Source organism: Pantherophis guttatus, chromosome 1 (genome assembly GCF_059756535.1).
Source record: "Pantherophis guttatus breed Tessera chromosome 1, ASM5975653v1, whole genome shotgun sequence".
Taxonomy (NCBI): Eukaryota; Metazoa; Chordata; class Lepidosauria; order Squamata; family Colubridae; genus Pantherophis; species Pantherophis guttatus.
Genome location: NC_142063.1, coordinates 189,247,994 through 189,316,474, shown reverse-complemented (window position 1 = coordinate 189,316,474; position 68,481 = coordinate 189,247,994). Strand labels below are relative to the sequence as shown.

The following is a 68,481-nucleotide window of genomic DNA, read 5'->3' as shown; positions in this document are numbered from 1 at the left end:
TGGACATATTTAAAAAGTGAGATTTACCAGATATCTAAATATTTCCTTCTTAAGCAGGGGGTTGGACTAGAAAACCCTCAAGGTCCCTTTCAATTCTGTTATTCTGCTGCATTTACAGTATATATATATTTCCTGGAAGTATTATGCCCAGAAAATCTTTTTTGATAATACTGTACATATAACGTTTTATAATTGTTCATGCAGGTTTGCAGAGCTGGTTCAAAATCCTAATAAGTCTATATGGAAATATAAATGCTGTTATGCCAATTGACTCTATACAGGTGTTTAGAGACACTCCTATATTAAAACAATTTCTGCAGGGAGCAACATTCCATGCAAGGTTTTCTTACAGCTCTTTAAAGCAGCAGAGTAGACTAATTTTCCTGATTTTCAGATTCATTTATGAGAATACATTTTAATTTCTTTCCTTAAGGAATTCCCATGATCGCCAAAACTACAAGGGGCACAATAGGAAAGTTTCTGTGTGATCCTTTCAACAACCAGACAGAGTCTTTTATGGCTAAAATTCAACTGTACGTCTGGCACTAAAGGCTGCAAGGCAGCTTTGGAATATAATTATATCTCTCGTGCAGGTTTCATCTTCCTACAGAGTCTTATATAGTTGAGCCCTTTATGAGAATGTTTATGAGAAACATTTATCATTTTGACATGGTCACTTGGTGACTTGGTGTGATCACTTGGTTTGCAAGAACTTCTTATTACATAAGGATCATTTTGATTTGTTCTATATAATTAAATTAAAAATCATAAAAATAAATGTAAAGCATCATAATATACCATAAAGCAAAAAGAAGAAGGAAGAGGAGGGGGAGGAGACTACATTTCTTACCATCGTAGATCAAATCTTACCATTCTACTGATGTACATATGTTGAAGTTGGATTAAGTTAGTAAGACCCTCAAAAAAAAAAAGAGATGAGAAGTTTAAAAACAGAAGATACATTACATTCTATACAATTGTGGTGGAGGCAAGGGTGGTTTATAAGAATAGACTAGGTTGTATCCTTCTGCATCCTCGGGGTCCAAAGTGAGACCAGCTTATGTATAATTTGGTATGGGTTTATTATGGTATCTTAATTGGGATGTGTAGGTTTTTTTTTGTTTGAACAAGTTATGAGTAGTAATAATTGAAATAATAATAATAGAAACAGTCCAACGTCTAGACTGCTTAGCTTCCTTGTTTACACCTACCTTGTCTAACCATCAAGCGTATATTTGTGGAGTCTAAGTTGAATTGGTCATGCTTTTTTTTAAAAAAACACAAAGGATCCACATAGTCAAATGAGAGATAGAGTAAAATTTTAAAAAAGCAATACTAATAAAAAACAACAATTTTTAGTATTACTGAGAATTTATTTCATAAAAGTAAAAAATATTTATTCAGAGACGGTTATTCCTAGATTTGGTGGAATAGAATAGCAGATATTTCAAGATGGGAAAAGCTGCAACTGTCAGGTTGGGTTGAATGTCTTGCCACGGCTTAAGGTTTTGTTCCAATGAATTCCAATAAGAACTGGAAAAAAGACACTAGATCACTGGCAGAGATTATTTTACATGGTCTAATTAAAGTTTGAGTAGTAAAGTTCAAAAAGGTATAACCCTTGAAAAAGTGTATTAAACAGGCAACTAGTTGTGTTACCAGGGAAAATATTTAGATAGTTAAATAAAGGAAAACACTCGTGTTATGTGCCTTCAATACACTGATGTCAATCTGTTGGAATGTAAACATCTCTGTTAAAAATGTATGACCTCAGTTTTTTAAAATGTGGAGGAGATGGCACCACTGATGGCTGCCTCAGTGAAATGCTCTGTAATGGTTTCTTTATTTTTTATTATTCTCTGCAACTCTCTATGGATTTCATACTCACGAGACCATCTGGTAAGAATTAAGCAATGTTTCTTTAAGGAGCAGCTTTCTGTAACTTCACCCCGCTATCTTTACAAATGTGGAAGAGATTCTAACACAGGAAGAAGCAAATTCCCTGGAGCAATGGATTATCAAAAACAAATGGAGACAGCGGAGACAGAGACGAGTTAAAAGAGCAGGAATTTTGAATAGGCTATGGAATAGGGGGGAAAAAAACCCTCTCCCTTCAATCTTTCTGACTAATTTATGTTCAATTGCTAATAAGATGGATGAAATACTCCATCTTATGCATTTTATGAAATACAGATGCATTTCTGATTTTTACAACTCAGCAGCTCTCTGCTTCACTGAAACCTGGCTAAATGAGGAATTTGATGATAAGAGAATGCATATCCCAGGGTTTCAGATACAAAGAGCAGACAGAATTGCAGAATCATCAGGTAAAAAGATGGGAGGAGGCTTATGTTTATATATCAACAACAGCTGGTCTCAGCTGTTATTGATATATTGTTATTATAATATATAAATTCTGTGATGAAAACCTAGAGTCTTTACTTATCAACTGTAAACCATTTTATTTTCCATGAGAGTTCTCCTCATTTCTCCTAATTGCTGTGTATGTTCCTCCACAAGTCTGGGTAAACAAGGCATTACGAACTCTAGTTGACCAGACTATGGAGGCTGAAGCCAAATACCCAGATTCACTGGCCATTATTCTAGGTGATTTCAACAAAGGTAACTTAAGGAAAGAGCTTCCAAAATATTTTCAGCATGTCAATTGTCCCACTAGAGGCAAGAATACTTTAGACCATGAATGTGTTTTACTGCAGGTTTGAAAGGAAACTACAGACATCTATCTCCATCCCAGACACACCAACAACAGCCAAACTGATCCCATTCCATTGGGTTCACAACCTTTTGTGATCACAGAAAAGGAAGTGCAAGTTCTATTTCAGAGACAGAAGCCAGGAAAAGCACTGGGCCCAGACAAGATAACTCCTTCTTGCTTAAAAGTCTGTGCTGACTAATTGGCCCCCATCTTCACCTGAATCTTCAATAAATCACTAGAGATGTGCCATGTTTCTTCTTACTTCAAACGCTCCACTATCATCCCAGTGCGGAAGAAGCCCTCCATCAAGGAACTGAATGACTACAGACCAGTTGCTCTAACATCTGTAGTTATGAAAACTTTTGAAAAACTACTGATGTTCCACATGAAAACCATCACAGATCCACTGTTAGACCCCCTGCAATTTGCATACTGAGCAAATAGATCAACAGATGATGCTGTTAATATGGCTACATCCTACAACATATTGAATCTCCAAAGACCTATGCAAGGGTCCTCTTTGTAGACTTTAGTTCAGCATTCAATACCATCATACTGGACTTTCTTCTAACTAAACTAAATCAGTTAGCGGTACCTGAACACACTTGTAAGTGGATCACAAGCTTCCTAACAGACAGGAAGCAGCAAGTGAAGCTAGTGTTGTGGTCCGCCAGCAGCCTGTGGACCTGGCAGTGGAGTCGGACAATGAGGAGGCTGGGGAGGACAATGGGCCAGTCCTGGAGTCAGGGAAAGGCCTGGATGAGGGCTCTGCGTCAGAGGCAGAGATGGGGCCAGGGCCATTTGGGAGCAATGCACGGACTCTGGAGCTTCCAGAGGCAGACAGCAGAGATGCAGAGGAATAGAAGGAGCCTGTTCCTAGTGCACACATGCAAAGAACTGCCAGAAGGCAAGAGCAGCTGAAGCAAAAAGGACGACTCAGGAGTAAGGCAGAAGATGATTGGCTATTCCAATAAGGCTTAAAAGAACAGCAAGAGCCATTGGGTTCTTTGTAGAAAACCAATGTAGATTCCAGTATTTCTTGTTAGCGTCTCTTAAACTTTGTGGGGGTTTTGCCAAGAAAAGCCTTTGGCAGGTTGTGAAAGACATCAAATTGGTGATAAGGCCATAGGACTGGTTATGAAGAATTTGTTTTGGACTAAGATGACAATGAATTAATTCTCAGCTGTTTTAATAAAATAAGTTTGTTCAGGACTGAATTGTGTTTGGTAATCACTACGTGGGCCTTGGTAACAATAGTTAGGCAAAATCACATCAGATACCTGTACAATTACCACAGGAGACCCCAAGAACTGTGTGCTCTCTCCACTTTTCTTCTCTCTATATACCAATGACTGCATCTCAAACGATCCATCTGTTAAACTACTGAAGTTTGCAGATGATACAACAGTGATTGGTCTCATTCAAGACAATGATAAATCCGCATTCAGATGGGAGGTTGAACAACTAGCCTTATGGTGCGACTGGGACAACCTGGAACTGAACACACTCAAAACTGCAGAAATGGTGGTAGACTTTAGGAGAAATCCTCCCATACTACCACCTCTTACAATATTAGACAACACAGTATCAACAGTAGAGACCTTCAAATTTCTAGGTTCTATCATATCTCAAGATCTAAAATGGACACCTAACATCAAAAATGTCATCAAAAAAGCACAACAAAGAATGTTCTTTCTGCGCCAACTCAGGAAGCTCAAACTGCCCAAGAAATTGCTGATACTGTTCTACAGAGGAATTATTGAGTCTGTCATCTTCACCGCTATAACTGTCTGGTTCAGTTCTGCAACCCAACAAGATAGACACAGATTTCAGAAGATAATTAGAAGTGCAGAAAAAAACCAATTACTACCAACCTGCCTTCCATTGAGGACCTGTATACTGCATGAATCAAAAGGAGGACTGTGAAAATATTTTCAGAGCCCTTGCATCCTGGACATAAATTGTTTCAACACCTACCCTCAAAACGACACTATAGAGCACTGCACACCAAGAGAACTAGACACAAGAACAGTTTTTTTCTGAACGCCATAACTCTGCTAAACAAATAATTCCCTCAACACTGTCAAACTATTCACTAAGGCTGCATTACTATTACTATTAATCTTCTCACCGTTCCTATCAACCATCTCCTCCCACTTATGACTGTATGACTGTTATTATTATTATTATTATTATTTAAATTTCTATACCGCCCTTCTCCAGAATAGGACTCAGGGCGGTGAACAGCCAGAGTAAAAAACAATACATACAAATTTTAAAAACAATTTAAAATAATTAAATATTATTGGCCGTAAATTAAAATAACCCAATTTAAAATCAATTTAAAATTAACTCAAGCCAGCCCCGCTAGTTGAAATAAATGGGTTTTCAGGGCCCGACGAAAAATCCGGAGGTCTGTTATTGTACGTATCTCTGGGGGGAGGTTGTTCCAGAGGGTGGGCGCCACCACAGAGAAGGCTCTCCCCCTGGGAGTCGTCAGCCGACATTGTCTGGCAGACGGCACCCTGAGGAGGCCCACTCTGTGCGAGCGTACTGGCCGGTGAGAGGCTATTGGTGGCAGAAGGCGGTCTCGTAAGTACCCCGGCCCTAAGCTATGTAACTTTGTTCTTGTATCCTTGTGATTTATATTGATATCGATTGCTTTCTGATTGCTTATTTGTACCCTATGACTATTATTAAGTGTTGTACCTTATGATTCTTGATGAATGTATCTTGTCTTTTTATGTACACTGAGGGCATATGCACCAAAGACAAATTCCTTATGTGTTCAATCACACTTGGCCAATAAAAAATTCTATTCTATTCTATTCTATTCTATTCTATTCTATTCTATTCTATTCTATTCTATTCTATTCTATTCTATTCTATTAAGTAAAGATAATGATGCCATTTATAAAGGCTGATTTCTGCCAATATAAATAAATGAATATATCGTATAGCAAAACCTATGTAAAGGAAAACATGTATCTTATGTCTAGAAAAATGCATAAATAGAAAAGATAAAATACCCATTGTTTTGACTCTAAATGAAGAGACATTTGTTCAATGATAATTGGGGCATCTGCCTTAACCTTAACATAAGGAAATATCTATTTTAAAAGAACATAAAAGGAAGGAAGGGAAGATGTTCATACTGATACACAAGGGAAGATGTTCATACTGATACAGCAAAAACTATTGTAATAGATCGATGCATTCCAATCTATTGATAATGATTAACTAGACTGTTAAATCAAAAAAATTATAAAAGCAGTCCCATTGTGACCATCCATCCAAAGCTAATCAATAACTTTGTATTGAATAAACATATTTCCTTTGACCTTTACTGATCAACAGTGAATTTTACCAAATTCTCGATTTAGGAAATGACTCAAAGAGAAAAGGTGCCTGATTCTTCTGACAAAATTTAAAAAATAATTTCAGATTTAAACAATGCATAACAACATATCCACAACTGTGTATTAAAGTACAAAAACCTCACCAAAGCAAGCAATTGGTTTTGAAGTGTGCTAAAGTATCTGTAAGAAAAAAGTGTGTTTAGAATTCATTGCAGAGAAGCTGAAGTAATCCTTTGCTTTCATTGTCACTGGAGACAAACTACAACAGACCTTGACTCTGAGCTCCCATTCTTAGGAAGGGAATAAGATTAACTAGGCCATATAGATATGAGAAGACAAGAAGTACTAGGCCTTATTGGCTAACTGAACTGATAGCATTTGCCCAAGGTTTATTAAAGAGCTTATAACTGAGGTGTAAGATGTCCTAACCCAGAGGTGTCAAACTTGATTTTATTGAAGACCGCATGAGAGTTGTGTTTGACCTTGGGGACCTCAATGGAAGGCAGGTTGGTAGTAATTGTTTCTTCTGCAGTTCTTCCTGCATTACATCTATTAGGCTTCACATTTGGGCTCAGCAGGAAAGGTTTCTAAATAATTCAACTCCCAGTTCATTGTCTCAATCTGAGTTGACAGAACACTCAGTAACATCACCTGGCTATCTTCAAATTTTCATTGCAGATAAAAATGAAGCTTCACAAAAAAAAAAATGCTATTCAGTGCAATCAGAAAGTATTGCAAACTTTATATTTGTGGAGGGGAGCCAAAGTAGCAAAAGTGCTTCCTTTTCCATTTGTTTTTATCAGTAAGATGGCTAGAATATATTTTTGATACATAGACTATTACCTCCAATCAACCAATCAATCAGATTAGCTTTAAAATGAAAATAATGCCTCTTTTATTCTATCCCATAACACTAGAAAAAACCTAGAAATCCAAGTGATCCCTAAGGGGGAGCAAAACCAATCCACATATTTGACCTCATCTAGAATATTTTCTGAAGCTTACTGAAGATATAGATAAAGTGGACACAAGGAGTTATGTTGTTTCTATGCACATGCCTGAAGAATTTAGTTCTCTAAAAGGGCTATTTATGATAATCCACAATGCATCACCACTATTTAGTGGCCAATTTCTATCATAAGCCATTCATTCATATACTGGGATTTTGCTTCATAGGAGAACATCTAAGAAAATCCCACTATATCAGAGTGATCCAAGCAAAGAGAAATTACACCTCAGAAAACAATGTGGTGACAGAAATAACAGATCAAGCAGAAAATGGAAAAAAGGCCCCACTTCCTTCTCAATGATTGAGCAGAAATGGGAAATTATCTAGAATTGTGTGAAAATATCAGCTGAATAATTACTCAAGGAGATATGTCCCTGTTGTTCTTTGGATCCAGAACATTAATGGACTAAATTATTCCATTTTCTGGATTCCTTATCTGAAATCTTGTTAACGAACAAGAGGATTTCATAATCCAAAAGGTGTTTCAAGTATTGGATTGCTGGGCAGTTCAAAGAAGTTTGAATCTGTTTTGCAATGCCTTCATTTAAGGATAAGCACCACCCACACCATAAGAGAGCGAATGGTAAACAATCAATTATAAATCAAATTCCTAGGGAGGAGATAGAAAACCAAGGCAAGGTTGGAAGTGATTTAGCATAAGGGGCAGTCTGATGATTCAGTAGAAACACTAGCTGAGTTTCTGCTTAGTGCAATAGTTTGAATGTTTGTATTATTTCAGTTTGCAGATTTCATTATAATTGTTACTGAAAACTGCTTCTGAAAGGAAATGGCTTGGATTGGACTTGTTTTATTATTATTACTATTCATTCTTACAGTTTTATTCCTTTTCAAAATGAGTAGTTCCCAGAGTAACAGCTCCCAAAAGCTTCCACCTGGACCCAGGACCATACCCATTTTGGGAAATCTGCACATAATGGATTTCAAGAGGCCTTTTAAGACAATGATAAAGGTAAACCTGATGATTAACAACTATGAATGTTCTTTGCCAAAGTGTACTGATGTTGATATAAAAGTTTAGCAATTTATCCGGTTATCCAGTTAACTGGAAGAGATTGATATGCTCCCTGTTGGTTTTATGGAGTCTATGGAAATGTATAAAAATGACGTTAACTTGGTGTTTGCATTTGTTTATATATGCTGCAAGGATTATACAAACAAAAAAATTTGTTTATAGGATTTTTTTAATTGTTTATCTGAAACCTGAAAGGGTGATTGAAATTGCCTATGACTATGTAGAGGAAGGAAAATATAAAAACCTTACATTGATATCTGTATTAATATAATAATCTGTAGGTTAACATATTTTAATAAGATATAGTCTTAGTGAAATGCCCATTGTCCAAAAACTTAAGCTGTTATTTCCTGCTCCAGAGAATTTTTCTAAAACGGCTGAGTGAAAAACATAATTTTGAATCTTATTCACAGGATTTTAATTCCAGCTTAAATACGACAAGGTTCAAATAATTAAAGGTTTGGAAATATCTTCCCTCCCCCCCCCCCCGCCAAGAATTTGCAGCTTGCTTTAAAATTTTGAAGATTTTACAAAGGTGCATGAAATATGTGGGGAAAAAAATAACTGTCAGTATTTTTAAAATAATTACATGGGTTTTTGCACTAGATTTCTTTAAATTCTGATATATTATATTTAAAATAAATTCAAAGCTGTTGCAGTTATATAGAAGGAGATGAGATTGTTGCTTTTATGCATATTAATCTATCACATGTCAGATAGATTACATGGTAAAATGAGAGAATAAGTGATAAATGGTGTCATTACAGACTGCATTAAAAAAAATCCTTCGTCCATTGATAATATCAGTTCATTGCTGAACATGTGAGGTAGTTTAAAGTTCCCATTTCTACAGCATAAATGGAGACATTTGTAAAAAGGATTATTGGGAAGGAATGAGTGGTAGACATAATGTTTCAAGACAGAAGCAAATATATTGATAAAGTACTCCATGTCATTTTTAAGCGAATCCCTGTTTTTGTTGTAAGTAGCTAATTCTTCCAAACCATTTGGATTGGAAGACCCCTATCAGCTCTGTCTTGTCCTTTAGAATTAAAGAGATATGCTAGCAACCTTCAGTAACAATGAAAGACAGTAGAGAGGGTTCTGCAGCAGCTGAGGAAAATAACATACCACATCAAGTCCAACATAAATGAATAATAACGTAATGAAAATGTGGTACTTGAAGAACAACTCTGTAGCTTGGAAGTCAGACTTTCCCTGCTTTAGGAGGCGATGGTGTCAGTCTCTTCCTGTCACTTTAGGAAAGATTACAAAGCACCAGAAGTTTCCTGATTTAGACAAGGATGGATCTGGGAATAACTGCTGGCATTTTATTTTATAGGCATTTCTTAAAACTGTTTCATTTTCTTGAGGTGTTAGCACTTATGCACAGCTGAGCAGTCAATGTGCCATATTGTATGCAGTGGATCAAGAATGATGTTGCATGGAAGGATAGAAATTAATATATCAGAAATTGTTATTATTGAAAATGTTCCTCCTGCATAGCTAACTTCTTTAAAATTTCCAAAACGTGACCAAATTCTGTCATGAGTATCCAATGGACAATACTATTTGTATGCTTGTTTTTTTTTAAAAAAAAAACAGTATAATAACTTAAAACACAAAAGAAAGGAAGAAATACTTCAATCTCGGATTTGTGAGACATGACTTGTAACAGAATTTTCCTTATGTGAGACTAATTGTGGATCAGAACTGCCTCTCATTTTTCATCTGCTGAATTCCAGTTGTCAAAAGAATATGGTTCCGTTTTCCGTCTTCAAATGGGATGCCTGGAAATGGTGGTGCTGACTGGCTATGAGACGGTCAAAGAGGCTTTGGTGAACCAGGCAGAGGCATTTGCAGAGAGAGCCTCCATCCCCATTTCTGAGGACTATGCAAAGGGTTTTGGTAAGTTGTTTATTTTAAATTGCAGGTGACGCTCCTTGCAAAGTTCTAATCAATATTATGTACAGCTCACTTGGAAATACAATGAAAATATGATGGTAATAAATGGTAGTAAAAAGTATTTTTTGTTTTAAAAGTTTTTTATTTTGAAAACATTAAAAACAAGACACAAACACACATTTATATATATATATCACTTTTCCCTACAGCTACTTCGAAGTGATCCTTTCTTACTATTTACATCTATTCAGACACATTTTAACTCTATCTTATTCAACAATTTATTTTCCATCATTCTTTCTTTCATCTAAATTGTACTTTGATCTACAACAATTTTTCTCCCCTCTCTCCTTTATTCCTCTTTCTCATTTTTCCTATTCTCCAATTATTCATACCACCTACATCACACTTTGTAATATTCTGTATCCTCTTTCTCCTTGATTTCTTTTGTTAATTTATCCATCTCTACACACTCTAAGATTTTCCTAATTAAATCTTTTTCTGATGGTAAGTTTTCCTTCTTTCAATTTTGCAGGCTGCTGTCAGTATATGTAATATTAAATAATATATTTCCTTAGTATCGTTTTCTATGGAAATCCCTAGTAGAAACTGCTCAGGTTCTCCCTTTATTGAATTCTGAATTATTTCCTCTATCCACTTTTTAACTTTCGCCCAGAATTTCTTCGCCACTGGGCAGGTCCACCAGAGATGATAATAAGTTCCATAGTTATTCTTACATTTCCAACATTTCGATGAATTACTAGGGAACATTTTCGCTATTCTAGCTGGTGGAAAGTGCCATCTATGAAACATTTTCATCTGGTTTTCCTTGTATGCCTTAATATTGTCAATTTCATATTTGTTCTCCACATTTTTCCCACTTCTCTAATTCTATTACATGATTGAAATTCCTTGCCCATTTAAACATAGTATCTTTCACTATTTTCTCTTCCATTTTATACTGTAATAAAAATTTATAAATTTTACTAATTAATTTTTGTTCCCTCCCATATTTATTTATTTTATTTATTTTATTTATTATTCCAATTTATATACCGCCCTTCTCCTCAGGGCAGGACTCAGGGCAGCGTACAGCCAAAAGTAAAAGCATACAAATATAAAATTTAAAAACGATTTAAGAGCATATTAAATAATTTGGCCCAAATAAAACACCCGTTTTAAAATTTAAAAAAATTAAAAAAGTTGAAAAATTAGGCCAGCCTGGCTTGTTGGAATAAAAACGTTTTGAGGGCACAGCGAAAGGTGTGCAAGTTGGGAATCCTCCGTATTTATTTATTTATTTATATTTGAATTTATATACCGCCAGTCGCCCCCTAGGGATGGGGAGCAGTTCATTCCAGAGGACAGGTGCCCCCACAGAGAAGGCTCTCCCCCTGGGGGGTCACCAGTCGACATTGTTTGACCAACGGCACCTGGAGAAGCCCTTCTCTGTGGGAGCGTACTGGCTGGTGGGAGGCTATTGGTAGCAGCAGGTGGTCTTGTAAGTACCCAGGTCCTAAGCCATGGAGCGCTCTGAAGATGGTAACCAACACCTTGAATCGCACCCGGAAGACCACCAGAAGCCAGTGCAGCTCACGCAGGAGAGGTGTTACATGGGAGCACCATGTCGCTCCCACAATCACCCGCGCGGCCGCATTCTGGACCAGTTGGAGCTTCCGGGTGCTCTTCAAGGGGAGCCCCATGTAGAGAGCATTACAGTAGTTCAGGAGGGAAGTGACAAGGGCATGAGTGACCGTGCGCAAGGAGTACAGCTGAGTACCATCAATGTACTGATGGAACTTCACCCCGAAACCACGGATGATGTCACCCAGCGGCTTCACATAAATGTTGAACAGAAGGGACGAGTAGACCGACCCTTGCGGCACCCCACACACAAGGCGCTTCGGGGTTGACCTCTGCCCCCTGCCAACACTGACTGTGACCGGTCAGAGAGGAAGGAGGAGAACAACAGCAACACAGTGCCCCCTACCCCCAACCCCTCCAACCGGCGCAGCATGATACCATGGTCGATGGTATCAAAAGCCGCTGAGAGATCTAATGGGACCAGGATAGAGGAACAGCCCCTATCCTGAGCCCTCCAGAGATCATCAACCAATGCGACCAATGCCGTTTCGGTGCTGTACCCAGGCCTGAAACCTGACTGGAACGGATCTAGATATATAATTTTATCCAGTTCATTTTGCTCCAATTGTACCTGATCTATTTTTGTATCTTCTAAGTATTTTGATCTTATTTGTAAGTACGTCCACCATTCAACTTCCCTATTCAAATCCTGTTCCAATTCTTGTTTTGTTTTTAATTTTCCCGAATCATTTAATATATCCCTGTATCTAATTATTTCAGTCCAGTTTACTAAATTTGGGTGTGTTAATGTTTCATTGGGAGAGATCCAAAACGGAATTCTTATATAGTGTTGCTTTTTGATTTTATGCCAAATTAATAATAGTGAATTTCTAATTATATGCCTTCTAAAATATCCATGGGTTTTATACTTTTCACTCCATAGAAATGCATGCCATCCTGTTTGTAAATCGTGTCCTTCTATTGTTAAAATTCTTTTATTTCCCAGCTCCATCCATTCCTTTAACCATGTTAGGCATGCTGCTTGGTAATAAGTCTCCCAATCCAGAAATGCTACTCCTCCTCTGTCCCTGGTATCTTGTAGTGTTTTTAATCTAATTCTAGATTTTCTCTCTTGCCATATAAATTTTGAGGTCAATCTGTTTAATAAATCAAAAAAACTTTTTTCTAATTTTATCGATATAACCTGGAAGAGGAATAAAATTTTGGGCAGGATATTCATTTTTATTGCCGCCACTCTTCCCATCCATGAAATTTGAAGATTTTTCCAATTTTCCAAATCTTATTAATTTGTCATAATTTTCCTTTTTGATTGAGGAACCTCTTGCTGTTAGCCAAATACCAAAATATTTTATTTTATTTTTTTGTTATCTGAATATTCATACTATTTTCTAATTCTATCTCTTGTTTCTTTGTAAGATTTTCGGTTAACATTTTGGATTTATTTCTATTAATTTTTAAACCTGACACTACATCAAATTCTTCTACTTTTTCAATCAATTTAGGGCCTGATTTTAGGGGTTCCTCAATTATAAAGACCATATCGTCTGCAAATTTGTACTCCTCATTTTTTATTGTCAATCCTTTTATCTCTCGATCTTCCCTAATTTTTTTTAAGAGTGGTTCCAATGATAATATAAAGAGAAGTGGGGAAAGTGGACATCCTTGTCTCACTCCTTTTGTTATCTCAAATCTGTCTGTCACATCTTGATTCATAATTACTCTTGCAGTTTGTTTTGAATATATTTTTTCAATCATTTTTTCAAATTTTGAGCCAAATTCCATTTTTTTTATTTGTTGTATCATAAATCTCCAATTCAAATTATCAAAAACATTTTGGGCATCAAGGAAAACCAGTGAAACTTGTTTCTCTGGGTGTGCTTCATAAAATTCTAATATATCAATTATAGTGCGTGTGTTATTCCTAATTTGTCGTCCTGGCAAGAAACCATTTTGATCCTAATGAATATGTTTATTTAGAATCATTTTTAACCTTTCAGCAATTATTGACAAATAAGTTTTATAATCAGAATTCAATAAAGAGATAGGCCTGTAATTTTGTACTAATTGCTGGTCTGAGTCCTCCTTATGTCAGCGTTCCAAATTAGGCTCTCTTCCAGCGCTGACATGAACGAAATGAAGCAGAGAGCAGAAGCGTTGATTTATTGCTGAGATGAACTTTTACCTAGTTTTCTGCATGCAACAGATAGTGTTACCTGGGTGACGGAGGGTGGGGGGCACATTCCTGTGAAAAGAACGTGCCGGGACGTAGAGATGGATCTGCATGATGGCCAATGGGACATTGGGGTTGGAGAGCGGAAGAGGAGGGCGTTGGAAGGAGGGGCCAGTTTGGCTGCAACCAGAGTTCAGGAATGTCGGATTTTTTCTATTCTTAAATAAAAGTGATTCATTAGAGACTTTGCGTTTGAGAATGAAGTTTATTTAAGATAGCACCGAAGCCTGACACCTTATATATAAGTGTGATTAGTGCTTCTGTCCATGTTTTGGGTATATTTTTCTCCTGTAGTGCTTCATTGAATATTTCTAACATAAAACCTCCTATCTGCTTTTGTATGCACCTGTACAGCTCAATGGGTATTCCATCTGGCCCTGGTGTCTTATTATTTTTTTCCCTGTTTATTGCAATTCCGAATTCTGTTTCAGAGATTGGTCTATTCAATACTTCTTTCTGTTCCTCCGTAAGTTTACATACATTTGTTTTCTCTAGATATTCTTTAATTTCCGCTTCTATCATTTCTTCCTGCGTATATAATTTGGAAAAGAAAGTATATATTATTCGTTTCTTGTTTTCTCTTTTATATCGGATTTTCCCCTCCTCATCTTTCAAATGTTGTATCGTTCTTTTATCATTTTCCTTTTTTAACTTATAAGCTAACCACCTGCTCACCTTGTTTGCATGCTCAAAATAATTTTGTTTTGCCCTCTTTATTTTAAATGCCACTTCTTGGGTTATCAAATTTAGTTTGTGTTTAATTATTCTACTTTCCTCTTTTACTCTTTTATTTTGTGGGTATTTCTGAAGGTCTTCTTCTAATTTTTTAAACTCTTCCTGTAGTTTATTTTGCTGGGACCTTTTCTCTTTTCTTCTTCTTCTTCTTCTTCTTCTTCTTCTTTTTTTTTTTTTTTTTGCCGTATATGCAATCGTCACCCCTCTAATATAGGCTTTTAGCGTGTCCCAAAGGTTTTGAGCCGATGTATCTTCCTTTTCGTTTACTTCTAAGAAAATCTCTATCTGGCCAGATCTGCCGCATGAAACACGGTGCACTCTTTTTTTGTCTCTGCACACCCCATGTTTGGAATCGGGAAGGGGATTGCAGGTTCAGGCAGCAGACCGAAGTGTGACTCTTGAGAATTGCATTGTGGTTCCCGGCATCCCAATATAGTCAGTTGACTCCATCACTGACTATTGGGGGCGAGTCTTTGGCCCCCTCGGAGAGGGCTTGCAATCTGGGAGTCCTCCTGGATACACAGCTGTCCTTGGAGGAACATCTGACGGCTGTAGCCAGGGGGACATTTTGTCAGGTTCGCCTGATCCGCCAGTTGCGGCCCTTTCTTGATCGGGATTCCCTGTGCACAGTCACTCATGCCCTCGTCACCTCTCGCCTGGACTACTGCAATGGGGCTCCCCTTGAAGGGCACCCGGAGGCTCCAACTGGTCCAGAATGCGGCCGTGTGGGTAGTTACGGGAACTGCATGGCGCTCCCATATAACACCTCTCCTGCGTGAGCTGCACTGGCTCCCAGTGGTCTTCCGGATGCGCTTCAAGGTGTTGGTTATCACCTTTAAAGTGCTCCATGGCATAGGACCTAGATATCTTTGAGATCGCCTGCTGCTACCGACAGCCTCCCATCGACCTGTGTGCTCCCACAGAGAGGGCCTCCTCGGGGTGCTATCAGCCAAACAGTGTAGGCTGGTGACCCCCAGAGGGAGGGCCTTCTCTGTGGGGGCACCTACCCTCTGGAATCAGCTGCCCCCAGAGATAAGGAGAATCCAAGACCTCGGTGCCTTCCGCCATGCCCTTAAAACTTTCTTTTTTCAGCAAGCGGAGCTGGCCTAACACTTTTAAAAATGTTTTTAATTGGTTTGTCATTGCTTTTAATTATGGGGCCAAATCTTTTTAATTGTATTTTAATGTTTGTAGTTTATGTTTTTACTTTGGCTGTACACCGTCCTGAGTCCTCAGGGAGAAGGGCGGTATATAAATTTTAAATAAATAAATAAATAAATAAATAAATAGATAGATAGATAGATAGATAGATAGATAGATAGATAGATAGATAGATAGATGATAAATAAATAAATAATAAATAAATAAATAAATAATAATTTCTCCTTGCAAGAGACACCAGGGGTATTTTTACATGCTGAACTGTAATCCTTACTCATCATAGGCATCTTAAACTTTAAACTTCACACTTAAGTAACCACCTGATGAGAGCATGAACACTGCATTTGCTATGCTAGAAGTAAATAATAATAAACAGTAATATTAAATAAACACTTTCCATACCCTTCAATTTTTATTCTCTTCAGACATATGCATTATAATGGTGGAATTTTCCTGGTTCAAACTGATCTTCGACTTGAACTCTTATTTCTAATTTGACCTCTTATTTATTTCTCCAGGTATTATTTTTGCTCATGGTGAGAACTGGAGAAAGATGCGGCAGTTTTCAATATCTGCATTACGGGATTATGGAATGGGCAAGAGGATTGTTGAAGACAAAATCAGTGAAGAGTGCAGTGTCTTGATAAAAACATATGAGACATATGAAGGTGAGTTGGTATTCCGTCCTACAGACTTACCAGTTATCTTTCAAGACAATCTATGTATAGAAGATCTAGAGGAACCTTTTCAGAAAAATATGCCAATAACTGTTATTTATGACGAATTGTTATACTAAATTAGCTATTGAAGTTTACAGAAGGATAAATTGTTTCCAATATGAGCACTGCTGTTGTGTATGAAAAGGTGTTAGGAATTGGACTTACTTGTTCCTCCAGGCTTTGAGTCAGTGATACTCATGTTATCCAATTAAGTAGAATAAATTAAAAACCTAAGCACTAATCCATCACCATTCACCAAAATTCTTGGCTCTACAAGTGATCCACTTTCCTGTGCCCTCTCATTCATTCCCACCCAAGCATTCCTGTCCTTTAACACTCTCCCTATCACAAGATCACATTGAGATTATTGCACAATTTCCTCTTAAACTCATGGCTCAGAATTCTATTATCTTCATTCCGTGGAACATAATATGCAACTATCACCAATATATAAACTCCTATTTTGATCCCACATGTCAGGCATACCAAATTTTGAAAGAATGAAGCATGAATATGGCTAATAAAAATTATCAACATCTTTCTCTGTATTTAATGAAATTATTATGGTAGCTTCCACCTTAATACTACATTTTTTTTTCTCATTAACAATTCATTGCTTGCAATGAATAAATATTAAATGATCATGATGCATTACACTTGCCAAAACCTTTCTGGAGTCAGCAATATTTCTATATGTTGTTTGGAAATACATTGGTCACATCATCATCATCTGCTTTAGGAATTAGGTAGTGGAAACTGCATTAAGAAAGAGTGACAAAATAGTGTCTGCAAAATCTTCTGAGAAATATTCTTATTTATTCTTATTTATTTATTTGTCAAGCATATATAAGATAACAGAGTAAGAGTAGAAAGGAAAAGGAATTAAGACAGGGACGGTAGGCATGCTGGTGCACTTATGCACGCCCCTTACAGGCCTCTTAGGAATGGGGTGAGGTCAACAGTAGACAGTTTAAGGTTAAAGTTTTGGGGGTTTGGGGAAGAAACTACAGAGTCAGGTAGTGCACTCCAGGCATTGACCACTCTGTTATTGAAGTCATATTTTCTGCAATCGAGCTTGGAGTGGTTTACTTTGAGTTTGTATCTATTATTTGCTCATGTATTGTTGTGGTTGAAGCTGAAGTAGTCATTGATAGGTAGGACATTGTGGTAGATAATTTTATGTACTTAGGTCAGATTGAAGTCGGCGTAGTTCTAAGTTGTCTAAACCCCAAATCTGAAGTCTGGTGGCATAAGGTATTTTATTGTGGGTAGAGGAATAGAGGACTCTTCTCGTAAAATATCAATTGTATTTATGTCCAATATGCAATGCGGGTTCCAGACAGATGAGCTATATTCGAGAATTGGTCTAGCAAATGTTTTGTATGCTCTAGTTAGTAGTACAATATTACCAGAGAAGAAGTTATACAAGATTAGGTTAAAAAACTCTTAATACCTTTTTGGCAATGTTGTTACAGTGGGCTTTGGCACTTAGATTTTTAGAAATGAGTACTCCGAGGTCCTTGACAGAGTGAGGATCATCTATAAGGTCATGTGCATCTAATTTGTATTTTATGTTTTGATTTTTTTTTCCAATGTGCAAGACAGAGCATTTGTTGGTTGAGATTTGAAGTTGCCACTTGTTAGACCAATCTGACACATAGTCAAGGTCTTTTTGAAGGGTAGTTGCATTGTCGATGGTGTTGAATAGTTTAACATCATCAGTGCAGAGAACACAGTTGCTTTTAATATGATCACAAAGGTCATTTATGTAAAGTATGAAGAGTGTTGGACCTAAAACACTGCCTTGGGGAACACCACTATTAACAGGTACAGGATTTGATAAAGCACTTCCTATTTTGACCACTTGTTGTCTATTTGACAGGAAGGCAGCTATCCATTTATGTAGGAGTCCAAAAATGCCATAGGATTTTAGTTTTAGAAGTAATTTGTCATGTACCTCTGAATCAAAAGCTTTACAGAAGTCTATGTAAACTGTGTCTATTGCTTTGCCCTGATCGAGATGTGTAGTCCTTATGTTTTTGCAATGTAGTAATTGTAAATTACAGGATAATTTTTTTCTGAAACCAAATTGTTTGTTAGAAAGTAGGTTGTTTGTCTGTAGGTGTAGGGTAATAGATCAGTTAATGATTGATTCCATGACTTTGCAGGTGACGCAACATAAAGAGATTGGTCTGTAATGTTCAACTAGGCTAGGGTCTCCCTTTTTGAAGATAGGGATGACCATGGCTTGTGACCATTGGTAGGGCAAGGAGCTGGTACTGAAATATTTTTCAAAAGTTATGCTTAGAGGTTCTGCAATTGCAGTGGAAAGCTTTTTTAAGAAGTATGCACATAGTTCATCAGGTCCAATAGATAGAGATGGTTTTAGATTGCGTACTGCCTTTTCAACATTGTCTTCTGTAAAATCAATATGTATAAAATCACCGTAATCCTTGTAATTGCCTGTATTATGACTGAGGAATATTGGGTATGTGTTGTTGCTGTTTACAAAGACTGAGCCAAAGAACATGTTAAAGAGATTGGCTTTAATGGTTTTGTCAATACAATCTTCGTCATTTGGTCCTTTTAGGGGTGGGATGGATCTTGAGTCTTTAAATTTGTTGTTTACAAAATTATAGAAGGCGCACATGGATTTTGTGCAAAGAAGGTTTTCCTCTTGCTTGATGTGATAATTGGTGCATTCAGTCTTTATTTGTTGGCATAAGTTTTTGTAACAGTTTTTGAAGTTAGTTACGTAGTTAGTTTTGTTTTTTCGCCAAATAATTTTTTTATGGATTGTAGTTTCCTTATTGTTATTGGTAGTTTATTTTTTTCTGGTTTTGGGGGATATTAGTGGTACGTAAAGTTTAATGATTCTTTTGACCTATCAAAATACCTGTACATCCTTTATAAGTCTAGTATCTATTAGTTCTGTTGACAATTTCAGTTTATCTTTATGGTCCAGTACTCTCTGTTCCAGATTACATGACACTTCTGCAATGATGGGTGGGGAGTTAGGTCCTTAAAAAATCTTATGGTAAAATTTTGCAAGGAATACAATCATTTTGAATAACAGCAGAAACAAGTAGATAAAAGTTAGCTTCCTCTCTGATGGGAAGAGCTGGAACTCTGACTTCACTATAGAGAGGGAAACTGTGCTCTGAAGCCTTAGATTTATTTGTTAAAAGCTTTGGTGTTACTCATTTTATTTTTCATGCTGCCAGCAACGTGGTCTATCTTTAGCTGTTCTTCCATTTCCACACTGAACACAGGGACTAGAATGCTGCTGGTCCTTTTTACCTGTCATCAGAAATGTAACTGCTTCTCACTCCAAATGATGCATGTCTCTAGTACTACATTAATGTGTAATTACTTCTGGTTTTAAAAGGATGGGTTACTTCTGGTTTTAAAAGAATTATTCTTTGTGTTACTGTCAGTAAATTTTAGCTCATATATCTATGTTCTCTTGCTAACTTCTATGCAGAGTACAAACTAGTTTCTATGATAAATGCTATATATAAGCCATCTAAAGGTGACAAAGAACAGGTTTAATTCTGGGATTTCTTTCACAATTCTTTCTTAATTTATTGCTCATGACCAGGAAAGCCATTTGATCCAGCAACAATTCTGAAAGCTGCAGCCGCCAATATCATAGTTTCTTTTTTACTTGGCAAGAGATTTGAATATGAAGATGCTACACTTCTAAGACTAATCGAGTTAATTGAAGAAAATTTACACCTTGCAGGAACCCCTTCTGTGTTGGTAATGTAATCTTTCATATGAAGAAAAATGTCATCCCTAGGGTTTATTAAGGTTTAATTTGTGAGATTTGGATCTTAATTAATTAATAAACTTGATTTATCATATCTTTAGCACCCACGTATTTCATATTTGATGATAATGATGGTGATTTTGGAGACTATGGAACAAACCTATTTGGATAAAAATGCTTTGAGATGTCTATCAGAAAATATATTCATAGTATTCAGCTCTGTTAATTTGCTACTTCTCTTATTATTCTATCCTGTTTCAGGTGTATAATGTGTTTCCCAAATTGGGATTCCTTTTGGATGCTCGTAAAAAAATAATGAATAACCGAAAAGAGTTCCATAATTTCATAGAGGCCACTTTCCTTGAAAATCTCAAAGAGTTTGATGAAAATAATCAGAGGACTTTTATTGATGCATTTCTTGTCCGGCAGAAAAAGGTAATAAAGCATTTTAAGTATGTAAGGAATCGTAACTGATGTTTTTTCTTTCACACGTTTTAAAAATATTCTGGCTGGTGCCAGAATTCATGCAGCTGGAGAAAATCATTGCTTTAGAAATGTCCAAGAAAACAATTTCCTGGAGTGAAAGCAAGGAGTGAATATATGAATATAATTTGGAATTTGTGTAATCTCATTCTCAGGTTCTGTGGGGATATAAACCTGAAACAAAAATAATAAAAATTAATAACCTCCACCAGCAAGGACACTATTAAATAGCCAAGGCTGATTAAAGCAGTGGTCATGATTAAAACTTTATGAAACAACATTCAAGAGGGGCTGTAGGCAGCTCCAGGGTATGAGCTTTCCCATTATTTGGCAGCTCCACATCTTCCTGAATTCCCAAGAGATGGCTCTCAGCAAGTCTTCATGCAGCATCCTTGATGGCCAACAGATTCACTGTTCGTGTGAGGTCTTTATTCCTTGTGTACCTATTAAAGCTACTACAATGCTTGTATACCTCTAACTGGAAATTTTCCTTGTAAAAAGCAACACTGTTTTTTTGTAGCAGTTGAGTGAAGCAGTCATCTGGGGGGTCTCGCTTAACAACCACTTTTCTCAATGTCCTATTGCGGTCATAAATTGAGGATTACCCATAGTACCACTTCTATTGTCTCTCATGGAGGGATAATTCTAGTAGGGAGATGATCAGGTGGGCCCTTGGGAAGCAACCCTTTTATCTTTATTTATAAACATAGGGATATTAATTATTGTGATATGGGTTGGGATATGTGGTCCAGAAACTGATCAGTGCAGGAGAAGAGGAAAGCCATTCTCTCTGTCTTAGACATTGCAGTCTAAGGAAATCCATGGAAAAGTGAAGGTGAGCTCTGAAACCGGAAGTCTTTCTTCTTCATGTGAGTTAAAATTAAATCACTCTTCATGAAAGAAAGCATTGAGCTGGCATGTATTGAGAAGAACTGGCGGAGAGAAATGGGGGATGTTAATCACAATTTTTCTCCAAACTCATTCCTGGTTCTTCCATTGTCACCATTCACTGGAACATAATGTGCAACAGCCACTCGGCATATGCATTTCCCTACACAGCCACAGCAAAAGGATGCCCTGAGTTAATGTATCCTGACATTACATTTCTGCCGTAATTGATCCTAATTTTAATTCCCCTGCATACATTGACATATGCCAATCTACAAGATGAAGCTGTCTTCATTTAGATCAAGTCCTTTTTCCATTTTCTCTTAAATTTCAAAACAGGAAACATTTTATTTATTTTTTTATTTCAATTCGTTCAGTAATTCATGGTCTTTACCATATGTTTCTCATTATCACAAGTTACAGTCTTCTTTAGCCCTGGCCATAAACAGATGCGCCCATAAACCCTGGCATCAGCTTTTTGGTCAATCAAGACCTTGAGATAATTCTTTGTGGCAGGATACGAGTCTTAGGGCTCCCTGCTAATCATAGAACACAAAACCCACCACTTTGGGCACATTTTAGCCAGCATGCCACAAACACAACCAAATGTCAGTTTTGCTGCATATAGGATCTAAAAATATAATCTCCAATTTAAAGTCCACTTTGCAAGCCACTCTACTACTGTTTGCAACTCAATACAGATAATCCTTGAACTATGACAGCAATTCAGCCTGGAATTTCTGTTACTGAGTGATGGTTATGAAGCACAACTGAATTGCTTAGTGATGGGAATCCCTGCATTTCCAACTGCCATTGTTAATTGAACTGAAGTGGTTGTTAGACAAGGACTTCTTCACAACTTCCTATGGCTTCCCACAACCAAAGCCAGGGAAGAAGCCAACAGGAAGTTGCCATCCCAGGAGGCTTCCAAGCAGCCAGCAGGTTGGCAAATAGCTGCTGCCGTGTGTGGGATGACATGCAGGGGTATGTAAGTGGCTGGAGCAGCACAGTGCAAGCACAGAATGACTTGGAATGATTGCTTCCAGATGGGGAGAGACTGAGGGATTGTAGGTTGAACAAGAGTGCAAAGGAGGGGGAGTCAAGGCTTGGGAAGGAGTGTGGTGTTGTGCAGAGGGGCAAGTGGAGAGATTTACCCCAGAAAATCCCTGCTGGCTTCCCATTATCTTTATGGAGGAAAAAGCAAGGAAGATTGCTGTTAAATTGGGGAGGCAGAAGCAAGGTAGTAACAACAGCTCTTTAATGTAGAGTGAGACTTCAGCAAAAGTTACAGGCAAACAGCCCTCCTTATATACCCGGCCAGCCGGGCAGCTGATCAATCACATGGAGCACATTCCATGTTACCATTAACAATGGCATTTTTGCTGCTCAGTTTGCTTGCAGCATGGCTCCATGGTAACGGCAACGCCTACCCCACTGCGGCCTGATGTCATACAAGTTACTTAATTTTAATTAATTTAATTTTTAATTTTTTTGATTTATATGTCGCCCTTCTCCAGAGACTCAGGGCGGCTTACAATGCGTTAAGCAATAGCCTTCATACTTTTGTATATTTATACAAAGTCAGCTTATTGCCCCCACAAACTGGGTCCTCAATTTACCTACCTTAGAAAGGATGGAAGGCTGAGTCAACCTTGAGCCTGGTGAGATTCGAACTTACAGTAATTGCAGACAGCTGGTGTTAATCACAATGCTATCAGTCTGCTGAGCCACCAGGCCCAATTCAGTCCAAGTATCTGTGGCGGAGTCATAACATTCAACGCTGTCCAGAAACGTTTGTCCATCATAGCCACCTGCAGGAAAAGTGACCCATTGTTGTTTAAATCTCCCGCCAAAACTACATACATAACACCCTTCCTCTCCCAGAAGGCATTTAGTCTATACATTTGCATACAAAATCGTGCAGGTGACCAGGACGTGTCCAAGCCCTAGTTGACCTGTGCAGTTCAGTCTGAGGCGTGGCGTCGAGCCGGTCAGAGGGACTTTTTGTTTCTCCCGGCTCCGCCAATGGAACCTCCTGGATTTTGTCAGGGGTGTTGGAGTCTTCGGCTGGCATCTCGCTGGGGCGGTGCTGGAACCTGGAGTCCACAGCTAAGTCTTCCAACCTTCTCAGGCTTGAGTTAACTGTTGTAGGAAAACTCTGGAAGTCAGGGCCTGGTATTTCAGAGTACATTTCTGGCTGTCCGGCCAACCTCTTTCTAAGTTGATTGATGTGACTACGCCAGATCCTTCCATCTCCCACGTCCACTGTGTATGATTTGGGCCCCTTCATGTCAGAGATCATCCCGGCCACCCATAGGGGACCCTCTGAGTAATTCCTAGCGAACACCGGTGTTCCTATCTGAAACCCCCGTAACTTCTGGTCGGCCCCTCTAAACCCATCCAGAGAGTAGTTGGGGTGCAATCGGTCCAAGTTACACCTGAGCTTTCTACCCATTAGGAGTTTGGCTGGGCTGTGCCCCGTGGTTATACAAAGGGTGGCGTATTGGACTGCTAAGAATTTATCTATTCGGGCTTGCCAGTCTCCCGCGTCCAGTCGTGCCAGTGCCTCTTTGGCCGTTCTTACAAATCTCTCAGCCAATCCATTACTGGCCGGATGAAACGGGGCCGAGAGTGTGTACCGGATGCCTAATTCTGCCAAGTAGAGTGAGACTTCAGCAAAAGTTACAGGCAAACAGCCCTTCTTATATACCCGGCCAGCCGGGCAGCTGACCAATCACAAGTGACCCATTGTTGTTTAAATCTCCCGCCAAAACTACATACATAACAATTGCAAAAGGCAAGCACATAATCACAGCCACTGAACTATAGTAAGTGTTAGATCATGTTTGCCAAGCACCCAAAGCAGGATCATGTAATTGTGGGACTGCTCAGATGGTTGGAACTAAAAGAATTGGTTACAACTACCATTTGTTTACTATCATTTTAACTTGAAATGCTCCTGGAATGAATGGTCATAAGTTAAAGACTATGTCTAGGAGGTTCATACGTGACATATTCAGGATGCTTATATTTTGCTTTAGTTTGTTTAATAAGGCTTTATATAAGCAGAAATCTCGAGTCTAGATTTAATCATGCTCATAATCACTGTAACTATATTGATAGCCTTTCCCCCCATTATAAATAATAACCCTAAAATTTATTACAGATAAGCAACACACTGTCCTCCAGTTTTTGTTGAGAACAACTCTCACAATCTCCTGACACTGGAAATGTGGAGGCCACTGTAACATCTGTCCATGTATGTAGATTATAGACATACATTAAATTTCCTTGATATCTTTTCTTTATACTCTTCAGGAGAATAAGAAGTCAATAGATAGCTATTTCCATAATGATAACCTTATAGGTCTTGTGGATAACCTATTTGTTGCTGGCATGGATACTACTTCAAACACTTTGTACTGGGCCTTACTCCTAATGATGAAGTATCCAGAAATTCAGAGTAAGCAATTTTTATTTGATTGTTTTTCAATAAAAGTATATAATTACCTGCCAAAATAACATGGGGATGGGATAGGGTTAGGGTTGGGGGCCATTCAGGGTGCCATGTGCATGTGCAAGGGGCGGGGTGCACGGGGGCAGGATGTGTACGTATGCATGGGGGGCAGGGGGAACACATGCATATGCGTGTGGGGGCAGGCATGTGGGAACGGGGTGCATGTGGACATTGCATTTTGGTGGTTCAGGCGCACACCCGTGAGCTTTCGGCACTCCATCCGGAAAAGGTTACCCATCACTGGATTATAAGATCTCACCATATGAAGGGTTTATACATGTACTTTCAGAGATTTCTGAAAGATGTACTAGTCACAGAATGTGTGTTATGCACCTATCACCTCTCATTACTGCTGAATATGAGCTAAAACTGAAAAGAGTTTTCTGCTAAGAATGATACATTCCAAGCACAATACTCCCTTAATTGATTTTTTATATCTCATTAATATTTCATAATGTCTATACATTAAAATAAATAAATAAATAAAATATAATAAATAATAAATAAAATAAAATATAAATAATCTGTGATTAATCAACTTTTTTCTGCATGGGCATAATCATAAAATAATAAATATGCTGAATAAAAGGAGGAAAAGTACCAAGAGAAAAATTACAAGCATAGATCACAAATGATTATCTTCAGATCTGTACTATAAATTTACTTTGGAATTTTTGCATAAATTCCCATTTAAACCAAAATTGAAATTATGGAATCATCTTGATGTGATCCTATTCTCCCAGGGAAAGTCCAAGAAGAAATTGCAAAAGAGGTTGGGGTTCGTCAGCCAAGGACAGAAGACCGATTCAAAATGCCTTACACCAATGCAGTAATTCATGAAATTCAAAGGTTTGCTGATATTGTTCCAATCAATTTGCCCCATGCAACCACCAAGGACATAACTTTCAAAGGCTTCTTCATTCCCAAGGTGATTGCTGTGAAATAATCCCATTGTTAATGTTCCAATCTTACTTTGTACAGTATAAACAATTTATGACCATAATTGAGCCTACAATTTTAATCATAAGTCATGATGGACATAAAGTGCATCACCATGTGACCACGCTCAATTTTATTACCTTTTTTGTGGCACTCATTAAGCAAACATTGGGGTCATAAAATGAATGCTGTGGTCATTAAGTGGACCCAGTATTTACTGTAGCACTTTTTGGCCAGAAACTGAAAGTAAATGCCTGTTTCTAGCAAAAACATAAATTGTAGCCATATGATCATGGGAGGCTTTAAACAACCATAAATGTGGTCTGGTTGCCAAGTACCCAAAATATGACTACATGACCATACTGGGTAAGAAGCCCAGGACATTGGAACTTCTAGTTATTGTTTTTCAGGGTCTGTTGTAAGTGCAACCAGTTGCTAACTGATCAGTAGTAAGTTGAGCATTCCCTGTAAGTAAAATGCAGTTTTAAATCCCGTTGAACCCTGAATGTAGCTGTTTGCTTCTTTTTTCCTTAAAGTTTTTTGAATAGTATGTTTCTCCATGTATAGTATTTATCATACTATTAATACTATAGTATATTTAAATATATATTACTACAGCACCATGTTTTCCCAAAAATAAGACCGGGTCTTTTGCCCCTCCCGCCCCGAAATGGCTAGGGTTTCTTTTCGGGGGTGTCTTAATTTTTTAAAATATTTTTTTATAAAAAGTTTTTTATTTTTCAATTAAAAAAATAAAGATTCCATCTTTCCTTATGCAGTGCGTCGTCTGGGTACAAATATCTCTGTGCAACATCATTCCTCATTTGCCACAGCTTTCACATTCACATTCACATTATTTCTCTAAACTTAATATTATGATATATTAAACAATTGAACATTGTAAAACTCTCCATTTTCTTCTTAATATCTTCTAGTAATAATACCATATTAACATTAAACATCATTATTCACATCATAGATATTGTTCTGTCCCCGTCTCACACACGCACACCAGCAGTCGACCAAGAGTTAAAATAAACCAGCAGATAAGAATTTCTTTTGATAACAGAATTGGCAGCAACCCAGTGGCTGCTTGCCAAAAGTTTTTACTTACAAAGGGAGGTTTATCTCCCCGACCGAAACATCAAAGTAAGTCCTCAAAAGCCAACGAATAGTCAAGTCCAGTCCAAAAATCAATCCAAGCAGAGCATATAACAAAGTTCCAGAAATGCAGAATGACTTGCTAGCTTTCAGTTTTGTCCGTCACAAAGCCTGAATGGCCACCACACCCCCTTTTATCCCCTGTGGGGTGTGGTCCAGTGACTCAGCTTAATCTCTGGCACGCTTCCTTCTCTGCTGCGTATGCTTGTCTTTCCGACGCTGAAAATATCTATGTAACTTATTTTTCCCATAGCATAATAATGCATGCCACCCCAGTTGTAAATCGTGTCCTTCCAAAGTCAATAACCTTATATTCCTCAATACAATCCATATTAGTACTGCAGCCTGATAGTACAATTCCCAGTTAGGTAATCCAAAGCCTCCTCTGCTTCTTATATTTTGTATCATTTTCAAACCAATTCTTGCTTTTTTCCCTTGCCAAATATACTTATGTATTGTTTTATTAAGTTCCACAAAATATTTATTGTCTGGAATAAATACAATAATCTTGGCAATATATTCAGTTTGATTGTTGCTACTCTTCCTACCAGAGATAATTGCAGATTCTTCCACTTCCACAAAACAATTGCTAGCAACCTGCCTTCCATTGAGGACCTGTATACTGCAGGAGTCAAAAAGTGGGCTGTGAAAATATTTACAGACCCCTCACATCCTGAACATAAACTGTTTCAACTCCTGCCCTCAAAACATTGCACACCAGAACAACTAGACACAAGAACAGTTTTTTTCCTGAATGCAATCACTCTGCTAAACAAATAATTCCCTCAACGCTGTCAAACTATCTCCTATCCTATCCCCTTCTCTCCCTCAGGCTTGCCCCACAGACACCTCCCCTATCCCCTTCTGTCACTCAAGCTTGCCCCACAGAAGCCTCCTCTATCCTATCTGTTGTGGAGGTTAATAAAATCAATGAACCGTGAACCTTTGTCTCTATGAATTTCTACTTTAACAAATGAGCCTTTAAATCATTTAACAGTAAATGTTTTTATTTACATAATAAAAACATAACAATATCTATACAATTAATAAACAGTACTTAGTTACTATCATTAATTATCCTGTCAGCTATATATCTATATGTATATCTATTCTCTCTAAGCTATGTTATCTATGACTATTCTTCCTCAGAAGAAATATTATTATAAACCACCAGAACTGCTCTTCTAACAGACTTCCAAACTGCCCACAGTTGTTTAACAGAAGATCCTAGAAGAGTTAAGAGCTAAGACCTAAGCCAAATAGCTACAATGAGTGAAGATCGAAGAGCAAAGAGTTTCTGACAAGAATCTCCTTTTATACTGCTAACTATGACAGTTAGGGTAGGATCCTGGAGATTCAAACATATTAGCTGCCCTCTGATTGGCTTATGTATCTGTCCATTCCAAAAGCCATTAATAGGCACAGCTATAGAGAAATAAATTTTCTCTAACAATCCCCTTCTCTGTGTCTATTGATACTAATTATATATCATACACAAATGCATTCTTTACATCACCAAACTTATTTTACCCAATAGATATTGGTGTTGTTCCCGGGGCAATGGTTTAGTTAGTATGTCTGCTATCTGTTCTTTAGTCTCACAAAATTTGATTTCAATAAAACCTAATTTGCATAGCTGTCTCACATGCTTGTATTTAATATCAATATGGCATGACCTTTGCCCTACAGCATCAGCCTTTGATATGTTGATTGCTGCCATATTATCTTCGTGAATTCTTACTGGATACACAGGTTCTTCCCATAAATTCATTAAAAGATCATCAAACCATACTACGTTGTTTGAAGCCTTGGATAGACATACATATTCTGCCTCAGCAGTAGAAGTGGCAATCAACTTCTGTTTCCCTGAATACCAGTGGACTGGGCTTCCATTCAGTAATATTACATACCCCGAAGTACTCTTTCTGGACTTGATGTCCCCTGCCCAGTCTGCATCTGTATAACAATATAATTTAGGTTTTTCTGATACATAAGGTTCTAAAATAAGTGAGTAATTTACAGTACTCTTCAGATACCTGAGGACTCTTTTTATCCCATTCCAGTGAAATTGAGTAGGGTTTTCAGAATGCCTGGACAATACATTTACAGCTAGACTAATGTCTGGCCTTGTCCATCCTGCAATGTACAATAGTGATCCTATTACAGATTTGTAGAATGTCTTCTGATCAAATTTGGCACTTTCAGTATACATATTTTTAAGAAAGTCCGTTTGCATGGGAGTGTCACAGGGCTTGGCCTCTGCCATGTTGCATCTTTCAATTAATTCTAATGTTTTATCCCGCTGAGAAAGCTTAAACCCCTTCTCAGTCTTAACGAATTGATCCCTCTAAAATTTGTCAATTTGGCCTAGAGGCTTTAGGGCAAAATTCTGGCCTAATTCTTCAGAGAATATCTTATATCTGCTCTCTGATTTACAAACGTACAAAATGTCGTCTACATAAACCAAAACGATTTATTTGGTGCCCTGGTTATTTCTGATAAATACACATTCATCACCTGATGATGTAGAAAAACCCATCTGCTTTAGACATTTGGTAAGACATTCATACCACCTTCTGCCTGATTGTTTGAGACCATAGAGACTTTTATTTAATAGCCAAACATCACCTTCCTTATGATCTATACCCTGAGGAGCCTTGACATATATCTCTTTGTCTAATTCAGCATGTAAATACGCAGTTTGTATATCAAACCGGTATACACTCTCCCCTTTTATGGCAGCTATGGTGAGCGCAGTTTTAATGCTCTCAGGTCTTACTGTAGGTGAGAAGGTATCAACATAGTCATCAGGGAATCTCTGTGAGAAGCCCTGTGCAACCAACCTTGCCTTATAAATAAATTCACCTTTTTCAACTGGCTTCTTCTTGAAGACCCATCTAGTGCCAATTACCTTTTTACCTTTTGGTAATTTTGTGTTTGTGTATACATCTAACTTCTTTAGACTTTTCAATTCTGTATCCATTGCAGTACGCCAATTCTCTTGTTCTTTTTTAGGTAGCTTTAACACATCCTCATATATTTGAGGTGATATATCTATTTGATTAATAGAGGTAACATAATCTTTGTATCTCTTGGGCTTCTTTCCCCTATTGGATCGAATTGGCCTTTTAATTTCTTCTTCATCTGTATCAGAACTATCTGATGAGCTGTCCTCCTCATCACTGATTTTCTGGGTTTTTAAATTGTGTTGCCCCTTTTTCTTTTCTTTTTTTTCCCCCAATTTTTTTTATTTTTCAAAACACAAAACATAAAATACATCTTTTTAGAGCAGGTGCTTGTTCCATCATATAATAAATACAATTATTAAGATTCCCACAATCAATTTTGTTCCCATTTTTATCCAATTACATCTTTTAAAAAAAAAAGAAAAGAAAAAGAAAAAATATCTTATTCTAAACATTTATCATTCAATTATTTTGCCCAACATTCTAGACTATAAATACCATTCTAAATCTCTATCATTTTAACAATCAATATTTCATATACATTTCTCAATTTAAGACCCATTACACCAAATCTATATTTCACCTGTTCTTGATCACAACTAATATCCAAATCTTATCAAAAATTTATTTCCCTTTTCTCTTAGAATTTTTACAAAATCAATCAACATTTCGCTCTGTAGTTTATTACTTCCAAAGTATTTTATTTTGATTTAGTTACTCCATAGTTATTCTCTTATACTATTAAAATTATTTTGGCTAATTCATAGTTTATATAACTCCAATCTGATTATTTAACTGGTTCTCAGTTATATTATTATTATTCTCCTGTAAAGTTTCTTCCACTTCCTCCTAATTTTATTTTTTAGCTGGTTCACATCTTTATCTGTTGCTTTCCAGCAAGGCTTATCTCCACTCCAGACCTTGAATTATTTTGGCTGGTTCACAGTATGATTTTAACTACACACCAACTTTATCTCCTTTACTTCTCTTATATTTATTTTATAACTGGTTTGCAACTTAAATAGTTGCTTTCCAGCAGTGCTTTCCTCCGCTCCCACCTATATTTTTAACTGGTTCACAACTATATTTCAATTGTTCCCCAGGTATAGTCTCCTCCTCTCCTAACTTTATATTTTTTGGCTAGTTCACAGTTTAGCTTTAGCTGTTACCCAGTATATGCTTTCCTCCACTCCTAATCTATATATTAATTGGTTCGCAGCTTTACTTTAACTGTCTTCTAGTGCATATTTTCCTCCGCTCCTACCCCTATTTTTAACTGGTTCACAATTATATTTCAATTGATCCCCAGGTATAGTCTCCTCCACTCCTACCTTTTTATTTTTAATTGGTTCACAGTTCATATAAACTGTTACCCAGCATAATGATGAGACTTGATCTCTGATCAGGGTAGTCACACACACTGTGTGCCCTCTATCCTATAATGAATACTGAGACAGCCTTTGTACATAGTTAATATGCTTTATTATATGAATAAATACATTTAAGACATTTATTCATGCATCTGCCTCTGAACTCTTCTATGCTCCTGGGTGTTTCTACTATCCCAATTCCACAGAAACCAAGGTCTCTAAGTCTTTTCTCAGTATCAATTCAGTACAAGTAACAAGCAACATAGTTTCTCTTTTCAATTAAGAAATAGTCTGGGATTCAGAGCTAACAGCCATTTTATCCATCATTGTTTGTCTTTTGTCTTTACTTTTAAAACATAGTTATTTCTTCTTCTCCTTCCTCTCTCCCGGATATATCCAGTCTCACTCCACAAAATCAGTCTAGCCTCATTTATCCACAGGAAAAAAAATAAAAGATAGTTTAAAAAATTGTAACTAAGCCATTTCCACACAGTCATAATAAGTGCTTTCTATCAAATAGGTCCTTTGTCTTTTAGCCCCTGTAGTTGTTAGCCACTATTAAAACAGGGGCTCACTTGTTGCAATTCACATCTGAGGGCAGCTCCCACCTGGACAATTGTTAAACTCACCCGGCATACAAGCTCCCTGTTCTTCTCTGCTTCTCCTCCTCTCCTCTAGCACGATCTTTGTTCCCGGTTGCTGTGGTTTTGGGACAGCCGCCATGGCTGTCGTTCCACTGCCGCGGCGTGATGGGAAAGCCTCCGGCCCCGAGGAACCTGCCTGTTCCTCTCGGCTGCCCAAGGGGTCCCTTCTTGTCCCCTTGTCCCTTCAAGACAGGGGAGATCTGAAGACCTGTCAGCGGCAGCTTGGTAGACAGGGTTTTGGCAGAGCTCCGCAGAGCTTGCCATTTCCCCGTCTGTATCCCCGCAGTGCCAACCGGAAGTCGTGTTGCCCCTTTTTCCATGCCTCTCCCTTCTTTTTCTTTAGTATTCCTTTTATTTATTTTATTTTTTTATTATTATTTTTATTTTTTTTTAATTGAAAAGTTTTTTTAAAAATTTACACATATTTTCCCCTCCCTCCTCCCCTCTCCTGCCCCAACCCTCCCCCCCACTGGACTTCCCAGAGCCAATACAGGGTATAGCATTTAACAAACATTAAAAAAACATAGGCTAACTAACTATAAATTTATCTCCCTCTTGCGCTTTTAACTCCCCTTGTTCAAATCTAAATATAACTAATTAAACCAATTATTGCTTGAAAGTAATCAATCCACCTTCGTTCTTGTCCATTCAATAATAAGCAAGTCTTCTTTCTTTCAGTATTACACATCAGCCCAATTACAATTAACCATCACATCTCCAACCCTTGCATATATTAACACATTAACAAAATATTTTAACCAATCTCAAATAAAATATATTGTAAAAACCTTATTTTTACTTTTTACCCCATAAATTTATATTATGTTTATATTATATTATATTATATTATATTATATTATATTATATTATATTATATTATATTATATTATATTATATTATATTATATTATATTATATTATATTATATTATATTATATTATATTATATTATATTATATTATATTATATTATATTATATTATATTATATTTTATATTATATTATATTATATTATATTATATTATATTATATTATATTATATTATATTATATTATATTATATTATATCATATTATATCATATCATATCATATCATATTATATTTATTATATTTATTATATTATATTATATTCTTCCTGGAAACATTCCTTACTTAATAGCTTTGCATAAACTTATTCATCTTATTCTCTACAAATTCACTACATATAATCAAATACCATCTTCACTATTTAATATCTATAAAAAATATTGTAAAAACCTTCCCTCAACCCTTGCACCACTTATATTTTCCTTATAACCCACAAGTTTATATTTATTCTTCAACAAAACATTCTTCAATATAACATTAATGTAATTTAAAATGAAGTATAAAAGTTTAAATACTTTCCTTCTTCTAACCCTTATTATATTAAGTGATCTACCCTGTCCATAACTTTTACATCCACAATATTTTCCTTTTAACCCATCAGCTTATATAAATTCTTCAACAAAGCATTCCTTGAAATGTACTTCAAGACAAAAGTGAAAGTTTGGTCAGTGGCCTATAACAATTCAAACATAACATTACTTAATATAACTTTTCAGAACAAATTGTGTCCCTAAATATAAGTAAATCATTCATTTTCACTATAATATAGGTTTTCAAAGCAAATCATAACCCTAAATACAAGTATAATCATTCATTTTCACTATTACTATCCTCCCCAACAAGGAGTGTTATAATTTTTCCATCTCCATTTTTTCCTGACTTTTTTGCGAACCTTCTTCTTCAATCTTATTGCTCCGCCTTCTTTTGTTTTTATAAGTTCTTGAATTTACTGAAGTTGCTGTACCTTACAATCTTGTTCTCTTTGCAAAGTAGTTCCTTTCAGTAAACACACCTCTTTAACTGCGATTGGGAGTCCATTCTTATAAAAAAATTGTAAAGTTCCACTTCGAATCCTCCTTCTTATATTAAAAATATTAAAAATCCCAACGCCTCCTGACAATTTTCCAGTTGACTGTGTCAAGTCCTCTGGAGAAATCTCTCTCAATATTTCCTGGTTACACTCCTTCAAACCTCTCAGCCTTTCCTTCTTAATTTGAAAAACATCCATTCCGTTTTCCAAAGGCACATTAAACTGGATTGTTTCTCCCACCTCTTCATTCAGCAACTCACTATTATTTGGCATCTGAAATACCGATACGCAGTGGTGGGATTCAATTTTTTTAACAACCGGTTCTGTGGGCGTGGCTTAGTTGGGGGTGTGGCTTGGCAATCATGTGACTGGGTGGGCGTGGCTAGCTGGTCATGTGACTGGGTGGGCGTGGCTAGCTGGTCATTTGACTGGTGGGCATGGCTATCTCCATAGGGACTACAGAGGGCTGAAAAAAGTCATTTCTGACTGGTCCTCGCACTTATGACCATCCTCACATTTATGCCCGTTGCGGCATTCTTAACAACCATGTCACTCATTTCACAACTGCTTCTTTTCATCATGGTGACAAGATAAGGCAAAAACGTAAAATGTGAGGACAGTCGTAAGTTCGAGGACCAGTCAAAAGTGTGAGGACCGGACTTCCGGCGGTGATGTCATCACGAATGGGTGAGGAAACGGAGGCTCCGTCTCTGAAACCCAAATTTCCTCATTAATTGCTCTTTAAGGGCATTCCCGAACTTGGAGGGATCGGGAAACGAAAGAGGAATTCGTGAAGCCCCCTGGTGTTGCGCTGTCATCAGGGAGGTCGAGCGATCAACCTCTTAAATTGGTGGAGAAGAAGTCGGCCTTATCGGCGGACAGGAGTGATGGCGCCCGCCTAGATCGAAGCAAAAAGTGGAAGCAAATCCGAGTGACTGTCAGATAGATCACCTACAATAGAGGCGGCAAACGGGATGCGCGATCGAATCAGAAGAAGACAAGTGAGTTACAACAGCGGCGATACAAGAGGAGAAGGAAAAAAGGGGAAACAACTACAGCGTGGAAGAGAGAATCCCATAGAATGACTAAGCAAACATAAGAAAAGGAGAAATAGCGCTCGAAGCGGTGTGAGTGCGGACTTTTACAGCTGAGCAAAGGGAGCAGCCTGTGGACTCTGTGGATATAGACAAGCCGTTTGAACCTGGGAATTATAACTGATTCAAACCCCAAACATCGGAAAACTGAGTGCAGAGACTGAAATACCGGACTAAGTGGTGAATTTCACGGATACAGAAGACCTGTCTGGATTTCGAACTTTGGATTTACAAATAACTTTGGACAATAAGAACGTAAGTTAAAAAAAAAAAGATTTGAAAACTGAATGCAGAGATCCGATTACTGGGAGAAGAATTAAAAAAAAACTGACTGAGATGGACACAGATTGCGTTTTTTTTTACTGTGAAAGAACAGATTGAGAGAGGTAAAGCAAGAAGACAATAAGGACTAAAGAAAATAAAAATTAAGTGAATTATTAATTTTGAACTGTTTAATTAATTAATAAGTTTAATATTTGAAAGAAATATATAAGTTGACAATATTTTTATAGCTATAAATTGTATTGTGAAATTGTAGTTAGACAAGGAATTATTGTTAAAGTGAAAGACTGATTTTTATACAAAATAACAGATGAGTTGACTGTATCTCTGAGATAGACTGATTGAAAAAGGGGGTAATTGGAAAGATTGCTAATTAGAAAATTAAGAAAATTAAATTAAAATCTTGATTGATAAGTAAATAGATTTATACTGTGAATAAGAATTAATTGCTCAATTGGGATAACTGGCAATATAATATAATATAACTATATATAAGTTGTGCAGTGTATAAGTAGTATTTGGAGGGGAAAAGAGATATTAAGGAATAACTTAATAATTGATGTTAAGGTTGGAAAGCTTTACACGAATATTAAAAATGTCTACAACATCCACCATAACAAAGACAGAGAAAAAACCTACAACCAATACGTTAGTAATGACTCCTTCCTCCTCACAACAAAAAACAATAGATAGCATGATGGGGAAAGAAAAAGAAAAAGAAAAACTGGAAATGGCACTTAATGTAATACAAGATATGTTTCAAAAGATCCAGGAAACACTGTTTCAAACACAAGAAAAAATAGCGGAAAATCAGGAAGAAATGAGAACGTTCCATGCAGAGATTAGAAATGAATTAGGAGAAGTTAAGGAAGATATCAAGACCATGAAGGATAAAATTGGGGGCATTCAAAATTCTATAGCAGAAAATGAACAGAGAATTAGGAAAACGGAAACAAAAATAGATCACGTGGAATTAAAAGTAGAAGCAATGGAACAAAAAACCCTACAACTAAACAAAGAAATGTCAGATTCCTTGGCCATGCTCGAAATGGAAAAGGCCTCATACTTCTTGCGTTTTCAAAATGTTCCAGAAGAAAAAAATGAGGATTTAGAAGGAAAGATGGTGGAGATTATTGCAGGAATGATACAAAAAGAGCCAGAAGAAATAAAAGGACAATTGGAAGAAACTTATCGTGTACAAACAAATTATATAAGAAGACACAGATTGGCGAGAGAAGTCCATGTTAAATTTTTAAAAAAATCAATCCGAGATGAAGCCTATAAGAAATCTAGAGAAGAAACGGTGATCTATAATGAAAAAGAAATTATAATTTTAAAACAGATACCCCGAAGAGTAAGAAATCTACGACAACAATATCAGTTTTTAACACAACTATTGATCAAATATAAGATAATGTATAGATGGCTGCCAATAGAGGGGATCTTAATTACGTGGGAAGACAAAAAATATAAAATAGACACTCTAGAAAAGGCAAGAGAATTTCATAACACACATTTTAGACTAGAAGTAGAACAGGAAAGCAAGGAGGAAACAGATAGTAAAAGTCAAGAAGAAGAACCAATAGAAACAAATGAAGAAAAAGAAATAAGACAGAGGCAAGAAAAAGAGAGAGAACAGAGAGAAGGTGCAAAACCTAGGGAACGGATGGAAACAAGAAACACAAAAAATACAGATACAATAGGCAATGGATGAACAGATCAAACTCTTTTCGGTAAACATTAATGGCTTAAATGCCCCAAAGAAAAGGAATCAAATTTTCACAAAATTACGAAAATTAGAAGCAGATGTGATATGTCTGCAAGAAGTACACATTCAAAAAGATTATCAAAAAATCCTAGAAAACCCCAAATTAGGAAAACTATATTTATCTCTGGCCCAAAAAAAGAAAAAAGGAGTAGTGATTTACGTAAAAGAAAAAATACAATCTAAACTAGTCTATACCGATGAGCAAGGTAGAGTGGTGATGGTTGAATTAGAAATAGGAAAGAGGAAAATGTTAATTGTAGGGATTTATGCACCTAACCAAAAACTACAGGTTTTTTTTAAAGACCTACATATAAAATTAGCAGAATTAGAATATGATGATATTTGTGTAATAGGGGATTATAATGCAATAGTAAATGCAAAGAAAGACTACAAAACTGGGGGAAAAAAACAAAAGAAAAAAGAAATACTTCCAAAAGAATTCTTTACTATGGCTGAAGAACTAAACTTGGCAGATGTATGGAGGGAAACACATGAAGAAGAGGCCCAATACACCTTTTACTCCCATCCGCATAACTCCTGGTCAAGACTGGATATGGCATGGATGACCCCAAGTATCAAAATAGAAGTAGAAAAAATTGAGATAGGCACAAACCAATGGGCAGACCACAATCCACTATTCATAAATTGGAAAGGGGAAAGAAGACGTAAGAGATGGACAATGAACCAAAGATTATGTAAAGAAAAAGAATTTAATTTGATGTTAGAAAAGGAAGTAAAAATATTCTTCCAGATAAATAAAATAGAGGAAACCTCTTTACAAAACACATGGGATACTTTAAAAGCATATATAAGGGGCCTAGTAATAGCATATACGAGGAAAAAGAATAAAGAGAAGAAAAAACAATTAGATAATTTAGAGAAAGACCTAAAACAAATAGAACAAAAACTCCAGGAAAAGCCCCAGAACAAAACAATAAGAGAAGAATGGGAAATGATTAAGCATAAATTGAATTTGATAAACCAAATAGAACTAGCCCAAAAAATAAAAATGGCGAAACAAAATTATTTTGAATACGCAAATAAAACGGGCAGATGGCTAGCCTATAAACTGAAAAAAGAACAGAAAAAAAGAATGATATACCAATTGAAAGATGATAAAGGAGAAATTCAACATAGTAAAGAGGCCAAAAAAGAAATTATTAAGAAATTTTATGCGAACCTATATAATCAGGGGAAAATAGAGGAAGACAAAATAAAACAGTACATAGGGAAATCAGGAATGCCAAAAATCACAGAAGAACAAAGAATCACTCTCAATAGGCCAATAACCAAACTAGAACTAGATGAAGTACTGAAAAAGCAAAAAAACAATAAAACACCGGGACCCGACGGGCTACCGGTAGAAATATATAAAACAATGCAAGAAGTATTGGGAGAGAATATGTTGCGATTATATAATGAAGCTATGGAGAAAGCCAAAATACCAAATTCATGGACAGAAGCCATAATAACAATCATTCCAAAAGAAGACACAGATCTCCAGTTAATACAAAACTATAGACCTATTTCATTATTGAATGCCGACTACAAAATATTTGCAGCAATCTTGGCAGAAAGGATTAAATTAGTATTAAATACATATATACACCCAGACCAAAATGGATTTCTGCCGGGACGCCAAATAAAGAACAACATGAGAATAATACTTAATGCTTTAGAATATTATGAATCATACCCGGAGAAGCAGGCAGCATTGGTTTTTCTTGATGCCCAAAAGGCCTTCGATAACCAAAATTGGAAATTTATGATTGAACAACTACAAAATATGCAAATTGGGGAAAAATTTGGGAAAATTATAGCAGAAATCTATACCAAGCAATCAGCAAGGATAATTATGAATGATGACATAACAGACAAATTTAATATAACAAAAGGAGTCAGACAAGGCTGTCCACTTTCCCCCTTACTATATATTCTATCATTGGAAATCCTGTTGAAAAAAATTAGAGAAGACCAAGGAATTGAAGGTTTAAGGATTAATAGAGAAGAATACAAAGTTCAAGCCTTTGCTGATGACTTAGTGTTTTTGACAGAAAATCCTATGGAATCTATACCTAATTTGTTCCAAAAAATAGAAGAATTTGGAGAAGTGGCTGGACTAAAAATCAATAAAAGTAAATCAAAGCTAATTGTTAAAAACCTTACGGAAATCCAAACAAAAGATTTGACAGATAATATACAAATTCAAACAACAAAAAAATAAAATATCTAGGAATCTGCTTATCTACAAGAACATCAGCAATTAAAGAAAACAATTATGATAAATTACTAGAACAAACAAAGAAAGACTTAGAAAAATGGGAAAATTTACACATTTCATTCCTAGGAAGAATTTCGGCCATCAAAATGACTATATTACCTAAATTTTTATATTTGTTTCAGGTCACCCCAATTAAAATAGATAAACCGTTTTTTGAAAAGCTGAATAAAATAACATCTAAATTTATATGGCAAGGGAAAAGGCCACGAATAAAATTTAAACTGCTTCAGGATACAAAAGATAGAGGAGGAGCTGCACTCCCTGACTGGGAGATATACTACCAAGCAGCAGTACTATCGTGGGTCAAAGATTGGATAGAATTAAAGGACTCTAGAATTTTAACAATTGAGGGACACGAACTTCAAACTGGCTGGCACTCCTTTATGTGGGATGAGAAATACAAAACACAGTCATATTTTAAAACACATACAATAAGGAACTCACTATTACAAATTTGGCTTAAAATTAAAAAACAACATTATATGAAGATACCAAATTGGCTAGCACTGGCTGAATCAATTAGGCACCCAAACTTAACAGATAAGACAAAAATAATTAGATATAAAGATATAATTGACTTTCAAGGCAAACTAAAGACAAAACAACAATTGGAGATAGATTTACACAGAGGAATAGACTGGTGGATTTACACTCAAATACAATCCAAATATAGAGAACATATAAAAACATATGAAATTTATAATCAAAAACAAGAAATAGATAAAATTATATTAGATTCAGAAAATAAATTAATTAGTAGAATTTATAAATTTCTCCTACGCTATAAATTGGAAGAAGAGACAGTCAAAGAAACGATGATCAAGTGGGCTCAAAATATCAAACACACAATACCTTTGGAAAAATAGGAAAAGTTCTGGCAGGTAAACCTAAAGTTAACGAAAGCAACGGCGTACAAGGAAAACCAACTGAAAATGTTTTATCGGTAGCATATGTCCCCAACCAGATTGGCAAAAATACAACCTAAAAATAGCCCAATTTGTTGGAAGTGCAAAAAGGCACAAGGGACTTTCTATCATTTATGGTGGACGTGCCCGGCAGCAAAGAAATTTTGGTCTAACATCAAAAAATGGTTGGAACAAATAACAAAAACACAGATTGAAAAAGAACCAGAAACATTTTTATTAGGAATATTTAACAAATCATACCCTAAGGATATCAAATATCTTACAATCCACATATTAACTGCTGCAAGAATAACCTACGCAAGAAATTGGAAACAAGAAAAAATACCAAGTGAAACAGAAGTAATAGGGAAAATTTTAGAATGCGCTGAAATGGATAGGTTAACCAAAGAATTACAAGAAAAAGAAGAATCAGACTATTATAAAATATGGAATAATTGGTATAATTGGTTAAAAATTAGAAATATACAAAAAATATAGGGGATATATTACCGATTGATACATATATATGTAATAAAAAATATTATTAGATTAAAGAGAGGTGAAGGAATATATTATAAGTAGAATTGTAGAACGTCACTCTGAAAAAATGCTTAAGAAGAAATTACACTCTTTTTGTGTATATGTTGTATAAATGTTTGTTGTGTATATGTTACGTATGTCTTTTTTAATATTTATATTCAATAAAAACTATTTTAAAAAAAAGTGTGAGGACCAGTCAAAAATAACTTTTTCAGCCCTCTGAGTAGTCCATATGCACAAAAGGATTACCCAGAAGGCTGAAAAAAGTGATTTCTGACTGGTCCTCACACTTTTGACCGGTCTTCGCACTTATGACTGGTCATCATTTATGCCCATTGTAGCATTCTTAACAACCGTGTCACTCATTTCACAACTGCTTCTCTTCACCATGGTGACAAGATAGGGCAAAAACGTAAAATGTGAGGACAGTTGTAAGTTCGAGGACTGGTCAAAAGTGCGAGGACCAGTCAGAAATAACTTTTTCAGCCCTCTGAGTAGTCCACATGCATAAAAGGATACAGCAATAGAGAGGGATGAAGGAAGGGAAGGGAAATTAGAATAGGAGTGAGGGTAAGAGAGGGAGGAAGAGAGGAGGAGGAGGAGAAAGGAAGAGGAAGTAAGGAGGAAAAGAAGAGGGGGAGGAAGAGAAAGTAAGAAGGAAAGAAAAGAGAGAGGTGGTAGGTTTGAGGAGAAAGATTGCTGAACAATAAAAAAGATGAAAGGGAAGAAAGCCAACCCCAAACAAATATAAAGATATTAAGATAAAGAATGAATTGTTAAACTTTAAAGAATAAAAGAGAACAAATATGAATAAATAACAATAATTAGAAACACATATACAAACATACAATATATTTTCTTTGAACAGAGTATTTGGCCGGTTCACAAATTTAAACAGTGTTTAGTCATTTCAATTAAATTTACAATTTCTATATTTCCTTTTTGCCATATTTATTCCTCATCTATTTTTGTAAAAAACCAATATTACCCTTCATCCTCATCTCTAATCTTAATCAAAGAGCCTTGATCGTACAGTGGTCTAAGCACCCTGTTATTAACACAGCTGCCTGCAATTACTGCTGGTTCCATAAATATCTGAGATATTACCTTGCTCTATAATATATTTAGTTGCCCTCCTCTGGAATCACTAACTTAAGGATATTGTCCATGCCTGTTTTCTATCTGCATGGCCAATCAAGTGTGATACCTAGATAGTTACAAGAGGGGCATTACTCCATTTGTTGGCATTAATTTCCCATCTTTTTTTACATTATCTTCAAATTCACAAATCTGCTGCCATTTAGTAGTTTGAAAAATGCAGGTAGTCCTCAACGTACGACCACAATTGAGCCCAAAATTTCTCTTGCTAAGCAAGACAGTTTTTAAGAGACTTTTGCTCCATTTTACAATCTTTCTTGCCACAGTTGTTTAGCCTTGGTAGTTCAGCAGACTAAAAGCATTGTGATTAACACCAGCTGTCTGCAATTACTGTAAGTTCGAATCTCACCAGGCTCAAGGTTGACTCAGCCTTCCATCCTTTCTAAGGTAGGTGAAATGAGGACCCAGTTTGTGGGGGCAATAAGCTGACTTTGTATAAATATACAAAAGTATGAAGGCTATTGCTTAACGCATTGTAAACCGCCCTGAGTCTCCGGAGAAGGGCGGCATATAAATCAAATTAAAAAAAATAAATTCAATTTTTCCCTTCTATTCTATATTATACCCCTTCCCATTGTCATCTATTTTTATATCCATCCTCACATTGGTTAATTATGAAATATTACGGTTGTTTAATATAAATTCAACATTTTAATATAAATCAGTAATATAACTACCTTTTTTGTATATTAATCAATATGAACATGAATATTCCAATTATTTCCATGCAATCCAATTTCTTACAAATCAATTAATTATATTTACCAATAATAATAAACCAAATAATTTCCCCCATATATTCCTCCAAACCACAACTTAACCATTTCTGCTTTCAACACAATATACAATTAATAGTATCTCAATTATTACAATTCCCTAGTTAAATAGAGCTTTTTTTCTTTTGTGTTTTAAAATCTTGAACTCTCCTCTTTTCCCCTAAATTTCCCATTGTTTGCACCTACCTTTTTTGGTGAGGAAAAAGAAAAGAAATCTGCCTGCCTAATTTTCCAACATTGCAGCAACAGCAAAGCCAACAGCCTGCTTTACTTTCAGTTTCGTTTTTCAGCATAGCTAGGGGGAAAAAAATCTGCTCCAGCAAGCAGCAGAGCCCTGAGCAAAACAGCTGAGAGCAAATCAGCTGAGAGTCGGGAGCCGATCTAATCAAGGGCTAATTAGCCTATGCTGAAGTTCCACGGGCCAATAAAATTACAAAAAAACACTGAACCGTTTGTTAAATTGCTGGCTCACCCCTCGCCCACCACTATTTATTGGCAATAAATAGTGGTGCGGGGGGGGTGGGGCAAGGGGCGGGGCGAGCCAGCAATTTAACAAACGGTTCAGCCGAACCCCCTAGAACCGGCAGAATCCCACCACTGCCGATACAGTATCTTCTCTTGTATCTTTGTTGCGAGTTTGAATAAAATCCTTCTTGAAAAACCCTTCCATTCTTTCCACTATCACGGAGGTAAATGATTCTAAAATTTCTTTAAAGAGATCCACAGTCAGTATTTGTGTATTTACTGATGTATAGAGTGATAAGCCTTCATCACTTTCAAAAAAGCCAGCCATTTTCCCCCTCCCAATAAAACTTTCACTTTATACTTTTCCAGCAATTAAATCAATTATTCCAGTCCTTAAGTGGTACAAGTCTTTTTTTTTAGAGATAATTTTTAAATCCTTCTCCTTTAAGATAGAATCCTCTTCTTTTAAACAGGGGCTTTCAACACAGCATAATACTTTGTATCTAACTTTCATTTCTTCATGCCCTGTTAGAATCAAACGCCATCTTACTTTCTCTTTCTCCCATAGAAATTCAGAGGGAAGTGATAAACTTTCCGGAGTTAAAGTTTAGTACCTGCAATTTTAGTTTCTCCTGTATTTGCTCTGCCAGCTTTCAAGTCCAAAATCTTTTTTTTTTTTTGAAATTGAGTTGCTGGGGTGGTCGTGGCGTCTGGTTCTGCTTGAAGCAGAAACATCCCGGGTCCGGAGCAATGACGGGCTTCCCGGGGAGCTCTCACCCTTTAAGCCCCAGATTTAAAAAGAAACCTGGGGCTCTTGGGGAGCTCTACCCACACCCGTCAGCTCTCTTTCCCCCCTTCTCCCAGGGTGAAAGTTTTCAAGCTGCTAGACAGCTGATTTTCGCTATTCTAGCGACTCTAACGGAGTCACAGGGCTGGCGCTCACCAAGGAGCGTCTTTTGGCGCCGGCGGAGCCACCGGAAGTCTTTAGAATTCCTTTTAAAGGTCTGGAGGGCATGCGTTCTCCCTCAGATCCAGATGTGTCACCATCACTAGATGGATTTTCTGACTCATCTATTATTTGTTTGTCCAAATTACGATTAGTACCAGGAGACAATATCTCAGCATGAATCCTGCTCCAATTTGTACTCTCATGAAAAGTGGCTGACCTTGAAATTACAATTTTTCCGTTTGATTCCACAAACCTAAATGCTTTAGATCCAGATTCGTATCCAACGAACCTTAATTTTGTGGAAATTTAATCCCTCTTCTTTCTAATTTCCTTGGGGATGTGGACATCTGCCATAACTCCAAATACATGGAGATGTGTTAATTTTGGCTTATGGCCATACACTACCTCATATGGTGTCTTCTGCACCACACTGGACCATACCCGGTTAAGAGTGTAGTTTGAATACAAAGCAGCTTCTGCCCAATGTGAGTAATCTAGATCAGCATCCTCAATTGCACACCTCATCATTTGTTGCAGTACATCATTTCTCCTCTCTACCATTCCATTTTGAAAAGGAGCGGTACGCAAATGTCCTATGCCCTTCTCTTTCAGCCAATCAGAGAACTGAGCTGAGTTGAATTCAGTTCCTCTGTCGGTCAAGATCTTCTGGATGTTGACCTTGAGCTGATTTTCAACCAGACTGCAGAACTCCTTAAATTTAGACAAGGCCTGATTCTTGGATTTGATGGGATAGACAAATCCGAACTTGCTATGGTCATCAACAATTGTTAAGAAGTAATGATTCTTACCAATGGAGGGTTTCAAAGGTCCCACCAAGTCCATGTGCACCAACTGGAATATGTGTTCAGAATCCTCTCAGATTTTCTGGGGTTTGTCTTCACCTTGGATTTTGCACTCCTGCAAATTGAACAATCTAAAAAAATATTACAGTCTTTAATATTTATCCCCTTTGAGCACTCAGGCGCTTTCTGCACCACAGGGAAACTCAAATGACCCATCCTGCGATGCATGAGGTGAGCACACTCATCATGTAGTGGCTTGCCAATATATATTGCATTGGCATCCTTGGGCCTTTCATTACCTTTCTTCAGATTGAAGCTTACACACTTTTTACATTTTGAATCATTTTTACCATTGTATCTGTAACCCCTCTTTTCTTGGGTACACTCAGTCTCATCATCTGATTCAGGCTTAGATCCATCATCACCATTAGAATCAGTGACCTGGTTGCTGGCATCATATTCATTATCTCTTATAATTGGTGAGTAGTAAGGCAGACCATTAATTTTTAAAACTTCCCCAATTACTTTCTTATCATTTGTGACAATGGCAGTACCTTTTGTAAATAGTACCTTTATCTTAGATTTTTTGCTTATTTTTACTGTGCTGAGCAAATTATTATTAATTTCAGGTACATATAGAACTCCATTTACTTTCACAATCCTGGGGATGAATACCTTTCCAATTCCAGTTACCTTAGCCCTTATGCCATTTGCAACCTTGACCATAGAATTATGGTTGTTTTAATTCACAAAACAGTTTTCTGTCACTCACAATGTGTTTACTGTCCAACAGCCACAGTTGTTCACATTGTTTCTTTGATATTTTAGATTCGGCAGTCTCTATCACAGTAGCAAAATTACCATTAAGGTTGAATCTGTCCCTTTTTACAACTTTCTTTGACCATTTACCCCTTCTCTGGCTGGAAGGTTTATCTTGTGGCTGTCTATGTGGTGTAGGTGATCTTCTTCTGTACCTGTCACCAGAAGATGCCCTTTGACATGCCCTGGCGTTGGCATTAAGCGGGCAGTCTCTTTTGTAATGATCCCTGGATCCACAATTAAAACATTCACCAACAGTGTTTACCCATTCAGGACTATTAGACCTCCTTGTTGATCTTTCTTTCCTGTGGAAGGCCGCCCTGTCTTTTCTCAGATTGTCCTCTGCAATAAGTTTACCAGACAGGACTTCCAGGGACATACCCTCATAGCTGGTGTTATCCAATTGAAAAATAAAATTATTCCAGCTAGAGTCTAATGAATTAATAATTATGCTTATTAAGCTCTGTTCTGACACAGGCTCCCCTCTTAAAATTAATTCCTCCCTCATTTTATTGAGCTCACAAAGATGCTCATTCATATCCACCCCTGCCCTCAATTTAGCAGAATGAAATTCTCTGGAAATCCTGCTAGTTGTAATAGAATTCTTACAACAAAACAAATTAAATAATTTTTCCCATACTTCACTTATAGTTAAATTATATGGAATACTAGGATACAATGCTGGGTTAATAGTTAATAATAAAATACAGAAAGCCTTATGATGCAACAAATCAATTTCCAGAGTACATGGCTTAGAGGGAGGTTCTAATAATAAAGACAATACATTTTCTTTCATTAGAATTACTTGTACCCCTTTCACCCATTTCTTTAAATTCTTTCCGTTTAAATTTAATCTTTTAAAATCAGTCGGCAATACACTTGTATTTGAAGACAATGGAAAAGATAGCTGTTGCTGTCCATGGTGCTGCAATTCCTTAAAGGAATAGAACGGCATAGGTATAGAAGCAGCCAGCTTGAATCCCATTGGCCGGCTGTTTGACAGTTGCTCCTCCTTTGTGGGAGTGGTTGAGACACTGAACTGCGTAGGCGCGCGGCTCATTTTCTTTGGGACGCTGAGGAGTGAAAATCTCTTTGTCTGCTCCTCAGCAGAAGGCCTCGGGCCTGCCGCTGGGACCTCAGCCTCAGCTGTAGTTGTCCCGGAAATGGCCCCGAAGACTGGATATGCTGCAGAAGAGTCCGCCATTATGGAAGTAGGTAAGTAGCGGGCCGTAGTCATCAGAAGGGTGTTGAGTTGGGCTGCTTTTGCATTGTAGTTGTGAGGGAGCTGGAAGTTGGATCCGAAGGCCGCTGTCAATATTTTGACTGCCTCTTCTATCTCAACCTTGGTAGGTGAGCTTCTTGTCATTTTTGCTTGGGCCGCCATAACCAGGCTGGTTACCTGGGCCCAGACCCATTTGGCCAGTGCCGGTGTCATGCTCGGCACAGCTGGGACCAGCGGTGTCGCTGATGCCGGCAGAGCTAGCTCTTCAGCTGGCTGTTTGCTTGTGTCACCGCAGCATTATATGCTGCCAATTGTGTGTCTTCAATGCTGGTGCCCGTTTGGCATTGCAGGTTGCCGGTAGCTGACAGTTTGACATGTGATGCCATTTTATTTTGTCCAGTTTCAATTAGGAACTGGCTTGGTGCCATTTTTGTTATTTGAAGTAGTGCAGTGAGATCTGCCACCGGGTCTTTGCTTGATGCCTGCAAGCCGAATGCTTGTAATATTGCAGACCTCATTTCTTCCATGTCTACAGAATTTAAATTTGATGCCAGAAGTGGCGTCCTTTTTCTCTCAACATCTGCAGGCGGATTGCTGTCACTCGCGATGGCGAGGCTTTCTAGAACCAGCATATTTTCTTTCTTTTTAAAAAATTTTTTTATTTATTTATTTACAGCAAAATATTTATTCACACACAGATCACGACGGGAACTTTACACAATATATTAACTTCAGTCAAGATATACAAATAAAAAATAAAATCTATACTAACCTTATCCTTTTTTTATTCTATTATTCAACCAGGTATACCATTGGTCCCAACATCGAAAATATACGGAGTCCTTTTGATCTCTCAAAATTTTTGTTAACCTGTCAGCTTCCGCATATTCGATAATTTTTCCCAGATTCAAATCTTCAGCTGGTAGGTCTTTCCCCTTCCAATGTTGAGCAAAACATATTCTTGCTGCGGTTGTGATATATGTAATCAGACACCATATATTCGTGCCTATTTTATCTGGCCTAATATTTAATAAATAATATTCTGGTTTCAATTGTAATTTATATCCCGTGATTTCTAATATCCACCTCTGTATAAGTCTCCAAATTTCGATTGCTTTAGGGAAGGTCCACCATACATGATAATAAGTACCTATCTCCCCACACTTCCAACAATTTGGGGAGAGTCCTGGAAACATTCTGGCTAATCGAGCAGGAGGGAGATGCCATCTATACACCATCTTATACAAGTTTTCTTTGTAAGTGGTTGCCATCAGAAATTTCAATTGTTTCGTCCAAATTTCTTCCCATTTTATCAATTCAATTGAGTAACCAGTATTTCTCCTCCAGGCAATCATTGAATCTTTAACAATCTCATCCCCTATCCAATAAGTTATTAAGAATTTATAGATCTTAGATAATATTCTTTCCTCCTTTCCTAATATAATACTATCTATTTCTTGCTGGGTCATATCTATACCACTTTTTTCCTTGTCTTTCTTATATTTAGAGCTGATCTGGGCATAGGACCACCAATCCAATTTTATTCCTTGAAGCTCTAACTCAGTTCTTGTTTTTAAGTAGCCTTGGGCATCCAACAATTCCCGATAGGATAGGTGTTTTTCTTTATTGTAAAGCGAACTATATGTTGTAGCTTCTAATGGGACCAACCAAGAAGGAGTCGAAAAGTAGAGTTTACCCTTAACTTTCCTCCATGTATCAATTAGGATATTCCTTACATAATGTCCTGCAAAACTCATATGTTTTTTAACCTTATCTTGCCAAAGAAAATAGTGCCAACCCTGTTGTAGCCCTGAACCTTCCAGAATCAACAACTGTCTTCTTCTCAGCAGGATCCATTCCCTTACCCAAACTAAATTTGCAGCCTGATAATAATATTCCCATTTTGGTAAGCCAAATCCCCCTCTTTCTTTCACCTCTTGAAGCATTTTAAGTTTAATTCTGGGCTTTTTATTTTGCCAGATAAATTTAAGGACACATTGATTTAACTTTTTGAAAAAGTTATTATCTAGTCTAGCTGGTGCTGTATAAAACAGATATGTCCATTTTGGGAGGATATAGGATTTTATAATCGCGATCCTACCTAATAGAGATGTCTGAAGGTTCTTCCATTTCTCTAAATCCTGTTCTGTTCGTTGGAGTAATTTCAAATAATTATCTTCTTTAATTGTTGTGCATTTAGCTGATAATATAATACCTAGATATTGTAATTTATTGACAATTTAGAATCCCAAATTCGCTTCTAATTCCTTCCCCTGCTTTGTTGTCAAATTTTTAATGATAACCTTAGTTTTTTCCTTGTTTACTTTTAAGCCCGCTACATTTCCATACTTTCCTAACTCATAAATCAAATTCGGACCTGATAAAATGGGGTCTTCCAATATAAATACTAGGTCATCAGCGTATGCTTGTACCTTATATTGTTGGTTTTTAATATGCAATCCTTTTATCCCCAAATTACACCTAATTTCTCTCAATAAAGGTTCTAATGTTAAAATAAATAGCAACGGAGAGAGCGGGCACCCCTGTCTAGTTCCTTTCTCAATGCAGATTTGTTCAGAAACATCTCCATTAATTAGAATTTTAGCAGACTGCTTCGAATAGATTGAATGAATTGCCTGAATAAACCTTTCCCCAAATTGCATGTGTTGTAATAAACCCACTAAAAAACTCCAACTCACTTGATCAAAGGCCTTTTGCGCATCCACAAAGACCAAAGCCAATTGTTTATCAATATGGGTTTCATAATGTTCCAAGACGTTCATAATTATTCTCACATTATCTCTAATCTGCCTACAAGGTAGGAAACCGTTTTGATCTTCATGTATAAATTGACTTAGAAAGCCTTTTAATCTTTCTGCTAGTACTGCCACAAATAATTTGTAATCTGCATTAAGGAGCGAAATAGGTCTATAATTCTGGATCAGGGATAAGTCACTGCTTTCCTTCGGCAAGAGGGTTATTAATGCTTCTGACCAGGAATTCGGAATCTGTCCCTCCCGGATTACCCCATTAAATAGTTCTGTCATATAAGGGCTTAAGACTTCCCAAAGTGCCTTATAATATTCTATTGGGAGGCCATCTGTACCGGGAGTCTTTCCTGTTTTTTGTTTTCCCATAACCCTTTCAATTTCCCCTTTGGTTATCTCCCTGTCCAGTATTTCCCTAGACATATCCGATATTTTGGGTAGATCAGATTCTTCTAAATATTTCTTTATTTCCTGCTCAGACTTATCCTCTTTTCTATATAGATGGGTATAAAATTTCTGCGCTATTCTTTTCTTCCCTTCTTCCCCTGTAATCCATTCACCATTCCCATCTCTCAAATTATGAATTCTACTCCTTTCCTTTTCTTTTTTTAATCGGTATGTGAGCCATCTTCCCTGTTTATTTGCGTTTTCAAATTGTCGTTGTTTCATCCACCTAATTTTTTTTTCTAAGTCCTCTTGGTCTAATAAGTTAATTTGATGTCGTACTAATTTCAAATTCATATTGAGTTCTCTATTGTTTGGGTCCTGTTGCAACATAGCCTCACTTTTTGTCAAGTCTTCTAATAATTTATCTTGTTTAGCCCTCTCCTTCTTCCGTTTCCCAGCTATATAGTTTATCACTAAACCCTGAAACACTGCTTTAGCTGTTTCCCAGACATTTAAAAAGTTCGCATCTTCCTTATTATTTTCCTGAAAGAAAAAATCCATCTCCTCCTTTAAATAACTTAAGAATTGTTCATCTTTGAGGACCCTTACATCCATTCTCCACCTGGGCCTTATTTTCAAACCTCCCCATGTTATCCATAGTGGATTATGGTCTGCCCACTCATTGATACCTATTTCTACTTTCTGTGTTCCCTGCCTCAGTTCCCCCGACATCCAAACCGCATCTATCCGCGACCAAGATGAGTGCCTGGCTGAGAAATATGTGTACTGTCTATCTTCCAGATGTTTTTCCCTCCAAATGTCTCTAAGTTCAAATTCCTCTTGTATTTGATGGCAGATAGTAGGCAATCTTTTCTTTGCTGATCTTTTTTCCCTCCTGATTCTTATTTCCGGATATATAATCTTTATCCTTATCATCTATGGCGTTGAAGTCCCTCACTATACAAATATGTGAGTAATCAAATTCTACCACTTTACTATAAAGATTCTGAAAAAAAACTTTTTGGTTCCCATTAGGTGCATAAATACAAACCAATAGGCATTTTTTACCACAAATTTCTACTTCGATCATCAAAAGTCTCCCTTCTTCATCTGCAAAAATTAGTCTTGAGTTTATATGAACATAAATTGCTACTCCTCTTTTGAACATAAATTGCTACTCCTCTTTTTTTAGTTTCCGCTAAAGATGTATATAATTGACCCAATTTGGTATGATTCAGTAAATAAAGATGATCTCTTTTCACGTGTACTTCTTGAAGGCATATAATATTCAAACATGCTTTTATTAATTTATCTTTTTTCTCTTATTCAGGCTATTCAGCCCATTGATGTTAACTGACAATAATTGAATTTCCTCCCCCATCCCTTCTCCCTTCTGTTGCCCTTACTTGCCTTCTACTTGGAGTTTCTTTTTTGTTTGTCTTGTTTCTCTCTGGTTTAGTCCCTCGGCTCCTATTTCTGCCTGTATCTGCATCTGTCCTCTTCCTTTCTTTCTCCTACCTAGCTGTTCTGGTTCCCCTCTCTCTTCCTCCTCTAATAATTCTTCCCCACTCTTCCCCTCTGACTCTTCTCCCACATCCGCCTCTAAAGGGTTCAAATATCTTATAAAAAAGTCTCTGGCATCTCTAAGGTTATCAATTCTCACTTTTTTAGGAGCCCAAGTAAATTGTAACCCTTCCGGTAATAGCCACCTGTATAATACTTTGTGTTTTCTTAATTGAGTGGTTAAGAAATGATAGTTTCATTGTATTTCCCGTACCCGTCTGGGGAGTTGCTTCAGTATTATCAATTGTTTGTCCTTATATGTCACCGTTTTGTCTCTGGACTTCAAAATCACTTCTTCCCTAAGATAAATGTGGATTTCTACATAGAGGATAACTTAGGGACAATATGAGAATTGTTTTGGATATAATGGAGTAAGTCTAATACCAAATAAGAAACCAGTAGCTCTGATCTTTTCGGATGCTGAAAAAGCCTTCAAAAATTTGAACTGGGATTTTATGTTCAGAGTTGTGGAAGATATGGCCTTTCGGGATAATTCTCTTGGAGGAATTAAATCTATTTATACATCCCAGAAAGAACAAGTTACTAGTTTTGATACTACAAGAACTCCAGAATGGTATAGAACTGAAGCATTTGGGCATATTAGTTGGTTTTAAAATTAATCAAAAGAAGAGAAAGATGTTCACGATAAAATAATAGAAAAAAGAATTTAAAAAATAGAGAAGGGGTCACACTGACCAATAGGAATTGCATGTTGTTTTAGAAAATATGTTAAAATATGGAATGATGTTACAAAAGACTTAGCGAGATAGAGCAAATTATTGTTGTTATTGGGTAGACTTTTTGTTATTAAGATGAATGTCTTATTCAGGATATTATTTTTATTTCAAACTATACTGATGTTGTCAATTGTTTTATCATTAAAACATAAAATTTCATTATAATAATTTCTACAACAATGTGTTAAATGGAAAATACTCTTCTTTATATAATTTCATTGTTTAGGGTATGCAAATTATTCCTTTGCTATCATCAGTGCTCCATGATGAATCCCAGTGGGAGAAACCTCATGAATTCTACCCTGAGCATTTTCTTGACTCTGAAGGAAAATTTGTGAAGAGGGATGCATTCATGCCTTTCTCTGCAGGTAACATCACTCTGTATATGTGAAAAGCTATCCTGGAAAGAGTTTCAGTGCAACAGGATAGTTAGGAAGATTCATTATTTCCTTTAAGATTATAATTATTCCTTTGAGGCAATGTGACTATGGAAAGCCATGTAAAATAGTTTAAGAAGCCAAAAAAACTCACCTTTTTTGCCATCTATGTTTTCTTCCAGGTCAGAGAGTATGTGCTGGGGAGACCCTTGCCAAAATGGAGCTCTTCCTTTTCTTTACCAACCTCCTCCAGAGATTTACCTTCCAGCCACCTTCAGGAACATCTAAAGATGATCTGGACCTGACTCCTGCTCTTGGACTTACCACCCCTCCCATGCCTTACAAGACCTGTGCTGTGTTATCTTGATCTGACAGGAAAAAAACTCATAATAAGTTGTTTTCTCACCTTTTAAATAGCTCTATTTTGAAAGACAGGCAAAATCTGACAATCCAATTCCATATTACATTATATTCATTATATTTATTTTATTTGAATTCCACCTTTATTATTTTTAAAAATAACTCAAGGAAGTGAACATATCCAATACACTATCCTACCCTTATTTTCCCAAAGCTCTTTGGGCTAAGAGGAGAGACTGGCCCAGAGTCACCCCAGCTAGAACTCAGAGTTTCCTGGTTATTAACCCAAAGTCACCCAGCTGGATTTCATTGCTAAAGTGGGACCTGAACTCACAATCTCCTGTTTTCTAGGCTGGTGTCTCAACCACTAGACCAAACTATCTATTCTTTAAGTTTCATGTGTTGCCTAAAAGATGAATAGCAGTAATCTATAGAAACATAAAATATAGGTTCTGATAGGGAAGAACAGTGGGAAATCATGAAAAGCAAAGTGCTTTGTATCATATTACTTAATTTTTCTTTTGGGGCCATTTGTTTCCTTTGGCTTTTACTATTTTTTCTCCTTTCTGTTTCTGGTTAGAAATTTTTTGTTTCTTTTACTTTTGAGTATTTTAATTACTTTTTAAAAAAGCAGCCTTTCTCTCTCTCTCTTTTTTGCAATAGTCCTAATTGTAAATTCATATATTTGCTTTATAAACCTAGTTATCATTTTTATTATTTCTTCAAAAACCAATAAAATAATATTTTATATCAGGAAATTCCATGGGGCCTCCAGCAACAAATCAGAGTGGGTTGGGGGGCTCTTGCCAAATCCAATGACACAGAGCTGAATGCAGCATGACCTAACATCTCTTTGCCCAACACCTCCAGAGGAAATCCCACAAGGCAAGCCTCATTAAATGGAGTCAATGTCATCCATTCTGAACAAGACCCCACCCCCCACCCCCCAGGAACTGATGCAGGACTTATATGAGACAAACCGCCTTTAGAGGAGGCTATAATTGCTGCTGCTGATCTCCCAGCCCAACATAATAGCAATAGCGCTTAGACTTATATACCACTTCATAGTGCTTTCACAGCCATGTCTAAGCGGTTTACAGAGTCAGCATATTGCCCCCAACAATCTGGGTCCTCATTTTACCCACCTCAGAAGGATGGAAGGCTGAGTCAACCTTGAGCCTGTTGAGATAATAATTTCACAGCTTCCTCTTGTCAAAACCATACCTCCTGAAGGGCCTCAAACGACTCTCCTCTTTCATTTCTAACCTGGAAAATTGACAGCTGGTCATTCCATCAAAAGACCAGCTTTTTTTTTAAAGCTATATATCACAATTTGTTGTCCTCTTCCTACAAGGGAGTTGGGTTCCTTCAGAGGTGAAGCTAGATGGTTACTGGGTTAACTCTATCTCCGCTTTCCTGAGCAAAGCAGGTGGGTTATCTAAATGTATTATGACTCTAGTTAGCACAATCTTTCAATTCAGATGTCTTCTTTACAGCCATGGGTTGTACCTACCTATCCCTCATCCAACCATAGGAGATTTTGCTTTTTAACATTTATGTTCCTCCTTTTTATTGCAAAAGTTTTACAATTACATTTTCACCCCATTTCCCCCCCCATCCCACCCCCCACTCCCCACCCTAACCCCCCCAAACCCCCCCTAACCCTCCCCCCTGACTTCCACAAAATATAATCCCATCAAAATCCCCTTTTTATAAAATTTGAACCCCTCCAACCCCCTTAAAAAAATTTTATCTTCACAGTATTCATACATTTCTATTTTTATATAATACTTTCAATGAAAAGCTATTTGATACTTCCTAACTTGATATTTGTTCTGCACATAATCTATCCATTTTTTCCATTCCCATTCATAAGTCTCTTGTGAGCGATCTTTTAAATATGCTGAAATCTTCGCCATCTCCGCAAAGCTGGCCATCTTCAAAGTCCATTCTTCAATAGTGGGTAAAGCTTCATTTTTCCAATATTTAACTATCAATAATCTCGCTGCTGTTATCATGTACAATATCAACTTAATTTCATCCAGTGTAAAACCCTTTACTATATCCAATAAAAACAATTGTGAAGAAAATGGAATTTTTTTCTTCAAAACATTCTGCATAACCCACCATATTTTTATCCAAAAAGCCTTAACTTTCTTACAATTCCACCAAACATGATAATATGTAGCATCTAAACAATCACATCTCCAAAATTTTGGCTGAACATTAGGATACATACAGGATAATTTCTTGGGATCTAAATGCCATCTGTAAAACATCTTATAAAAATTTTCCCTCAAATTCTGCGATTGTGTGAATTTAACATTCTGAACCCATATTTTCTCCCATGTTTCCAACATTACTGGTTCTGCAAAATTCTGTGCCCATTTAATCATACAATCTTTAACCAATTCAGTTTCTGAATCCCTTTCTAACAAAACATTATATAGCCTTTTGATATGCATTGGACCTTTCTCTTTTATATGTCTAACCAACTCTTCCTCATGCAACATAATACTAGTTTTTTGGTCCTCTTTCCATCTCAGTTGAAGTTGATTAGATTGTAACCAAGTTAGATTAATCCCTTCGCCCAACAGTGTCTCTAATGTCTTCAGTTGCCATCTGCCCGCATCTGTAAAAAGAACCTCTTTATATAACCCCCCCCCCGAGTGACATTATATTTGTATTCCAGATAATATGACCAAGATCCAGCCATAACGGTATTTTATAATCCCATTTGAGTCGGTGCTTCTTCCATACTCTCATCAAAGAATCTCTAAGTATATGGCTTTTAAATACTTTATCCACTTTGTTTTCATAAAATAAGTAAGCGTGCCATCCAAATTCAAGATCAAAACTTTCTATATTCAATATTCCAGTCTTTTTCCTTCCAAACCAATCGCTTGCTTGAGTCAAAGTTGCTGCTTCATAATATAACTGTAGGTTTGGAAGTTTAAGACCTCCCCTTTCCGGAACATCTTGCATAATTTTCAATTTCACTCTCGGTTTTTTCTCATTCCAGACAAACTTATTCACTCCAATTTGCCACTTTTTCAGTTGTTTATCACTTTTAAGCACCGGAATCATTTGAAACAAAAAAAGAAATCTTGGAAAAATGTTCATCTTTACTGCTGCTATTCTTCCAAGTAAAGAAAGCTGCAGTTTTTTCCATGTCTCCATGTCTTTTTGTACCTCTCGCCACAACACCTCATAGTTATTTTGAAACAGTTTCATATTAGATTCTGCAACCTGAACTCCTAAATATTTAACTTTTGATACAATCTCAAAACCTGCCCTCCTTTCAAGTTCATGTTTTCGGTCTTGTGTCATATTTTTGACTATCATCTTAGTTTTTTTCTGGTTCAGTCTAAATCCTGATACTGTGCCATAATCTTTTATAATGTCTTTCATCTGGATTATTGATTCCACCGGCTGTGTTAGGGTAACAACCAGATCATCTGCGAATGCCCTTATTCTGTAATCCTCTTGCCTTATCACTATACCTTTCAAGCTAGTCGAATCCCTTATTGTATTCAACAAGACTTCTAATGTTAAAATAAATAGCAAAGGGGATAACGGACAACCTTGTCTTGTTCCTTTTTCAATTTTGAAGTCTGTTGTCAAACTTCCATTAATAATAATCTGTGCCTTTTGCTCTTGGTAAATTGCTGAAACCGCCAATATAAATTGATCCCCAAAGTCCATTTTTTTCAAAGTCTTTAATAGAAAATTCCAATCCACTCTGTCAAAGGCTTTCTCCGCATCCAAGAAAGCCAGCACTGCAGGGATCTGTTTATTCTTCTCAAGATATTCCAGTAAATCTATCACTTGCCTTACATTGTCCTTCATATATCTGCCCTCTATAAATCCCGCTTGATCATCATGAATCACCTCTTGAATTACTGGCATCAACCTGTTGGCTAATACTTTTGCATAAATTTTGTAGTCATTATTCAGAAGAGATATTGGCCTATAATTTTCCGGTTTTTTAGGACCTGCTTGCTCTTTTGGTATCAAAGAAATATAAGCTGTTTTCCATGGTGGGGGTATTTTACCCCCTTGTTGTATATTACAAAATAAGTCTCTGAGTTGTTCCACCATTTCTGCTTGCAAAGTTTTATAATACACTGCAGTCAGGCCATCTGTTCCCGGAGCTTTGGCAGTTTTCAGTTGTTTAATTGCTGCAATTATCTCCTCAACTGTTATGGGGTGATTCATTCTTTCCTTTTGTTGGTTAGTGACTTTTGTAACTCTTTTATTTTCTAGATATTTTTCTATAAGTCCATTCTGTATGTCATTTTTAGCATATAATTTAGTATAGTAATCTACAAAAACTTCTTTAATTAATTTTTGTTGATAAATTTCTGTCCCTCCAATATCAATACAGTTGATGGTCCGCATACTCTGCTTCTTCCTTAAGGTATAAGCCAGCCATCTGCCCCGTTTATTGGCATTACAAAATGTGTTATGCTTTGCATATTGTAAATTTGTTGCAACTTGATCCGCCATAAGCATTTGGAATTGGTCTTTCAAAAGTTTTATAGCACCACGTATTCTTTCATCTGTTGGATTTTTAATAAGTAACTGTTCTTTTTTCTTTATTTCTGCTTCAATTTCAAATCTTTTCTTTTGGCTATTCAGTTTATGTTTAGAGTTCATGTGAATGAGTACCCCTCTCATATATGCTTTACTCGCATCCCACACAATTTCAATAGGGGTACCCTTGTTCAAATTAATTTCAAAAAATTCTTTCATCTGCTTCTTAAATTCTGTTATTTTTTTTCATATCTAAACAAATTTTCATTTAGTCTCCATGATCTTCTCTCAATTTTTGCAGTCTCAATTTCTATCCATACTGGACTATGATCAGATAAAGTTCTTGGAAAGATTTTAGTTCTTTTTGTTTTAACAAGTAAATCATTTGATACTAAAATAAAATCAATCCTTGAAAAAGATCTATGTCTATCAGAAAAGAAAGTATAGTCCAAGTCTTTTGAGTTATGTATTCTCCAAACATCCTTTAGTTCCAAATCTTCTTTCATTTCAAAAAAAGTTTGTGGTAGTCTAATCCTAGACTTCGCCAGACTTATTTTGTCTAGTTTAGAATCAATTACTCCATTCCAATCTCCCATAATCAAAATTGATCTATAGTCCCATTGCAATATTTTAGTATGCAAAATTTTATAAAAGTGATCCTGCTGTTGGTTAGGAGCATAAATCCCAATCACAACAATTTGGCCATATGCAGTACACAGTTCAATTGCTACAAACCTACCACCTTCATCTGCTTCTATAATTTTAGCTGAAAATCTTTTATTTATATAGATAACCACGCCATTCTTTTTTTCCAAGTTTGAGGCTATAAAATGTATTCCTACTTTTAAGTTTATCAAATATTTTTGATCTTGCGTTCTAATATGAGTTTCTTGTAAACAAATTATATCATTATTAAATTGTTGTAAATATGTAAATATTTTCTTCCTTTTCTGTGGTGAGTTCAGTCCATTCACATTCCAAGACAAAAACTTAACCATCATGTATACCTTTTTGAAGCGACGAGCAGGATTGCCGGATGTCTTCCGAGGCCACCGACTTTGCTCTCCCCATGGCTTCCCTTTGTTCTGTAGTACTCTTAGCTCCTTTTTTATATTGTTGTGCCGTAGCTCTTTCTTGCAATTGTTTTTCTTTGAGTTGTTTTGAAACTGCACAAGTTATTCGCTGGTCTTTAGCTTCAGCCATACGAGCTAGGTCCAATGCCACATCTCTTGTAGTCAGAATTGGAGAAGATTCTAGCAGGGGCTCCTCCAGAAAACCTCCTACAGCACCCTGCGCTTCTGTTGGATCTGATTTGATCTGCTTAGGCTGCACTTCCAACTCTTGCTGGGGTTGCTTCTCCTTCTCACTCTCCTTTATCTCCAATACAGTAGATGAACGTGGAGATGGTGACCTCTCCTTAAAAACATTATAATAAAAATATTCCGCTTTTTCAACAGTATTCAGTCGGTGTCTTTCCCCCTGGTATTTCAAAATTATACCCGTTGGGGCATCCCACCGGAATGGAATCTCTAATTTGTTTAATTCCTTTACTAAAAAGCCAAAATCTTTTCTATCTTTCAACATCTTTGGTGGTAATTCTTTATAAATTCCAATTTGAGTTCCCTCCACTTGCACAGAGGAAAGAAAAGATTTTTGCAGAATATCATTTCTCATTCTTCTGTCTGTAAAGTATATCACCACATCTCTAGGTAATTGTCTTTGTCTGGCCACCCACGAATTCACTCTGTAAATTTTGTCTATTTTGTAAAAAATCTCATCAGCATTAATTTTTAACAACACAGCCAAGGCATCAGCACAAACCTGTCTCAGATCTTGCCGGTCATTCTCCTTAATACCTCTAATTCTTATTGCAAATTCCATGGACCGGAATTGCATCATCGTGATTTCATTTTCAACTCTCTGCATCTTATTATCCACATCAGAAATTTTAAAATCAGTATCCTTTATTTTAACATCCACTTCTGATTTAAATTCTTCCAATTTGGAATCCACTTTAATAATAATTTCTGACAGGCCAGAAACTGCATTTGATAATTTATCAGTCACCTTGTCATAATTCTCTTTCACCAAGTTTTTCATTTCAGTAATTTCCTGCTTAATTTCCTGTTGAGATTTTTGAAATTTATCATCCATTTCCTGTTGAGATTTTTGAAAATTATCATCCAAAGCCTGCGTGATAAATTTTTTTAAACTTTCAAAATCAAACTGCTCTTCAGGCTTATGTGTGGGAGATCCCCCCCCCCGCTGCCTTGCTTTCCTGTTTTTTAGAAGCCATTTTGCCACGTAAGTTAGATTTTCTAAGAAGAGAAATTCTTTTTCTTCTTCCAGCACCACAAAGTCCTCTAAAAAAGTCCCCCAGTTTTAATCAGATTAGAAGTAAAATTAAACTTGTATGAAGTCAGCTTGTTTTAAAAAGGGATTTTTGCCCCCCTCTTCTCCTGTGCTCGCAACAAGCAGCGCTACAATGTAACTTGTTAGAATAGCTTTAAGAAGTCACTTTCCCTTTCAGCTTGTTAGCTTGTTAACACTGGAGCGGCGCCATCTTTTCAAGCCGCTTCCGCTCAGTTAAATTTTTAGTCAGATCGAAAAGTCACAAAGAAAGGAAAATACTTGCAATTCCTTGATTTCAGGGTTCAAGTTTTTTTCTCCGTTAATTAGTAAGGTTAAATTCAATCGATTTTTATGTTTGCTGCTGCCGGCTTGCTCTGCAGGAAGCAGAGTCGTCCCACGCCGTCCGGAGTCTTCGCAAGTTGAAAGGGAGCCGCGCCTGTTTCCTCCCCAGTAAGCAAACTTCTGGGGGCTCACAGGGGCTCAACCTGCGCCTTGCCACTCTCTCCTTCAAATCCTGCAGATTCTGGAGTTTTCAAGCCGCTTCTCACGATCGAAGCAGCTCTACAAACGGCGGGGCTGGCGGACCTTAAAAAGGCACCGTCTTCACCGGAGCCAGAAAAACCGGAAGCCTATGTTCCTCCTTTTAATAAGAACAATCTGGTCAACAATATCTTGGAGCACATAAAAAGAATTATCCTTAGTTGTTTAGACAAACATCCCACAGCTGCAATAATAATAGGTGGGTATTTAAATGCTAGGATGGGACCAAATGATCCTACATTATTTCACCAATTTAAGATCCATTATGAGGAGAGTGTATTATAGGAGCCCTTGTATTTTAGAGAATTTAAAGTCCTAAAAGCTAACTGAACATGTCTATATGCAAGACAGGTGACTGCACATCTGAACCGATGTATCCTTAAAGGTTCAATAAGTGCAGACCACCCAGGAGAAAACACCTATCAGAGGGAGGGGGACTGGGAAGAAAATCTTATAGTTGATTATTGGATAGTATCATGTGAACTTTTGAATTTTTTATGAAAGAGAGAGGTAGATTCACAACTGGAAAGTGGCCACTATTCAATAATTCTAACTCTGACACTCCACTGGAAAAGTTTAAGAGCTACCCATCAAGGTTTAATAGTTATGATACCCAGATAAAAATTTAAATTAAATGGAAAAAAACCTGAAGCGTCACAGCGAAACCAGCTGGAAAAATAGCAGGCTCCGGCGAGCTCCACGAAAATCCAGCCAGACAAAGTGCTGTCGGGGGGTCTTCAGAACCATCCTGTAGGGACAGTAAAGAAGTAGAGGTGCCTCAGATGACCAAGAGGAACAGGTAAGTTCCTCTAAAGGTCGGAGACTGCTCTTCAAACTGGTGGCGGGGTGGCGGCCATTAAAAAATGACCGCTCTGAAGCTGGGGCAACAGGAGCAGTGTTTGAACCAAGTGCTGGTACCAGGTGAGTGATTAGCCAACTCACAGGTAGATGTATGAGGAATTAATTGAGATGTTTAAAAGCATGCGTGAATCATTAATGGGAAACAAAAAGTCAGAAATTTTGCTAGAACACACAAAACAGGAAAAAGAGAATATAAATGAGAAGCAAGAAAATAATGTTGAAGGAAAAGGAATTGAATGTAAAAAGTTAGATGATTACACTGTGATTTACAATGGCAAAAAAAGAGTGGATAGGCGGGAATATCTCCCAAAAAAGAAGCGATCAAAGGGAAGAGAAGGAAATGGAAAAAGATTAGGAAAAAGCTTGGGGAGAATTATGTGAGTAAAAGACTCAAAAGTTAGAAAAAGGATTCAGGAGAAAAGATACAATAAATATATATAAAAAAGAAGAAGTTAAGAGAATGGGATGAAAGGAGAAAATTATTAAGAAGTGGAATTTTGGAGAGACCAAGAGAAAATGGTTAAAAGAGGAAGAATAGTGGAAAGGAGGAAGGGAAGTAAGGTATATATTAGTAAATCTAAGGGAACTGTATTAATATTATTAATCATGAATGTAAAAAGTGAATATGATGATGTATATTGTTTGTTGTAAAAAAAGAACAGGAGATGAAATATGAAGTGGCAATTAGGTTTAATTATGAAAATAACTGAAATCAAGAGACAAAACTGAAACATTAAAAAGTTTGATGGGGATTTTGGAAAAATATGTTGTAAATGATGAACTGAAATAATTGATGCTATAGTAAGAAATCAGGAATTAAGGGTGGATAGTGATATTGCTTATTATGTACTAAGAAGAAATTAAGATAAGATGTGGAAGGTCAATTAAGGTAAAGGGTTTCAGTGTAAGAATTGAGTACGATGAAGTACATTGTTCAGAGCCAAAAAGTGTGATGGGGATTCTGAGAAATATAAATGGAGAAATAAGATAATTAATTGATGTTACGCTAAGAATTTAGGAACTGAAGGGGAGATGGTGATGCTGTTTATATATTATGTATTAAGAAGTGATTAAAATAAGATAAAGAAGTAGGGAAAAAGAATATTATGGCTGAAATTGAGATATTAAATTGTACTTTGAAAAAACAAAAAGGAAGATTAGAATATATTATAAAAATCAATATATAACTATGTTATAAGAAGTATAAGATGTGACCCGATCAACACTTTGTTCATAAAATATGTATGTGAATTTTTTTAAAAATAAAACTTGTTTTTAAAAAATTAAATTAAATGGATGGAGAAAAATGCAACTGAAGCCACTAAATGGATGCTAACCTCAGAAATTCTAGAATCTTGTGCACATCTCCTAGAAAGGAAACCTCAAAGATAATATTTAAACAGGTTTGAAACTTCAGTTCCCAACCTGAAAATAGTTTTCATTATTGGAACACTGCCTCATCCAGAAATCAGGCTATAAAGAATAAAAATGGTTTCATCAGTATTGTGTACAAGGCAAGACGGCATATAATAAGGGGTACAGAAAAAATAAAAACTCTCCTTCTGAGGATCAAACTCACTGTCTAATATGTTTGAAGGCCCTTTTGAAAGAAAAAAAAAGTGCAGCAATGAAGAAGTCCTGGAACAAATTAACTCAATCAGTTAGGATGAAAGACACATTCCTTTTTTGGCATATCACTAGAGGACTGGGAAAATCACTCCCTCCCCCGACTAACCAAGTACCAACTCATGCCTTGGAGGGATACTTTAGAGCAGTGGTTCCCAAACCTTTTCAGTCCACCGCCCCCTTGGTGCTACAAATTCATCCTCAGTGCCCCCACCCCCACCCCTATAAATAGCATTGTTCGGAATAGTGGTTTGCACGATCCACTAAGGAAGATAGTAACAGTAAAATTCAAAACTGTAACAATTAATTGCACATTTATTCAAAATCCAATTTAAAAATATTTTGTTAATTCAACAAAATTGTTGAACATGATCCAGTGATACCAGGTTTTCAAAGTCTGATAGTCATTTATCAAGAACCTTAGTAACTACTTAGTAAACTCAGTAAAATTTAGTAACTACTTCACTGTTCAATAAATTCTTAATGTGATGGATGGGCTTGATGAAGTGATACCAGTTTCCCAATGTCTGGTTTTAAATCACTTAACAGAAGTCTTAAATCACCACGTTCAATAATCTGGAGTCGATTTCTCTGCTTGGAGAGTGGTTGGATGACCACACTGAAACCACGTTCCACCAACTATGATGTTGGAAATGCATTTTGCAGCTCTATTAGTTGTTCCTCCACTACCCCAACTTCCTCAGTATCTGAAAATGGATTTATCACCCAATCTGGAATTTCCATCAAAAGAAGATCCTGATATCGCTCAGACATATCTTTATGCAGCATGTCCAAATGGTCACAAAAAACTTGCAGATCCCTTGTATCCCACCTTTCTCTTCTAGCTCGGACAAGCTCGGAAACTGGTATAGCTCGTGACGGCCTATATTGCACTTGAATAGAGTTCACTTTGAAATAAATGTAGAGATGACAGATTTGGCCTTAATAAGATTGACCTCATTTCCTTGCAACTGCAAATTCACTTCATTGAACTTTGCAAACAGTTCTGATAAATAAGGAATGTCATGCCTGATCTCTTTGAGTTCATCACTAAAGTAATGACTGATGGCTACCTAATGTCTTCACCTCTGCAGGTTCTCAAAGATTTCTGAGACCAATGTGAATACTTAAATTTCAGTAGTCACCAATCCCAGTCTTAAAATGAGTTTAGTATCAGTGGGAGTCACTGATAACAATGAACTACTAGCTACTGATAATGAGTCCAGTCCAGCCTTTCTTTTCCTTCTGTCCAAGTTTTGCAAGTACTTTTTCCAGGCATATGTTTTATTCCACAGTATTCAAACCATTATTGTTAGGGAAAAAATTGGTCTTCCAAGCAATTTTAAAAGACACTGTCAGAATGACTCTGCTCTCAGCCCCCCTTGTGGCTCCTTGAAAAGAATCCCCCCCACACGCTCCAACACCTGAGGAGGCAGAGGTGGGCTGCAGGTGTCTAGAATTAAAAGATGGTTCGAATCCCTAGTATAGTCCTCCTGCATGAGAAGAGGGTTGCTAGATGACCTCCAAGGTCCCTTCCAACTCTTACTGATACTGACCCTGGCTTTCCAGGTGGAAGGGCGGCAGCGACACCAGCAACAGCTCCCCCCCATGGCAGCCCATCTCGATCCTCGGCAGGGGGGTGGCAGGCCTGGCTGGCCACATACTAGCCACCCGAGGAAGGCCTCTGGTGACATCAGGGCCTGCGGCAAAGCTCCTGATTTCTCCGAATGCCTCTTTCTTACCATTGTAAGGGGATGGGCTGCAGTGTGCAAACTTCAAAAGCTCCTGTGCCGCCACCTGCACTGCTTGCTTGGAGCTGGTTTGGAAAGGGAAAAAACCCAGCAGAATTAGGCAAGACACGCCCCACCCAGATCCCTCCAAACAGGTCTCTCTACGGTAGCCTCCCCACTGAAAAACTTTCCTGCTTCTGCTCTGCCTGCATTCTGTTACCAGCTCTGCACCCAGGTAGCAGCCGGTGACCCCGAGGAGCGGCATCTTGTTGGTCTTGGAGGGCTGCAGAGCCAGTAACAGTATGCAGTAGAGAAGCAGGAAGTGCTTTTCACACCCCCAGCTCATTTGCTGCAAGAAAGAGTGGGTGCTCGGAAGAGCGGGCTCCATTTGGGTGGGCGATCACTGTTGGGTCATGTAGTTCAGCGGGGAGGCTAAGAAGGGAGACCTGTTTGGAGGGATATGGGTGGGGCATGGCCCGCCTAATTCGGCTGCAGTTCTTTTCCTTTCCAAACCAGCTCCAAGCAAGTGGCGCACAAACTTCAACAGCTCTTGTGCCGCCGCCTGCACCATGGCAGGCCTGACATAATGTCAGGTGTGCCTCCATTCAAAACTCAAGAAAGAAAAACCCACCTCCATGTTTATAGAGAAAGGTACTTTTACTGAGTATGAACTGAATGCAGCGAAAGAAAAGCAAAGTCTGAGGCAATAGGCGCGAAAATTAATTACATATTGAAAGCATCCCCAAATCCCTCCCCCCCAAGGACCCAAGTTGAGTGTCCAATCCATATCTCCCCAAGGTGTCATGTGGGGTACTTCTTCAGATGGCCCCATCTATCTGGTATGACAGAATATTTGACCTTGAGAACTATCGGCTCTCTCTGCAGCTGTTATGAAGACAGTGAGAATTTTCCTCCCTTTTTCAAGACATCTCCACCAGCTCACTTCCCCCACCCCAAATACCAGCAATGCCTCCCCCCCTCCTGTTACAATGGCAGCCGAAAACAAGACAGTATCATAAAGGCTGACACATGCCCACCCAGCTGGTCATTAGGGCAGAGAACCAGTTGTTAAATTATTTGAATCCCACCACTGACCTTTCTTTTTCAATCTTTATATTACCGTAATTTTTTTACTTTTTGCAACCCAAACTTGCATCCTCCTAACTTAGCACAATGCAAAATCCCAATACTTCTTTATGCCAACAGTGACACTATCATTTCACCAATTGGACTGAAGGGAGCTATGGCAGCAATATTAAAATATTGTAGACAAAATAATCTGGTCCTCAATTTTGATAAATTGAAAATACTAATTTTTGCCAAAAGAGCATAACCTAGAATAGGTCAATCTATTTAAATACCATGGGGAGATTTTACATATTAAAGGTACTAGGAAGGTACACCTGGACCACCCATGAAATCAGCCTTTTGGTCCTCAAATGCCATAATTTTGTTTTGTATGCAGGCCGAGGACAATTAATTCCCACAGCCTTAAATTTTTTTGAAACTAAAACATTGACACAAATTCTTTATGGGACAAAAACAGGAATTAGTTATTTATTTATTTTGAAGAAAGAATCTCTGGAAACCATACAAACAAAATCCCTGCAATCAATTTTAGCTTTATCCACTTGAGTATTTTAGCAATGCCCAGTTGAGAATTGAGACAGGAATGCCTCAAATTCAGGTTAGGGCCTAGAAGATGATGATAACTTACTGGTAGAAAATTCAGTTCTTTCCATAGTGACTTGATACCTTTAGTCCTAATAGACTGGCCTTCTATTTCCCCACTGTTCTTAATCTTACTAGCACTGATGAAGTTACCTAGTTTGGATAATTAAATATCTACAATAAAACAATTAAACTTAGAAAGGACAAAGGACCCCTTATTGTTCTTAATCTCTCTAAGACAGACATGTCAAACTCAAGGCCCGCAGTCCAGATTCAGCCCATGATGTGTTTAGATCTGGCCTGCAGAGCTGCCCTGGAGATGGCAAAGGGCAGGCTCCTGCTGTCTTGGCCCTGGCCCACCCCACCCCAGCGAGGTGCTCCCCTAGGCCTCTGCGCCCTGCCCCTTCCTCAACAACCCTCTCTCCCAAATAAGAAGTCAACCCCAGCTTGGAACCCCAACTTCTTTCCCCCTGACAGCTGGCCTGGCTCCTCTCCTGCTGTCACCTCCACCTACTTAGAATTCAGTAAGGCATTTGACAAAGTAGACCACAACCAACTTTTTGGTAAACTAGAAAAATGTGGGATAATTTCTACAACAATCTACACTCACATGGAGGGAGGTGGGCAGTGGTTACCAGTAACTGTGAGAGGGATCTTGGAATACTAATACACAATCACTTAAGTATGAACCACCAGATGCAGCAGCAGCCAAAAAAGCCAATGCAACCCTGGACCGCCTTAATAGAAGGATAGAATCAAGATCATGTGAAGTATTAGTACCACTTTACAAAGCCTTAGTGAGATCTCACTTTGAATACTGCATCCTATTCTGGTCAGCACAATATAGAAAAGATGTTGAGACACTGGAAAGGTGAAGAGAAGAACAACAAGGATGATTAAGGGGCTTAATCATCTTTAATTCCTGCAACCATTCTTCAGTGAAGAACAGCAGTGTTCCAAGATTTGAGGGGCTTCCACAAAAATGATGAGGTCAACCTATTTTCCAAAGCACCAGAAGGCAAGACAAGAAACAATGGATGAAAACTAATAAAGGAGAAAAGCAACCTGGAACTAAGAAGAAATTTTCTAATGGTGAGTACAGTTAGCTAGTGGAATAGCTTGCCTTCAGAGGTTTGTGGGGGCTCCATCACTGGAAGCTTTTAAGAAGAGACTGGACAGCCAGTTGTCTGAAATGGTACAGGATCTCCTGCTCAAGCAGGGGCTGGACCAGAAGACTTCCAAGCTTCCTTCCAACTTTGTTATTCTATGTTCTATGTTTCTTCCATGTTCCCTTATTTTTCCCTTTGTCTTAGCAAGTTAATAGCAAATAAAACCAGGAGAAAAGTTGCCCTTCATATCTTACTTTGAGACAAGAGTATAGTGGCTTTCTGTTAAAAATAATGTATTTCAATTAGATCAAACCTTGACACATCTCTCTGAGGTCCAATTTACATTTCATTAAAAGTGTAAACTGAGAGTCAATATTTAGTTCTTCTCTTTTCTAAATGGAAATATTATTAAAAGAAGAGGAAAAGTGCTAACATGGGAGATCACAGTTTTCCATGATTTTAAGATATTATGTATTTATTGTATATCGATCTTAAAAAGCTGGGTTATTATGTAGTACAAATACATGAAAATGGTTTGGTAAGCTTTTGATGATTTCACTATTTGTGTAACACATGTTGGGACAGATCAAATAATTCCTATTAGAAAAAAACAAGGGCAAAGTTCAAAAGTCCTTTATTGAACAGAGCAGTCTGAGGATTCAGTAGAAAGAGTAGCTGGGCTCTGCCTATTGCATT

General features: G+C 37.1%; 1 protein-coding gene and 1 pseudogene across 3 annotated transcripts in view; both read left to right on the top strand.

Moving 5' to 3' along the window:
• Window positions 1-7,778: 7,778 nt before the first annotated feature.
• Window positions 7,779-53,484, top strand: LOC117659809 (cytochrome P450 2K1-like). 2 transcript variants are annotated; one of them, XM_060689364.2, is made up of 9 exons: window positions 7,779-8,054; window positions 9,863-10,025; window positions 16,272-16,421; window positions 20,074-20,234; window positions 20,506-20,679; window positions 24,934-25,078; window positions 25,876-26,060; window positions 52,850-52,991; window positions 53,183-53,484. In XM_060689364.2, the coding sequence occupies exons 1-9, from the start codon at window positions 7,872-7,874 to the stop codon at window positions 53,365-53,367; spliced, it is 1,488 nt and encodes a 495-aa protein (XP_060545347.2). In that variant the 5' UTR covers window positions 7,779-7,871; the 3' UTR covers window positions 53,368-53,484. The 2 variants fall into 2 exon arrangements, with proteins under 2 accessions (XP_060545347.2, XP_087738371.1); XM_087882245.1 differs by having other exon boundaries at window positions 7,779-8,095; window positions 9,829-10,025.
• Window positions 53,485-68,456: 14,972 nt separating this feature from the next.
• LOC117659374 (cytochrome P450 2K1-like) overlaps window positions 68,457-68,481 on the top strand; it is a 17,697-nt pseudogene continuing 17,672 nt past the window's right edge. Inside the window, exon 1 of the transcript XR_015731217.1 lies at window positions 68,457-68,481. This exon is cut by the window's right edge and continues 258 nt beyond it. The product of XR_015731217.1 is annotated as a cytochrome P450 2K1-like (transcript).

Excerpts from the sequence above, each read along its gene's own strand:
- LOC117659809 (XM_087882245.1), top strand. The coding sequence starts at position 7,872 with ATGGCTTGGATTGGACTTGTTTTATTATTATTACTATTCATTCTTACA. Across the intron at positions 26,061-52,849 it reads AAGGCTTCTTCATTCCCAAG|GGTATGCAAATTATTCCTTT; the intron begins GTGATTGCTGTG and ends TTCATTGTTTAG. Across the intron at positions 52,992-53,182 it reads ATTCATGCCTTTCTCTGCAG|GTCAGAGAGTATGTGCTGGG; the intron begins GTAACATCACTC and ends GTTTTCTTCCAG.